At 44.2% G+C, this 60,707-nt stretch overlaps 2 protein-coding genes across 8 annotated transcripts; both read left to right on the forward strand.

Annotated features, from left to right (window-relative positions):
• Window positions 1-14,721: 14,721 nt before the first annotated feature.
• On the forward strand, window positions 14,722-36,221 carry ZKSCAN1 (zinc finger with KRAB and SCAN domains 1). Of its 4 annotated transcripts, none has more exons than XM_017651984.3 (7): window positions 14,724-14,871; window positions 15,270-15,343; window positions 22,765-23,280; window positions 23,531-23,684; window positions 26,105-26,196; window positions 26,465-26,591; window positions 29,125-36,221. In XM_017651984.3, exons 3-7 carry the CDS (start codon window positions 22,855-22,857, stop codon window positions 30,012-30,014), a joined length of 1,689 nt encoding a protein of 562 aa, XP_017507473.1. In that variant the 5' UTR covers window positions 14,724-14,871; window positions 15,270-15,343; window positions 22,765-22,854; the 3' UTR covers window positions 30,015-36,221. The 4 variants fall into 4 exon arrangements, with proteins under 4 accessions (XP_017507472.1, XP_017507473.1, XP_036867677.1 ...); XM_037011782.2 differs by having other exon boundaries at window positions 15,270-15,336; XM_017651983.3 differs by lacking the exon at window positions 15,270-15,343 and having other exon boundaries at window positions 14,722-14,871.
• A 128-nt stretch (window positions 36,222-36,349) lies between these two features.
• ZSCAN21 (zinc finger and SCAN domain containing 21) lies at window positions 36,350-52,464 on the forward strand. Of its 4 annotated transcripts, none has more exons than XM_037011783.2 (5): window positions 36,565-43,587; window positions 44,757-44,894; window positions 48,870-49,415; window positions 49,641-49,833; window positions 51,214-52,464. In XM_037011783.2, exons 3-5 carry the CDS (start codon window positions 48,966-48,968, stop codon window positions 52,050-52,052), a joined length of 1,482 nt encoding a protein of 493 aa, XP_036867678.1. In that variant the 5' UTR covers window positions 36,565-43,587; window positions 44,757-44,894; window positions 48,870-48,965; the 3' UTR covers window positions 52,053-52,464. The 4 variants fall into 4 exon arrangements, with proteins under 4 accessions (XP_017507478.1, XP_036867678.1, XP_017507477.1 ...); XM_017651988.3 differs by lacking the exon at window positions 44,757-44,894 and adding an exon at window positions 47,076-47,103; XM_017651989.3 differs by lacking the exon at window positions 44,757-44,894 and having other exon boundaries at window positions 36,350-43,587; window positions 48,870-49,358.
• Window positions 52,465-60,707: the final 8,243 nt, after the last annotated feature.

The following is a 60,707-nucleotide window of genomic DNA, read 5'->3' on the forward strand; positions in this document are numbered from 1 at the left end:
AGAGCTAAACCGGCTGTGTGATCCTCTTAGAGCTCCTCAAGCTACATTTTTCTTAATTTCTCAGCAGAGGATCTGATAGATAATAATGCTTCTATAGCAGAGATGCACAGTTATCCAAAATTGAGAAAGCCCATGGGGTGGGGGGGATGAGATTGAAATGTATGTAGTACAGGTAGTCTTCAATGTACACATGCCCAATTCACAGATGTTCTTGAAGTACAGTGGCCGGATGCACCCTGCCCTCTTTCTCCAGCCTTCCCCACCCCCAGTCCACCACCCTTGCAAGCTCTGACCGGCACCCAGGAGTTAAGACTCTTAAGGCTCATGAACACATGATATGGCATCTTTTCCTCACCCCCTCAGGGAAACTAGGTACTCATTGCTAGGTACTTTTCCTGCCCATCACTGCTTACCACTCAGTTATGCCACCTCAGGCCCGCTAAACTTTCTGAGGGCAGAATTGACATCTATAGCATTAATTGGGAAATCAGCTCCAAATTCCTGAGATCCAATCTATAAATGGACTATTGGAATATATTACTGTTATGTATTAGAGATAACCACTCATATGTTAGAATTTCAGTTTTCTAATGTTTTACTGTTGCAAATAATTTTTCTTCATTCCTCCCACATTCATTGTTTGTTAATGTTTTGAGAAGTATCACTTTTGCTTTTAACCATCCTGCCAAGGGAAATCTTTCTAAAATCTATGACACCTTCCTGTGTGTCTATGATTAGCTCATTTTTTTCTGACTCGATCAACATTATGAACATCCTTGCCACGATAACATGCTCAGGGTTCTTTGCCCTACATAAAATGACCTTGCCTACATAAATTTCTTAGTTTCCCAGTACATTTATTTTAAAAGATAAGCAGAACCCTCACCTAAGCAGATAATTTGCTCAGACAATTAAGCATAAAATCTGCTTTCATGTCAGTTACTGTAATACTCTGAAGTTTTAAGTTATTTCTAAGTGACTCAAGAAGTCTGAACTTAAGCCATCCTTGACACAACCCTTTTCATACACCATTTTTAAAAAGTGGTTTGACACCAATGTTTACTCTGTAAGGTTCGAAGAGGAGCTCTAAGTCTGTTTAAAAATCAAAACAAATTCTGTCCTTTGCTTGGAGCTTACTCCTAATTTCCCAAACTGTCTGCAGACTGCCCTGTTAATTCTTACCCCATTTATGTATTTACAAGAGTGAAGTGATTCATACACACCTGTTTTCCAATTTCCTTGTGGGCAGTGGTTATAAAAACACCATTTTATGGGTCCACTCTATCCCGACATCACTTATGCCTCCTGGTCCCATTTGGAACATTAAAATGCCATCTTTCTGAGAGCAGGTCTGTCATTGCAACCACATAATTCTGCTGATGTAAAGGTGAGACTGGGAATAAATTCATATTGAGGATGGTTGCACTTTGGAAGACGTTCACTCCCCAAGGGCTCTGTTTTACAGCATTGCCCAGTGATCAGAAATGCTGTGCCCCAAAGGATCCATCTTGTAAGAATAGCCTGTTGCTGAGCCTCGGTTTTGTCTGTTTTTAAATGGGGGTCATAAAACCTGTCCTTCCACCTCATTGAGAATCCAGTGAGAAAGGATGTGGAAACTGTAAAACATTAACACATGTAACAGCCACAAAGGGTTAAGTACCCTCTAGGAACTAGGAAGGTGCTAGATGCTTCATACGCATGGTGCAATCCTTTTATTTATTTTTTGGTATTAAAATATTATTGACTATATACCCTGCATTGTACTTTCATCCCCGTGATTTATTTACTTCATAACTGGAAGTTTGTACCTCATAATCCCCTTCACCTATTTCATCCATCTACCGTCCCCTTCCACTTCGGCGACTACCGTTTTGTTCTCTGTATTTATGAGTCTATTTCTGTTTGTTTGTTTGTTCATTTGTTTTGCTTTTCAAATCCCAAGTGTAAGTGAAATTATATGGCATTTGTCTTTCTCTCTCTGACTGGTTTCACTTAGGACAGTATTATCTAGGTTCATCCATTTGTTGTGAATGGCAAGATTTCATTCTTTTTTATGGCTAAGTAGTATTCCATTGTATATATGTACCACTGCTTCTTTATCCATTCATCTTTCTGTGGACACTTAGGCTGTTTCCATATCTTGGCTATTGTAAATAATGCTACAAAAAAATACAGGAGTGCATTTACCTTTTCAGATTGGTGTTTTTATTTTCTTTGGGTAAATACCCAGAAGTGAAGTTACCAAATCATAAGTTATTTCTATTTTTAACTTTTTGAGGAACCTCCATATTGTCTTCCACAGTGGCTGCACCAGTTCACATTGCCACCAACAGTGTGTGGGTTGTTTCTCCATATCCTCGCCAACACTTGTTGCTTTTTGCCCTTTGGAAGTAGCCATTCTGACTGGTGTGAGCAGATACCTCATTGTGGTTTTGATTGCATTTCTCTGATAATTAGCATCTTTTCCTGTGCCTGTTGGTCACTGTTTATCTTCTTTGGGGCAATGTCTATTCAGGTCCTCTGCTTATTTTTTAATCAAAAATTTTTGGGGGGTGGCTGTTGAGTTTTGTGAGTTCTTTATATATTTGAGATATTAACCCCTAATATATACCATTTGCAAATATCTTCTCTTGTCCGACAGGGTTGCCTTTTTATTCTGTTAAGGGTTTCCTTTGCTGTGCAGGTGTTTAGGTTGATGTAGTCCTGATCGTTTATTTTTGCTTTTGTCTCCCTTGCCTGGGAGACATACCTTGCATTCACTTTTTCCCCCTCCCCTCCTGCAATCACTTTTAAAACTCAGAACAACTTTGCAGGGTTGGAATTATCATGCCTGGAACCTTAAAGAGGAAACCAAGGTGCAGACAGTTGCCAAAGTTCATCAGCTACAGAGTAGCAGAGTCAAGTCAGTGCGGGTTCAAAGCTCAGGCTCTTTTCACTAAGATCCTTCTCTACATACAGGCTGTTATTTTCCTTTCTACCCAGAATGAAGACTAGAACCGTGTGTAAAGTTCTTAACTGAACAAGACAGGATGACAGTGACTAATCACGGCTTCAGCACTGCTGGCTGAGAAGCTTGCCAACTCTTCCAGGCCTCAGGCTGCCTGGAAAACCTGTAGGCTCTATGCATTTGGGGGTGTTTTGCCACATAATATAAATAAGGAAAATTCAAGTGCTTAAGACAAGAGGGTAGTAGGATCTTGCATTCCAGAGAGGGCCCAAAATGATGGGATCTTCTTTACTGGAAGCTTTGTATTTCCATATTATCAAGTAGATATGCAAGTGATGCAGGAAAACATAAGCACTTGATTGATTTTTTTAATTTATTATTTTTTATTAAGGTATCATTGATATACACTCTTATGAAGGTTTCACATGAAAAACATTGTGGTTACTAGATTCACCCATATTAACAAGTACCCTTCATACCCCATTGAAGTCACTGCCCATCAGTGTAGTAAGATGCCACAGAGTCCCTACTTGTCTTCTCTGGGCTACACTGTCTTCCCCGTGACCCCCACACACACACCATGTGTACTAAACAGCACTTGATTGATTTTTGAAAACTACTAAACACAACAACAAATTTTTTTTAAAGAAATGCCAAAATGTCTTTTTCTAAAGGGGCTAAAAGGTCTTCTTCAGCTTTTGAGAATAGCTTAATTTATAACCTAAATACAGATATGCATTTCACTCTTTAGAAAACTCCTGGACTCTTCCTGCTTCCAAAGGGGCTGGTTGCTCTCTCAGCTCTGCACACCTGTCACCTGAGGACCTGCAGGCAGCAGCACCCTGGGGAGCCCTGACCACCCCTCCTCCCCACCAGCCCAGCCCCATGTTGGGTCTCCTGCTCCCGGATCCCATTTCTCTTGTGCATAGTCCTGGAAAAGCATATTTTTCCATCAGCCTCCAGAGACAGAGCACCTGTGGAGTAAATATTTTAAGACCTTGCAGATTGGAAGATGTCTTTCTGCTCCTCTCAACACTTTTTTGAGTATAAAATTCTGGTTTGGAAATTATTTTCCCTTGGAATTTTGTCTTCTAACTTCCAGTGTTGCTGTTAAGAAGTCCAGGAGCATTCCTTCTGATTCTTGGTCCTTTTATGTGAGGGCTCTATTTTATTTCTGGAAATCTTTGGGTTCTAAAATTTCACACTGATGAATCAGTTCTGTGTATTTCTTTCCCATTCATTTTGCTGAGCATTCAATGGGCTGTACATGTTCTTTATTTCTGAGAAATTATTTTTTAAGTGCTTTTGTCAATAATTTACATTTTCTCTGTTCTCCCTTTTCAAAGTTTCTAAAATTCAGAAGTGGGACTTCCTTGGTTGATTCTCTCATTTTTGTATGTTTTTCACTCATTTTTTAATCTCTGACTTTTTATTCTATCTGCTAGCGTATTTCCTTAACCTTCTCTTCTATTGAATTTTTCATTTTTGCACTGATGTTTTCTATTTCCAAGATATTCCTTCTGTGTTCTGAATGTGCCTTTTATAGGGCACCTGTCAATTTCTTCTCGTGTCTCTGAGGCTCTCAGCTGCAAGCATTTTGGTGCCTTCTGCTCCCTGTGTTGCCATAGTTCCTAATCTTTCTCTTGCTGTGGCCTGCTCTTCTATAAATGGGCTGAACATGGCCCCTATGCTTCTTACCCCACAGCAGGCCCAAAGCCCACCAGTGCTTAACTCAAATTCTTACACACCTTGTTGCTTTACATATAGCCCAAAGAAGCATATTTTCAGCCATTGGGAGGCTGCCTGCTCTGTGAAACTGCACCAACATCTGCTAGCTATAGATATGACATACCTCGGGGCCTTACAAGACCCCAAACTGCTGCTGATCAGGGCTCTCTGACCCAGAGGCTCCCCACCTTGCTGCAGAGGGCCACCACCTAGATACTAATTATGTCCCATCTCGATTCCCCTCTCTCCTGGGAGTTCCCTAGCCCTATTGCCTGCTGTGGGGGCTACAGCTGTCTCTGTAAAGTCCCTTTCCTACAATCCTGTCCAAGTTCTTTCTGAAAAGTTTGTGCACTACTGCTGCATCATGGTCCTGTCTCTTCCTTGATCAGACCCCCAAACCTCGTGCTCACCACACCTGCCCTTAAGACAGGGGCTTGCCTCAAATGTCTCAGCTGTCCATTCACATGTCAGCATGGGACTCCAGGAGGCTCTGGGTGTGGGCAGGCATGGCGCACTTGAGCTTCCCTTAGATGATTTGCTGGGAGCTGGACTCCTAATTGATCGTATCTAGGTCTTATATCTTGGTCAGTTTCTCCAAGGGAAATACTCCCATCTCCCTCCTGAGGGGCCCAAGCCTGGCTGCCAGCACTCTGGATGCCTCAGGAAGAAAGGACTTGACCCTCAAAGGTGGGAGGGGTGAGGACCAGTGGCTCATCCGCTGATGGTCCGAGAGCCCACACGCCTCAGGCTGCCAACTAGACCAGCTGGATCAGGGACACTGAACACAACTGAGGTTTAAGTGCTGTGTACAGAAAACAAGGGATTGAATAAATACCTACCTTTGGAATAGTGAGATCCTCCCCCAAGCCCTGCCCACGCACCTGCTTTTTCAAAGAACAAGAGATGGCAAATATTTTCTGTAAAAGACCAGATGGTAAATATTCTAGACTTTGTGGGCCATGTGGTTCATGTCACAACACTTAACTCTGACATCATAACACAAAAGTCATCATGGACTCTATGTAAAAGAAGGAGCATGGCTACATTCCAAAATCACTTTATGTGTGAACATTGAAATTTGAATTTAATATAATTTTCAAGTGTCATGAGTAATGATTCTTCTTTTGATTTTTTTCGACTATTTAAAAACATGGAATTCCCGGACTGCTGGACATAACAAAAAACAAGTGGCAGGTGCATGTGGCCCAGGGGTGGGAGTCTGCCGACCCCTGTCCTAGAATACCAACCTCAAGAGTTCCTTGCCAAAAGCCTCTGAATCTTTCTTACTCTTCCCCTCAGCAATACTTCCCAGCACTAATTTTTGTCTGTAGACATAAAGGCTACTAGCTCTCTCGCCTTCGGGCAGCCTCTAAGACGTGCCATGGAAATTTAGACATTTATGAATCGCCTTGGAAGTGGAAAAGGTGGTAACATCCATTCCGAGAATTCCTGGCAGGTTCTACCCTGGGGTGGAACAAGTTGTTCATTGTTTTCTTCCCCTGGATTTTAACCAAGGTGATAAATGAGATTTCTGGGAAAGGTGGGGCTCTGAGACAGAGCCCTGACTCCCAGGCCTTGAGCTTATCTGAGTCAGGACCTCCATTCCTGCAGTAACATTTTTCTAGGAGAGCCAGAACTTGTCTAGTCTCAGCTGTCATCATCAAGGAAAGAAAGCCGGCCTCTCCTAGTGCAGGGGCAGAGTGGGGGTTTGGCAGAGAGAAGCTGCTTCTGCCACATCCATGCACATTATGGGGTGAGTGGTTCACCTAGTTGAGTCTCAATTTATCTCTAAAATGGGGCTAATCATCACTATCTCACTGAATAGTTGGATGGATTAATAAAATAATGTATCTAAAGTTCCTGTCACATCCTGGGGATCAGCAAATGGCAGACAGGATAAATCTAACTAATCCAAGTAAGGAAACTCAGAGAGGTTAAGGCACCACCTAAAGGGAACACAGCTCATTTGGGGGTGGAAACAGGAATACAATTTGTTTTCTCGACTCCAGCTGATACTCATTTTTTATCCTGCCCTGCTTTAAGAGGAGGCCTTAGTCCTTCACAACACTTGAATGCTGCAGTTGGGGAGGTGTCAGGGCTGTAGGGTATAAGGTCTGTTACCCCCTCTCTCACAACCCCCAGGGTTTCTGCTGCAGGTGACAGACCCTCTCTCCTCTCAAGGTCAGACACTGGACAAAGCTGACCTCTCTGCACTGTATGTTACAGGGCCTCCCCTCACCTCCCCCACTACCCACCATCTCCACCTTCACTGCCTTCCTAATGCACCCCTCCCCCTGGGCCAGGCCACTCTGCCTGGACAGTTACAAAGATTCTTTGTAATGTGTTTACCCTGGGAGGAATGAGAGCAAGGGCCTGGCTGTACTCAAACCACATGGGCCACCAGCCCTGTTGACATAGAGAAGGAGCCAAGACTGATGACCCTGTTGCTCGGGGGCCCAATTGAAAACATAATCCAGGCCCAGCGCCCATGGCTCGGCCTCATGGCTTCTGGGCTACAGCACACACAAGCAGCACGGAGGCGCCTCTTTACCCTCGGAGTCCTGTTTACTCGGCTGGGTGAGAGATGTTTGCACAAGGAGGGAGGTGGCAGTGGCCATCTGGCTGAGCGGGGGAGTGCTCACAGGTCAGACACTGCCTGTCCCGGGTCTCTAGGGAGGCAGCCCTCCCACAACAGGCTTTCTGAGACACTCGTTTCTCTTTTGAGAGTGAATGTCGATGATTTGGGAAACATTTTAAGAAGGGTGCTATTTTTTTCCTTTAACTCACACCCACATCAAATAAATCAGGGAGGATCTTTCCCCTAGTCTTATTTTGCAAGGTGGGGAGAAAGGCAGTTTTCAGCATTTAAACAACGGTAATGGTTGGCACCTGTAAGGCACTTTGGGGCTTACAGAGTACTGTCATATCTGCCATACCTGCAGTCCTCAAGACAGCAGCGTGGGTAGCTGTGGCCAAAATATCCCTATTTTACAGATTGACACGTAAGGTTGATACTTAGAAAGGTCAATTGCTTGCACAAAACCACACACACATACAACCCACAAGAGGCTGAGGCCAAGTGAGTGCAGATTGAATCTCTTTCTGCTCGGTCCCTGCCTCCCCATTTGACTGTAAAGCCAGGTGTGCAGACACCTGCCTAGGTGACTCCCAGGAGAGAGCCGAGCATCTTAGGGACATAGTGGAAGCCAAGGCAGTGAGTAACAAGGACACTATGCCAGAGGGACTTTGGTTCTGTCTGTGGGTCCCACCTATGGGGCATTTCCTGGGCACCACATAAGCCTTTTGGGGAGAGCCTGAGGATCAATCATGTGAAACCACATGAAACGTACACATTGTTCTACCACCAGCAAAGTCATGGAGGCAAGGAGTGTGTTACATAATCACAGAGTCTCCTCCGGGTTCCCTTGTCCCTGCCTCCTGCCTGCATTCAAACCTGCACGTGTCCTACCTTAGTTCCTGTGGCTGACATAGCTACTCTTGCCCAGATCTTTATCCTCCCTTTTCTAACCCAAAACACCACAACCTCCCAACAGGGGCATTCCCAGCTTCCTTGCCTTTCTCTCTTCATCCCTGTCCCTTACATCCACCCCCACTGCTCAACCCAAACTGTACTGAGCTGTGTGACTGAGTAGGACTTCTCGGCTCTTCTCCCACCACCCTCAGCCCGGCCCCAGCACCTGACTCAAGCCACCAGCCTCACCTGCTGGGCTTTCCCTTCCCACCACTGTCAAATCCTGGCTCTCCTCTCTTCTTGCCAATCAAGTGATCACCTTCCCATAACAACTAATGTGTTACTGTGTTTTGCAGCTTGAAAAGTACTTTTGCACATATGCAGGCAGGCAAACATCCATACTGAGTCTCATTTAGAAGTTAACTCCTCCCCACCCCACCTCCATTCATCTCCTGCCTTAACTACTACAACGCTTCATTTCTGTGTCTTCACCTTCAATGTGCCTGAACTCTGCTTGCCATCATTCTTTTAACCAACCTACATTCAGATCTTTCACTACCTTCTTGGTAAGATACTATTTATAACTTTCAAGTGTTCCTCTTAACACAAAGGCCCCCTTTGCCTTCCTCCAAAAATCTGAATTAACCTCCCAAGATCCCTTTCAGCCCAAGCAGACCTCACTCATCTTGCTGAACCCTAGAAGAGAAGGCTGCATTGCTCCTTGTTGCTAATTGTCCCCTCCCCTTCCTCTGGTTTATTCCAGTGCCCTGCACCCTCTTGCAAAGGGTGGCCTAACCATTGCAGAGGAAGCCATGCCTCTCGCTTCACACTTGGACTCTGTGCTGCTGGCAGTGGACACTGAGATTGGTTCAACTTGCTTTGTGAGCCAACCACACTCTTGGCTCACTTTGAGCTTATAGTCCATGAAGAGCTCCAGGCCTTGTTTGCTACTATTGTTGACAAAAAGCTTCATCTGCCACCCCCAGTCCTCCCATATTTATTTTTTTAAGACTGATGTTCCATCTTGGATGGAGCCACAAGGATATTTTATAGATTTTTCCACCTACATGCAGAACATACAGCCCTATTCCACTTTAACCCATCTACTACTCCCTGTTTGTGTTTTTTCTGGGGCAGGAGTGTATGGACAGGCATTGCTTTTTTACCATCAGCTTAAGGGCATACACAAATCTAACTTTAGATCACTAGCATTCTCATAACATTGATAAAATAGGAAACAGGTCCTATAAAGCACATATAAGAGGACAGAACCCAGTAGGAGCTGGCTCTGGAGACTCCATTCAAAGTTGATCGGAATTTGTTGATGAAACTTGGGTCTGGTAATACAACCAACTAACAAGTCTGTTCAACTCTACCCCCACCTGCCGTCCACTCTTTTAGCAAGCACTTATTGAGGACCACACCTCCCCATCTTTTCCCCCTGGAATAAGACCATCAGCTCATTGTCTTCTCTATAAAGCAGTACCTCCAAGCATTTATCCTTTGTGCTCCGCCTGAGCTGCTTCATTCTAGCGTTCCAAGATTTAATGATTAAGCCTGCTTTCTTCCAGCCACAACACTTACAATTTTTCAAGACTTACAAATCTTAAATGTACACCCTCCTGGACTCCTGTTTCTGGCCAGATAGCAGATAAGCTGATAAGATAAACTAGGACAACTCTCTGAAGAGTGAATGAGAGTAAAATACACATTTAGGAGGAAGATGAGAGGAGTATTGTGCCTCTTTGGGCCTTGGAAAATTCCTAACCACAAGGCCAACCTCACAAAGGTTTGGGGGCTGAAATCACACAATCTGAATGACCAAAAAAGATCTCTAGCTAAATTTAGTTTATAGTGACCCTAACTTTCCATGTTCCTGGGTATAAGACTGAAGCAAACACAGATTGTCACTATAAACTCAGGACTCCTTTGGTTCATGCAGACAGGACCCTGGGGAACCGGCAGGGAAAAGGCACTAGACACACGAGGAAACCCCTCCCAGGCCCCAAGTGGTAACGTGTTTAGGGAGGCTTCAGTATTAGGCTTACCAGCTTACACGATACCAAAGTTAAACTTGGGAGCCCGCAGTATGTATGGAGTGCTCTTCAGAAAGTTTTATTTGTTCAGGGCAGCCTGGCAGTCCTTAAGCACGGCGTCTCTTTGCAGTAGTACATCATTACATTTAGCAGTTCTTGCAACACTTTTACCTTCGGGTTCTTTCAAAACTCTTGGGTGGATGCCACCTGATCCCATTAGCTGAGTTAGTTTGCCAATGGGTCCAGAACGCTGGGGTGCCCAGCACTCTTTCCTAAAGACCCTCTGCCTCTTTGTGGGACCAGCAATCTCATCTCTTGGACTCTATCTTTAGGAAATAATCAGAAATGGCTTTAATGATTATGGACCAGGATGTTTTGCTTTTCTCACAGCACCACTATGAAACTGTCTCATTTAATTATTTACTTGTCTCTTTTCTCCCGTATGGAGGTAAGCACCACTATTTTCTCCTCTAATTAAGATTATGATAAGGATAACAAAAATAATGTAAATGATAGGTAATAGGCATTCTGTGTTTACTGTGTCCCACGTGCTCGGCTACACCCTTTATACACATTATGTCATTAACTCCCACAAAGACTTTATGAGGTTAGTGCGATTATCACCATTATCAATTATTACCAATAATGATCAAATATCATCATTTTACAGGTGAAGAGAATGAAGGCCTAGAGAGGTTATTTAAAAGCTCCCCAACACATCACTAGTTAGTGGTGGAGATGAGACTTGAACTTGGCTCCATTTGACTCTAATTTTTGGATAAGAACACTATGCCAGGTGTATGGTGATACTTAATAGGAGTTCACCAGCCTCTTAAGCCTTCCCTGGAACAGGCAGTATCTCAGAGAAGAGTGGCCTAGATGTTTAAGTTTCTTGTCTAGTGTGGTAGGACCTATTATTTGGTCTACTCAGATCTCTGCCCCTCATGCCCCAAGTATCTCAGCTGTCCTATTTTCTCCCTGCTGGCAAAGCTCTGATTTTGTTTAGGTTCTCACTTTACATGCGGCTCACAGGCACCCTATCCCAGACACTGAATCTTCATAAGTCTTAGCCAATCATGATGATTTCATCCTTTATGCTCCCTCTGATGGTTCTTAATATGGGTATGCTCTTCTAGCTGAAGAGATGTGAAATTCTACAGGAAATGGGGATTGGGGGTAAAGAGTTAGGAGAACTTCCTACTCTTGAAAGAGGACACAACAGAAGACAGGCCAGACCCTTTCGTATCCTCTGGATATGGTATGAGGAGGAGGTGAGTGGAGCTGTGGCAGTCATCTTGAGAACAGTAGGGGAAACAACCAAAAGCAACTGTCACGTGTGTTGCGAGAAGGCTCTTTGTTTCAGGTAACCCCTTGAAGGAACTTGTTTAAGAAAGGAGAGGCTGCTTGGCCATGGGGCTCTTTAGACAGGTGGCCCGTGGTCACCCACCTGCAAACCTGTCTGGCCCCTACTCAGTGGAGGTGTGCATGTATATCTGCCCTTTGCAAGGGTGCCCCTCATTTGTTTGCTGGGAACCACTTAAAAATAGAGAAATTTCATCTAAAATCTCATTTCTCTTTTCTCCTTGGAAAAATGAGCCTATCTGGTAATTCTGAGTCCACAACCCACTTTTCAATAATAGCCTGAAGAGTGACTGCGTCCCTGGACTTGGGCGTGTACTCAACAGATGGGCAGCTACCCACAGTCCCACCAACACTCAGGTGACAATTAAATTTATTCCAGTCATTGGCTTCCTGGCCTCAGTGGGCATATAAGGGTCAGGGCAGGGCAGATTGACGTACCTAAAGAGAAATCAACGCTTAATAGAATAAAAGCTCCAAGAGATGGTTAGGCTCCTAGAAGATTGGAATTGCGAGGAAGGATCTAGACGAAGCAGAGGGCCTCAAGGGGAGCTAAGCATTGGAGAGCTGGCCTGGGATGAGTTCCTGATGGCTGAGAGGGCCAAAAATGTTGAATACTCATCTTGAGGTTTATTCCAGTCCGTGCTGTTATCATTTTCCTCATTAAATCTATTATGAGGAAATTAAATCTATTTAATCCTTTAATCCAAGGACTAAATCTATTATGCACAGCAGTCTTGTATTATGGACCTTTCAGAGGACCAGAAACTGAAAAAGAGGCTGTTCCCAGCAAGGGGACCCAGAGAAGACAGCAGCAGGCAGTAGCACCTGGGGCAGGAGGGAAGCTGCAGCAAAGCTGACCCCATTTTCTACTACAAGGAGTAACCTTCCGAAAGGGGGGCCCTCACAGAACCCTTAATTCTGCCCTGAAAAACCTGCAGCCATGCCGGAGAACTGCGTTTATGTGGCTATGGACGTACACCCCACTTCACTTTGCATTTTGGTGATCCATGCATTCGTCTAGTGTCTCCTACTAGACAGTAAACTTGAAGACCAGCAACACGTCACTTTTGTAATCCTCCAAAATGAAGCATAATCCTTGATTCATAATAGGTGATAAATGCCTACAGAGAAATAAATTCTTCCATACTCTGAGGTGATCCAATAAATTAAGCAGGGTCAGTGGAAAGATACTTACCACTCTTGTAGTGAAAATGACTGCTGCAGGGCAAAGATAGAAATTAAGCCTCTTCGGGGAATAATGTGGTAAAATACATATTTTTAAAATTCATACCTGTTAACTCAGTAAAGCCACTTGTCAGAATCTGTCCTAATAACTCCAAAAACACTTGCACAAAAATCTTCATTTAAATATTCCTTAAGCTAGCAAACTTTGGAAGTATTCTGCATATCTAGACTTAGAAGAGTTATTAAACAATGAATGGTACAGCTGCTCAATGGAATGCTATGTAGCTATTAAAATAACCATCATCCATTCTGTGCATCAAAATTTAAATGTTAATGATACAATGCTAAGCATTTTTAAGTAGTATACAAGATTTCACATCACTCACACTGAGCTTTTCCAGGTGACAGAGAACAAAGTTAGACTCTTGTTGGCAAGAGATTTATTGTAAGGACACTCAAGGAAGTAGGGAGACAGGGCACAGTTGCATCAGCAATGCAGAGAATAAAACATTGTTTGGGGCCTGAAGGTTATTCAGGACATGACTACATTATGCTGTGGGCCCTGAGTGTGAGGTGACTGGGCTTGCGTCCTTGAGCTCTGCCATTTGGTGCACAAGCCCCTCATTGTCTTTGTTTCTATGGCGTGGCTTGCTTTTCTTTCTACTCAAGCCTCTGCTTACTCATGCCTTCCACACTTCATGGCTTTTATCACCTATATGGCTTCTGCTTACTGATTTCTACTGGCCTCCAGTTTTCTGTGTGTCTCCTATTTAAACTCCCTAAGAAAGGGGATCTAATTGCTTCAATTAGTCACTACTGTTCCATGAGTCAGACCTCTCAAGCCAGGTCACCTCCACATTCCACTTGTCAGTATATATATTAACTGTTACTCTGTCTGATCCAATCAGCTCTGGTCCAAAAAATGGTCACACAGCACGAATATGGCAGGTACTTCAAGCCTATCAGTCACCTATCCAAAACAACTATAGTTTTGCACTATGTCTAATATAATAAATAAGAAATATATTATGTATGAAAACAGACAGGAACAGGATAAATTAAAACCATCATGGCCCAGTTAGGGTGGAGGGATTAGAGGTGATTATTTTTCTCTGTTTTGCAATTTTCATTTAATGATGCTGTAATTGCTTTTCAGTTTTCAGATTTTTTAAAAGTGATCTGCCCCACACAATAGGGGTCACACAACTAAGCTAAGTTCAGTCTCTCCCATGAACTTGTCTTGGAATGTAAAGTCACAATCATTAAAGCTTATGGTCACTCTTGCACAATGTGGAGTGGCATTTATCCCTGCCTTACCTTGCTAGGTAAAGGTGAAGGCCACAGGCCATAATTGTTGTAGGCTGTGAAAGCACCTTGAGGGCAAAGGTATTTGTTATTACATTGAAAACTCCATTTAAACTGCTGTAATAGCATATGCCACATGAGCGAAACCCAGACTCTTGTAACTAGCGTGGTTGTGGCAAGGCGTCCCTGTCCACAAGCTAGGTATTTGAAAATACCAGGGGCTCCTTGGCAGACATCTCCAGGGCTCCAGAGAAACTACTATGGCTGTTTTATGAAACCAGCCACCCTCGGCTTCACTTTGATGGTCCTCTGTTTACACCCTTATTTCTGTTCCTCTGCCACAGACGTACAATTACTTAGTATTATTATTGCTTGTAATAATAACTATCATTACTTTAAGGACTGCCCAAGATGGAAAAGACAGGAGAAACTTATTTATCATATGGACTGGTGTTTGCGATTTATCATAGCTGGACAGTTTGCGTCTCGTCTAGCCTGAACCCCCTTCTCGTCCGTCCCCGTTATGCACTCGGAGCGCACATACAGAGGTCGCTGGTCTCCAGGCTGGCGGTTTCTCTCCCGCAGCTTAGACGCCCTGTTTCGCGACTCTAGAACCGAGATGCAAAATCCTCCCGCGCTCCTAGAGAGGACCCGGAAGTCCAGCGCAGTCCCGGAAGAAGAGGTGCTGACACACTTCCGGCCTTTGTGACTCATTGTGTCTGTGTCGAGGCGTCGGAAGGGCTTGTGTGTGTGTGCGGCGCCCTTCTGCCGACCTGAACCCCAGAGTCAGCTCCCCTTTCTCGCCCAGCGCCCCCGGGCCGCTCCCGGGGCTCACGGTGAGACTTGGGGCCGGCTTCTGGGGAGGACGGGCGGGGCCGCAGGGTTGTGTGCACGAGGGTGGGCTCTGCGGCCTCGGCCCCGGGGCCCCCCCAGGCTGCCTGGGCGCAGTGTGAAGGAACCCAGGCCCCACTCCCCTCCCCAGGCCCGGCCGTGGGAAGCGCCGTCTCCCGCGGACGTCCCCGCCCCACCTCCGGGTCCAGGCGGGGAGGGCGCAAGGGTCTAGGCGCCGGGGGTGCTCGGAGACCTGGGAAGAAGCGGTCTGAGGGCCCTTTCCGGGCCCTTCGTCCCCAGTGTCATCATCGTCGTTTGACGTTTGTGAGAACGGGGTCGCGAGCGAATCGACCCCTCTCTGATTTTTCTGCTCTCCCATCGTCGCCATTTGCTTTCATTGCAGTGAGAGATGTTTTTTCAGGACCTCGAGGTGAAAAATGCGGAAGGCCGAGAACTGGAGACGTTTTGAGGTGCCGCGTACGTGTTTTCAGATCGCCTGCTTCTCACCCCATCCCCCCACCCCCGAGCGCTGATGAGAGAATTTGAAACCTTAGTCCTAGTAGATGAAGAAGTAATTCGGGTCTAGTGGAGATTATGTACAGCCACTCTCTCAGCTTTCCGGAATATTTTGAAGGCCTTTAATAAAAATGAGCTATCCGGCAGATTAGGTGGATTTTTCAGTTCTGGGTAGTTACTCTGCTGGTCTTGGAGTTCGTGAAGAGTGAGGGGAATTTGTAGAAATGCACCGAGCTGTTAGTAGATTGATTAACTGAGTGACCTCACAAGACAGAACAGTACACCAGTTCTGTTTTGTCATCCATAAAATCAGCTAGATTTTCTCAGAGGGCCCTAACAACTATGAAATTGTTTGATTTGGTAATTGAAAAACTAAGTTTACAGTTTAGCCTGACGGTCCTCCCCTTCCCCCTCTTTCCCGTAGTTCTTGTAGTGCACAATAAGATACTTTGATTATAGAGAGTGGCTGTTATATGGCCTGGGACCAAAGAAAGCATTTATTGTACAGGCCAGTGCTAGGAGGATTGAAGGTGGTCAATAAATACTTGTCGAACTGAATTGTGGACAATTTATTGTAACCAGATAGCAAAGCACTGTTACTCTGTATGCTGGCCTAATGTGGAGAAATAGCTTTATTACATAGGGAATCATAATGATACTTTGCTCCAGAATATATTTCCAAGTTTGTGTTGTCTCTGACTTACTATGCAAGATTCTTGTTCATTATTTCAGGCAGTTTTCACCAATCTTAAAATGCAAACAGGAGGGCTAAGCTACTTAAGATACCATAATCTTTTGCTGGTTCTCTACTTGATGTAAGCATTTCATTTTTTTCTAACTTGATATTGAATCTTAGTACAGGTGAGTGTTATGGGAAATCTTGCCTTTTCATTCTGAGGTAGTACAGTATTATTCTTTGAGTAGCTTGCTCCCTTTTAAAGGTAGCTTTTTCATACTTTAAAGCATTTTATAGCTCTGTTCAAAAATGAGAGTGGGCAGTTTGTTTAAACTTTGAAGACTATGCCCTGGTAAAGATACTGGCGTGTTAAGAAAATAGACTTTGGAGTAAATTGAGCTTGTAACTCCAAGGCCTTTTTGTAAGAAAATCATTCTTATTTATCCTTGGTGAGAACTAGTTGGGGGCAGGGAGTCATCTAATCTAAATAGGATAGTGTGTCAGAATGTCTTCCAGCTCAGAGGGACCCCCGCAAGTAGTTTTCTACTACTCACCTGCCCCACCCCATTTGACAGATAAGGATTCTGAGTGTTAAAGAGGTTAAATAACTCACTCAGGGATGTGTAACTTATTTGTGGGAGACGAGAGTTTGGGTGTTCCAACCTGTGCTGTTTTCCCTGTAACAGGATGCCTCCCATTGCTTAGTCTTTTAAGTAGGCTGAAAATTGGAAAGTACACCTACTTCTCTAGTGCCTACTAAATGCTAGATACATTTTAACTGCTTTATGTATGTTAACTCATTTAATCCTCACACCTCTGTGAGGCAAATAATGTTTTTTATCCCATGGTACAGATGAGGAAACATGTATAGAGAGAGTAATTTGCCTAAAATCATCAGCTGGTAAGTGGTGGTGCCCCTTAATTAAACTTTTCCAAGTAGCCAGGGGCCAACTTGAAGGCAGTCGTTGAATGCTGTGTGGATGGGCAAGGAATAGTCCATTGTAAATACAGTCAGGTGTGTTTTTTAAAAATGGATGCTTGCAAGGTAATATATTAAATGGTCTAAGAGGTATGAAGACACATATCCTTAACAGTAGTTCAGTTGAGGAGGAGGACATGAAAAACTTAGAGAAAGAAACAAGGACTTCACAGCAGATACCAGTAGAGACCATTAGGGGGAGGGGGGGATTTAGACAGAGGAGAAGACATTGGTCAGATCATCTAGGGACCTAAAATAAAACCCAGCCCTGCCACTTGTTGTGACTTTTCTCTTAACCTGAATAAGAACAGAGAAAGGTTTGGGCGTGGAGGAGAGGACCTGCCCCAATCGGAGGAAGAGGGAATGCGCCTCTGCCCTCATCTCTGGCCCTTCGGGTCTCACTTCCTTCTTGGAATCTCTTCCTGTTCAGTCCCAGTGACCCTAGAAATATCCTCCTCTTTAGAACTCCGGCCTAGGTGTGGGCACAAATCAGGATTGCTTTATTCTCCTTAATACAGCTGAGACAGGATAGAATTTTCATAAAAATAGATACTTCTGATGCCAGGCTGGTTACCATGCTATTTCTAGATGAAATAGATGTGTCCATTGGCACCTCGTGACTCTCCTTAGTTACACAGCTCTCTATAGTGAAAACAGCAGGTGGCAGATGAGGCCCATTCCTGAGTGATGGTTCTTCATGGGCCCCTTCGTTGGACTTCCTCTTAGAATCTTATGTACAAGGAAGCCCTTCCTTACTCCATGTTAGGACAGAGTGAGTTTGTTATTGTTGACTGAAATCAACATGGCTGCTGTATGAAGAAAGAGTATATTCAGTGTAACTGAGGACCCTGGCCTGGGAGGACAGTCATTCAGAGAGTTCTGATTGGAATACTCCGGAGCCCTTTGTCTGGAGACAGTTAGTATGCCTTTTTATGACAGGAATGCCTGGAGGAAAAGAGGTTACGTTAATCAGTGTGTTAAAGCAGCATGTCAAGGATACGTCTCAGTGTCACGGGAGAACATACTGTGCACATTCTGCTGCTACCTATGTGTGAGAGAAGGCAGAGATCAGGACTGTTAATCATTCTCCTAAAGAATTCGGTCAAGGACAGAAAAACCAGACTCCTCTGTGAGCATTCCAGGCTGTTTCTGTTCTCGGCCACGGTCAAAGGCCCGTGGCAGTCTTGCTGGCACAGGTGAGAGTGGCTGCACGGCTTCTCCACAACACAGCCCGAGTTGGTCTGGCTAAACAACTTAGGGCCTCGACAGTTTACCAAGCTGTCCTTGCCTGTGGCACCTCTGTGGGGAGCCGTAAGAATTTTATTTCACAGTATGATGGTTAGAGCTTAATCCAAGGAGTCCCACAGACCTAATTTCAAATGCTGACTGTACCATTTAATTGCTGTGTAACCTTGGGTTATGTTATTTAATGTCAGTAAACCTCAGTTTTGTCATTAAAAAGTGAGATGATAATTATGCCTACCTCAGGATTGTGTGAAATGGGTAATGTGATTCCTGGCACATAGAAAGCAGTCAATGAACATTGGTTCTTAACTATTACACCTCCTAGAAGCTTCTTGAATGGAACAGCCATGAGGGTCAAGTGACATTTTAGCTTAGCTCTGAAGGATAAGTAGGATTTGAAAGAGTAGGCATTGAGTGTGATGTAAGGAAAGGCTGGCAATCAAAATACAAAGCCTATGTAGTAAGTACTGAGTAGACTCATTTTACTGGATCAAAAGATTCATGTGGGGACAGGGAAGAAATTGAGGGGAAACAGACTACTGGAGGATGGTGACTGCAGGCAGTAGTTTTAGGAAGAGTAATCTGAGAGTAAGATAGGAGATGGGGTTGGGAGGCAAAGTAGGGAGAAAATGAAGGCAGGGAACCAGAGAGGAAGCTGGACTTCACGGAACTAGGTAGAAAAGTAAGCATGAACAAAGAATTACTTCTTCCTGGTGCTTGGAGACTGAAGCACAGAATTAACAGAATTAAACACTGCTGGGTTCTCTAGAAGATAAGTACAGAAAAGACATGTCCCTGTCTAAGAGGCTTAAAATTGTGTTGGGAGGTAGAGAAGGAATTTCAACCCAAATATTGAAAAGACAAGGAGAACATAAACGCCCTAAGGTAGGAGCAAAGACAGTACTAAGGGCGTTCAAAGGTGGGAAGGTATCACAGTTTAATTCAGAATGTGTGGAGACGTTCTATGCCTTGAAGGATAAGTAAACATTTGACCAGTAGAGCTGAAACAATGGAGATTGTTCACAGCAAAGGAGTGAAGGTAAAAAATCACATCCAATGTTTGGGGAACATGGATGGACCAGATGGGTTGAAAGATAGGGGATCAAGAAAAGTAGTGGGAGGCAAGACTGCAGAAGTGCTGACTGGTTTGAACACTAAACTAGTAGATGGAGGATTCATTGACAGTACCTGAGGGGAAGCAGGGAATGCCAGAGCATACCTTGGCAATGCTGCCTTGACCTAGGTATGTTGTTCATATTGGAATTAAGCTGGAGAAACTATTTGGGAACTATGTCCCTAGCCTAGCCAGGAGATAAGAAGCCCGGATGAGGGTGGTAGAAAATAATTGTGGGAGGCATATAGCAGGAAAAGATGGTATTTCTTTTGACTTTTCAGGATGAAATGAAAGTAACTAAGGCTTATAGAAATTATTTAGCCTTGATTTGGGAAAAAGCTAGCCAAAGGCGTGATCTTTTGGGCAACCTGTGTCTGCCTCCTTCTGTGGAGGTCCTGGCTGGCTCATGCCCCAGCTCCAGGGGCCTCTTCCTGGAAGCTGCCCTGTTAACATGTCTGTTACTTCTCAAAGCCTCTGTGGTGCTCCTGTTAAAACTACCTTAGACCTGTTGGTACATTGTGCTTGTACCGTAATTATTTTTGTAAAAATAGGAATGGGGCTTCTCATAGGACACCCTGCATATTATAGATTCACAGGAATGTTTAAGAAATTGAATTATTGTCACTGTAAGGACCTCACAAGCTGCTCTGAGGTTGAAAACAAAATGTATTTACTGCAGCAAGGAAGGTGGGGTGCAAAACAGGTCTGAAGGGATCGGTGGGAAGGGCTAGAAGACACTTTGCAATAGGACTTTTACCAGTTTAAAATCATCTGAGAAATGACTTGATTCCCCACATTCTCTTTACAGTTGCGTAGAAAGGTTTTTTGGATGTAATGTTCTTTATTGTTATTATAGACTGCTGTTTTAATAAGGATTTCTATTTTTTATTAAGGACCAAAAAATGAGATAGAAAAATTAATCCTGTGGTAATATTTGATTAAAATCCTGTTCTTGTGATGAAAACAGTCATTTCTAAACTTTTTTGGCCACACATTCCTATCAGTAAAAATTATTTATAAAAATTATATACATGTACTGTTACATCAGTATTTTGTATAATAAAACAAGAGATACATTGAATTGTGCTACTTAAAGATAACTTTTGTGGTTTAAATGTAGAGTTGACCCTCGAATGACATGGTTTAGGGGCTCTGACTCCCCCAACATTGAAAAAATCTGTGTGTCCCGAAACTTAACTACTAATACCTTACTGTTGACGAGAAGTATTACCAGTAACATAAACAACTGATTACTCATTTTTTATGTCATGTGCATTATTTGCTATATTCTTACATAAAGTGAGCTAGAGAAAAGGGAATGTTTTTTCAAGTTGTTGCAAATATAAAAAAAATTTTCCAATATATTTATTGAAAAACGTCTGATCATACCTAGACCCACACAGTTCAAACCCATGTGTTCAAGAGTCAATTGTACATGATTTTTTCCCACCAAAATTACTAATAATTTTTTAGTGAGAACCATGTAATTCGAAATGCTTTGGTAGGGTAAAACTCTTGGCTTAACTCATTATGTTACAGAAATCAGTTGCTTTGTCTCTGAAACTTGAATTTGATGTTTAGTTTTGATGGCTGTAGGATTGAAAAAGATAGTTCACAAAGATTTGTCAGTTCAGTGGAAAGAAATGCTTAGTGACTTGTGATTGGTCCTCTCCACCAACCGTGCTAAATTTCTGTGCTAACATTCAGCTAGTACATTCCCATTTTTCATGCCCATAAATTTCCTGTTCTTACAAACTAATCAAAAGGTGTATATTTTTAACAAACAGACTTGTGTCCCTCTAGATTTTTTTTCATTTGGAAGATTTTTAAACAGATTAGAAAATATTTCTGAGGTTTTTTAAATAAGGATTTTTCCAGGATACTTAGTTTCAGTTTTGGCAGTTAAAATTACCTAATAATGGGAAAACTTCCCAGTATACATCTGTTCTCATAATAGTTCTTTCCTCATGCTCTTTCCTTTTTTTTTTTAAAGCAGCTATTTTCTCACCGGTTGACTTGTTTTATTTATTATATTAGATCGACATTGGTTTTTATCTCCTAGTCTGGCTGAGTAAACCTTGTTCTAGATAGAAACTTCAGCTGTGCCATTCTCTTATTTACCTCTGTGTACATCATTAGTTTTTCCTCTAATTGTAGTTTCTCTGCAGGATCCTTAAAACTGCTTGTCTTTTTATTTTTTATTTTAGATTAAAATTGACATATAATGTTATAGATGTTGCAAAATGATCGCAACAGTAAGTCTTAACATTCGTCACCATAGTTAACAATTCTTTTTCTCGTGATGAGAGGTTTTAAGATTTACTCTCAGCGTCTCTCAAGCGTGCAGCACAGTATTGTTAACTGTAGTCACCATGCTATACATTACATCCCCAGGACTGACTTTAAAACTGGAAGCTTGTACCTTTTGACCCTATTCACCCATTTCAGCCAGCCCCCCGCCCCATGCTTGTCTTTTTTATGAAGGCGAGATTAAAGCTAGATGAAATAATCCGTGAGTCCACACAACTGGTCTCAGATAAACAGGGAAACAGCTCAATACCTAAAGAACAAGTGAAGAGAGCACCTTGGTAGCTCTCTGTGTGCGAGAAGGGGGCCCCCGTTTCTCCCTTGGGATGTATCACGTACCCTGTATGACATGTGACAGTTCAGTGTTTAGACTGAGTGATGGTGTTAGTATCAATTTGTACATTAAATGTGGCTCACTTTCTCTCACTTTAAAACTATTAGCAGGCATTTTGATATTTTCTTTGTGTATCCAGAGTGGATTGTCTTGTACTTCGAAGACCACAACTTTAAGCTGACTGAGGCACCCATAAAAATGACAGAAAAAGTGAGATGGTAGATTGGCAATTCCGGGGCTTCAAATTTGGCTTGAATGTTGACTCCACTAGGTAGGTGGTCACCTGCTACTGAGCAAATGACTTAAGTTATCTAAGCCTCAGTCACGCCATCTGTAAAATGACACCAGCAGTTGTGCCTAGTTGTGGGAGGAAATAAGAAGATGCATGCCCTGCCTGAGGCCTGAGCCCTGGTGCTGGCACTCTGCCCCCTTTGGGCTCTCCCTGGGCTGAGCACGGTAATCTCATGATGTCATGACCTGCTGTCCTGTGGAGGTAAGGTGCTCGTACTCAGGCACACAGCCTGAGGGTTGAATTAGCCTTGTGGAGGTTTCTGTTTGCAAACCCCAGTATATAAAGTGACAGAGGAAACAGCATGCTCTCAGGCCTTTTTCCCCCTTAACTCTCCAGGGGTTTATTCTCAGGGCCTTGATCTGTAGCCTTGGGCTATGTGTTAGCAGCACAGGTCACTTTTCATAAAGGTACCGATAACTTTTTTTAATACTTCAGGAAGACTACAGAAGCAAACGTCAGAAACCTCTCCTAGGACAGAAAGGAGAGCACAGACCCTGTTGGGATCAAGGCAGTTCCCTGAGCTGAATGATGACTGCTGAATCAAGGGAAGCCACCGGCCTGTCCCCTCAGGCTGCACAGGAGAAGGACGGTATCGTCATAGTGAAGGTAGAGGAGGAAGATGAGGAAGACCACGTGTGGGGGCAGGACTCCAGCCTGCAGGAGACTCCTCCTCCCGACCCAGAGATATTCCGCCAGCGTTTCAGGCACTTCTGTTACCAGAACACTTTTGGGCCTCGAGAGGCTCTGAGTCGCCTAAAGGAACTTTGTCATCAGTGGCTACGACCCGAGATCAACACCAAGGAACAGATCCTGGAGCTGCTGGTCCTGGAGCAGTTCCTTTCCATTCTGCCCAAGGAGCTTCAGGTTTGGCTGCAGGAATACCGTCCTGACAGTGGGGAGGAGGCCGTGACCCTTCTGGAAGACCTGGAACTTGATTTATCAGGACAACAGGTAAGAAGAGGTGAAACATTATGTGTGAGCAGTGCATGGACTTTGAGACTGGAGCTGAGAAAAGGATACTGATGTAAAGTTGTGTTAGTAAGTAACCTTTGTGGTGGTGGTTCTCCCTGCTCTGCTTGGATATTAAAATGTATTCTGGCTGCCTTCCCCCTGCATCTGCTGGTATACTTTGGTCTTCTTGTTTGTTTGGGCTCCTGTTTAAAGAGTGATTTACCCACAAACCCAACCTGTTTGTCCTCAGGTCCCAGGGCAAGTTCACGGACCTGAGATGCTTGCAAGGGGAATGGTGCCTGTGGATCCAGTACAGGAGTCCTCGAGCTTTGACCTTCATCAGGAGGCCACCCAGTCCCATTTCAAGCATTCATCTCGGAAACCCCGCCTTTTGCAGTCACGGGGTAAGAAGCAGGGCTTCATGTGAGGAAAAGAAACTGTTTAGGACAGGTGGTACCCTCTCCGTGTTGCTAAGTGCTTATGATATAAGAAGCTTGCTTATTTTTATCATTATGCATTATTGTCATTACTAGTAAATATTCAGGGAAGTATAGCTTACAAACCAATCTCAGGAGCTAATGTTACTAAGGAGGTAAGTGAAATGTGCATAATGAATTTGGTGGACATTATTGAATTGTTAGTATTCTGGATGTCTAGCAGAATTTTTTCACAGGAAAGTACTGGGAAGGGATGATGTGTTTCCAGCTTGGGTTTTGAAACACTCTAGTATATCATAAGTTACCTTAAGAGGGATCATTTTAAAAATTTGTTTGATTTAAAACATATAAAATATTGTATAACATCAGTCTTTTTTTAGGTTACTTCAAAATTTTCAAACAATGGGGAAAGAGTAGAAAGAGTATTTTGGTTTTGGTTGAGGAGCTGAGGAAAAAAATGTCAGGGTCGTATAAATAAAACTTAGTTTAACTTTCTTCCTTTGAGGAAGACATTAATGTCTTTATCAAATTTTAAAACCAGAGTAGGGACAGAATATCAACCAAAATAATAACATACTAAAAGTAACCACAGTGTTGCTCATGTAATTATATATTAATGATACCAAAATTTTAAAAATAACTTAGTAACATAATAAAAGTAAGAAGAGTTGATAAAGGCCCATTCTTTAACCAGTGTATTTATTGGCGATGGCATTTAGGGTTGGCCCATTAGAGCTGACGGAAGCATGTTCTTCCGTGCATCCTGGAGGATGGCCCATGGGAACCAACACACTGTGATGTTCAGTAAGCACCAATGTCTACCCAGTCCCGTTTATGTCCTAGGGCTTGGGAGGTCTCTCCACACTCCACAAGGGGCAAATTAGGAAATTGAAGAGGAATATTCAGGATTTTACTGCAGATTGAGCTTCCCATTGCCAGAGTAACAGTTTTAGAGACTGTGGCGCATACAGTTGTTGTTACTTGGAGAACAGTTCCTCAAAGAATTGAAGCACATGCCTTCATCCTCAGTTCCCTCTCATATTATTCACTTTCCCGAGTGCTTGCTAACCCTTCAAGGTTAGGGTACTAGGCATCTGGTCTCTACGTTTTCTTTAGATTATCTTACTGTACCATCTGAAATAATTACAAGGTTTAGTGACTCCATTTCAAATTCATTTCTCTAATCTGTGCAGCTTAGTAATGTTATCTGTTCACCAGTAACATTTCCAAGTCTAATATTACAGGCTCCCTGCCATCCTAAGGTAGAGCGTTCCCATGAAACCTTTCTTAAGCCAAAGTGGCAAACAATTTTTGAGTGTTTCCAGACCCCAAAAATAATGTCTCTCAGGCTTTTCTGAAACCTCAGGACACATCTTGCTAACGGATGGTGTGGCAGCACAGATGCCCACAGCCACAGGCCAGCGTGAATGGTGAACACAGATCCGTCTGGGCTTGCTGCTGAGGTGTGGATGTGCTGTCTGGGCAGGAGGCTGGAAGCGCCATTCTTGCTGCTCAGGGTGGGGCTGCCTCAGTAACAGCCCCATGCAGAACAGATGCCTTTTGTGCTTTTTTGTGAAAGTAAAAACCAGCTTTGCATTTTGGTTGGTTAGTGTAAACAGGCATTAATGTAGGTCTTTTGTAAAAGTGAAGTGTACTCACACGGGCTTTCGCAGCCTGGGGATACCTCTATGTGGTATTTTAATTTTGCAGTTTAAAATCTTCCTAATTGTTCTTACACAGTGCAGTTAGTGTGATCATCTGACTTATTACAGATGCCTTTTATTAGCTGAGTATCAACCCATACCTTTATACATCTATAAATATCTCACCAACTTTTGAACCAAATATACATTGTATCAGAAACATTGTGGCTAAGTGAAGGAGAAAAGTAGAGGAATAGAAAATGGCAAAAATTTTTTACTACTTACCCAGAAGTAAGAAGATCCCCTTCCTGTACAGTTACTACTAAAGATTTTTAAAGCAGATGGTGGTTTTCACAACTAAATGGGATTCTGATGATGATCTGGAGAAAATTAAATCACAAGCCAGAGTTGAATCAGGCTGAATGTTCCCACTTCTATAGCTGTGAATAGCTATTCTGGCTCTGCCATTCTTAAGTGTGTGACATTAGGCAAGTTGTTTACCCTCTTAGGGCCTCAGTTTCCCCTTCCTTAAAATAAAGGTGTTGGACCAGGACCCTTTCATGACTCCTTGTGATTCCTGCTTAAGAATAGAAATCTTGGGAAAATAGAGGCCATGCTTCTTAAAATATATATTCTCTGTAGTTAAACACTGAACATCAAACAGACTGGTGCAGGAAAGAGTGTGCCCCTGGGGAGGCCCAGAGCAGAGCTGGTTTTACTCACAGCTCCTTTCCCCTTCCTCAGCTCTCCCTGCCACTCATGTTCCTGCCCCTCCTCACGAGGGGAGTCCCAGAGACCAGGCGATGGCATCTGCACTGTTCACAGCAGATTCCCAGGTGAGCTTTGGGCCCCTCTGCCTTCCTGAGTTCCTCGTGTCTGCCTCTCTTCCCGGAGCTCCTTGCAGTCTCTGCCCAGGACACTCAGTCTTGATGCCCCTGCCCACAGAGTAATCCCACCACCCGCCTGTCTGCCAGAGCCTGGCATGGTCATCTTTTTTTCCCCAGCATTCCTTGTAGTCAGCTCCATCCCTGACTCCAGGTTTGGGCAATGGGATTGTGCATGGCCTTTGGGGGAACTGAGTGTGGGCATCTCATATTATTTCAGGCAATGGTGAAGATCGAGGACATGGCCGTGTCCCTCATCCTGGAGGAATGGGGATGTCAGAACCTGGCTCGGAGGAATCTCAGTAAGGACAACAGGCAGGAGAATTTTGGGAACGTGTTTTCCCAGGGTAAGACTGATGCAGGATTATTGTCCGATAAGATTGTTTTGCCTCTTTTGTATTAGTTGTGGGATCTCTCATGTATTCAGTTGAGTGTTGACAATGATTTGGAGATGACTGAGCCCCTTTTCCAGACCAGAGAATAAGAATGTTTGTGTTCAGTTAACCCCAGAAGCTTGGTACTGTGACTCCCAGATTCCAGGTGGACTTTTTACCTCTAGGTGGTTTTTGCTCTTTGAAATCAGAAATACTTACATGTTCTGAGTCCTCACCCCTTCAGCCACTCCATCTCTCTAGGAGGGTTCTGCTCCATTTCCCATGGGTTACAATTTAGGTGTCTCTGTTGGAGGAATACCTATATTTCCTAATAAAGAGGGCGAAGTGAGAACTGATACTGGTCTGATCATAACTTGGGACCATGTTCATGAACTACCATGTATCCTTCCATGGGCTTTCTGTTGTCTTCCATCCCGTGAGCACTGCTCCATGACAGCTTGATAAAATTCCACGAGCTTGAGTCTACACCTCCCTTGTGACCAGGATTCTTAGTCTCCATACCTAACAGTGATCTTCTGTGGAGAGCTCTGGCTCTTGGGTATGTGGTAAGAACAAAAGCTTTAAGAGACGTTAACCAGATAAGGTGACACAGCTGAGAAACGTTCCTGTTTGTCTCTGCTAGATCTCCACCCCTAGAGATCTACAGAGAAGATCTTAAATAAATCGTGTCACAGGAAAGTCCCATGGGACTTCTGCCTGAGGAGGACAGCAGGAGGTGAATGAACAGAGAAAGGATATTAGCATAGAAACCTCGTTTTGTTTGTAGCTGTCAGCATAACAGGCTTATGGATTCTTGGTACTGCTGTTTGGACTTGATGAAAATTAAGTGGAATTGGATATGTGTTTATGAGCTGGGTATTTAATCCATAATAACTTAAAAACCAAACATTAGGAACTATCCAGTTCATCAAGGACCTTGGCTCAGAATTCCAAAGAATTTCTTCTTCCTTATTACTCGTTCAGAATTTATGGCGATTTCGTCACTAAAGTCAGGGGTTAGGTATTACTAAACTCCCTTGGTAGTTGTATTCAGAGGCCACTTGGAAAGGTTTCTTACGGCCAAGTAAAAAGAATAAAGTTGGGATATTTGGAGGTTTTCCTACACAGTGTAGTCTTTTATAAATACTGTGTGTTCATTGAACAATTTTCAGTCTTTACTCAAAAACAAAATAACAGTGATCTACAATAAAAATATATTCCAGTGCTTTAATATGCTCATTCCTGAAATGAGAGGGTCAGTTCTGCGTTGGTAAAATTTAATTTTCTTCTATTATCTCTTCATGGGTATTTCTGGAATTATTTCCAGTTTCTTTTCTGACCTGAATTATTCTCAGTTTCTGTCAGGGAAGGTTTTAGGTATGATTACAAATTCCCCAGCTGACCTCTTCACCTTTGTCTCTGTTACTTGAGCACTGTAAGCTCTGTGCTGCTCTCCTGGTGGAGAGTGACTGGGGCCTGTGCCAGAAGGTCCACATAACCTGTCAATGTCAGAGCTCTTTGTTTTGTACATTAACCATGGTCTTGTTGATAAAAATCTCACAGAATTGGAAGATCATTCACTTTTCATTTATTAACTGTAGGCACACCTTGTTTTATTGTGCTTCACAGAGACAGCATTTTTTTCACAAATTGAAGGTTTGTGGCAACCCTGCATGAAGCAAGTCTTATCAGTTCCATTTTTCCAAAAGCATTTGTTCACTTCAGGTCTCTCTGTTGTATTTTGGTAGTTCTCGTGATACTTCCAGCTTTTATTATTATCACTATATTTGTTATGGCGATCTGTGATCAGTGATTTTGACTTCCTGACAGCTCAGGTGATGGTTAGCATTTTTTAGTAATAAAGTGTTTTTAATTAAAGTATGTACTTTTTTAAGACATAATGCTGTTGTATACTTAATAGACTAGAGCATAGTATTAACATAACTTTTTTATACACTGAGAAATCAGAAAATTCACTTGACTCACTTTATTGCCATGTTTGCTTTATTGTGGTGATCTGGACCCAAACCCACAATATCTCTGAGGTATGCTGGTATATTGCTTTCTGCTAATAGAACTTAACCATTTTTGAGGAAAGACTGTCCATTCTCTTTTTTTTAACTTGAAAATACTTACATTAGAAGTGGAGCATGATTGTTTAAATGTATATTTGTTCCTTCTACTTAGCAGGTGACCAAATAATAGAACTGTGAACTGTGACCTCTTTATGTTCCTTAATTCCTCATCCCTTCTTTGTAGATGGTTCTGTCCCCTCTGCTCTATCCCACTCTCTCTGCACGTGCTCTCTGTTGTCCTCTCCACTCTGCCCACCCTCTTAACTTCCTAGCTCTACTCCATGTTGTCCCTTTTTGTTGTTGTTTCTCCTTATTTCTCTATTTTATCTCTGGCTAATAGCATGTAGAAACTTCCTGGAAAACAATGTCACTTGATTAACCTATACATTCAAAAGAAAAGGTGCTATTGTATTTTCTATTTATTGTGCCAGGTGGTGAGAACAGGAATGAGAATGAGTCCACCTCAAAGGCAGAGATTGCCAAAGACTCAGCACCACATGGGGAGATAACAGGAAGATTCCAGAAAGATTTTGGAGAAAAACGTGAACAGCAGGGCAGGATAGTAGAAAGGCAGCAGAGAAACCCTGAGGAGAAAACTGGAAGAGACAAGAGAGATGCAGGGCCAGCTACCATCAAGGAAAAAAAGCCCACCACAGGAGAGAGAGGTCCAAGGGAAAAGGGTAAAGGTTTGGGAAGAAGCTTCAGTCTAAGTTCAAACTTTAACACCCCTGAGGAAGTCCCAACAGGAACAAAGTCTCATAGATGTGATGAATGTGGTAAATGCTTCACAAGGAGCTCAAGCCTTATTCGCCATAAGATAATCCACACTGGCGAAAAGCCGTATGAATGTAGTGAGTGTGGGAAAGCCTTCAGTCTTAACTCAAACCTTGTCCTGCATCAGAGAATCCACACAGGAGAGAAACCTCATGAATGTAATGAGTGTGGCAAAGCCTTCAGTCACAGCTCAAATCTCATTCTGCATCAGCGAATCCACTCTGGAGAGAAACCTTATGAATGTAATGAGTGTGGGAAGGCCTTCAGCCAGAGCTCAGACCTTACTAAACATCAGAGAATCCACACAGGGGAAAAACCCTATGAATGTAGCGAATGTGGAAAAGCTTTCAACCGAAACTCATACCTTATTTTGCATCGGAGAATTCACACCCGAGAAAAGCCCTATAAGTGCACTAAGTGTGGCAAGGCCTTCACCCGGAGTTCAACCCTCACTCTGCACCACAGAATCCATACCAGGGAGAGAGCCTCTGAATACAGCCCAGCTTCCCTTGATGCGTTTGGAGCATTCCTGAAGAGCTGTGTATAAAGCCAGAATTTGTCAATGAGCCATTTCCCCATTTTGTTTCTAAAATTATTTCAGAGGTGTGTGTCCATGGAGGGGGAAAAGAAACAGCCTCAACAAGTTAAAAAAAAAACACACATTTTAGGATCCTTATGGTTACATCAGCAGTGTTCTGCCTTGCATAGTCTGTGGGCATGTAATTATTCCACAGAACCCCCGCAGGGAAAAGCTAGTCATGGATAATCCACGTGTTGTTTCTGCACAAGACAAAAAATCACACTGTCAAGCTTTCCAGTAACGAGGATACCTTTAAAGCACTGTTGGACTTCAGCAACCACAGTATATAATTGCAAGGTTTGGATTGGCTCTCCTAAAGTGATACTAAGGTTAAAAAGCTCGCTGCAAACAAGCCCTACTTGGCCAACATCCTGCTGTACTTCTCAAAAAAGAGGGACAGTTAAAACGAAAACCATATTGGGACATGCTGCTCGAACTAGTTATATATACAATTGAGTTATATATAATCACTGGTAGCCTACCAAAGCTGTAGAAATCTAGGACTGTGCTGATCAGTATCAAACCAAAGATTTCTATCTCTTCCTGAAAGAGGGTGTGTGCTCCAGTCTACAGTTCCAAAGGATTAACAAATGTAGATGGTTCTATCCTCATCACTGAGATAAATTCTACTGAAATGGCAACAGTGATTGAAAACACTTCTCTCCCTTCTAGAAATCCCTCAAACTCCTAAAGCACTATCGCACTCCTGTATGCATTTCTCCACAACTCAGCACTTGATTGTCTGCTTTCTTTTAATCCTTCATTGTCTTGTGTGTCTAAGTTTTCATCACCCCCCACAAGAGATACTTTGATTGTCAAGGGGTACATCTCTGTCCCTGAAATTGCTGGACACAGTGCCGAACACATAAGAGGCATGCATTATGCCCAACTTCTAACAGGACTTTTACATTTATGATGAAGCCCTGTGAATCTTGAGTACCTGAAATAAGGTAGCCTGGGCCAACTTTTGAAGGGGACCTTCAGAGCCCAAGACATGCAAAAGCTCTGGGATCTGATGCTATTTTTGTCGTAAATATTTTTTAAAAAGTCACTGGTTAGCCACACTACATAGACTCTAAATATGGATCAATGAGTAAATACCATGGAATCTCATCATCTAAAGAAAAATACAAATACTTACTAAGGCCATTTTTTGACGTCTTTCTATGACAAAGATCTTAGCCAGGATTCTCTTAAGTCAGCTGCTGAACAACATGATGATTTAGGCACTTACTGAATCATTTGTAACTTTAAATAATACAGTTCAGAAGATATGATTTTTGTTGGCTTTTCAGAGAAAGGAAACTTGGAGGGAGCTTTTTCCTCACACCTCCCATAAACTTTGCAGAAGCATCTGACATGGTGAGCTGGCAATTACTAAGCATGTTGGTTGCCCCAAGAAGTGCATCGACGTGCCAAGATGTGGTTGGTGGTATTGTAGCCCTACTGGATGTGGTCTTTCCTGTTTCTCACCACTAAAACCTGAGGAGAGGTTATGAGACTTTCGTCTTTTCCACCCTCTGTGCAGGAGGATACAGCTGGTGGCCTAGAAGCTAATGACAGACCATTGTCAGATACACATATGGAAGACCCAAGTATCATGGGCTACTACATAGATGGTCACAAGGATTTGGGTGGAGATGAACCTGTTCAGGAGAGCATGCGGGTGAGCATGGATACCTCGCAGGAACTTAGAATCATAGGCTAAGGGCACACCTGAAGACTGTCCCCATAACAGGAGAGCCCCACACAGAGTTTGAGATTTTCCATCAAGAAAGAGAACTAAAAACCATCATTCATCAGTTGTTCCTGGACCAGTAACTCCAGCCCATAAACAGCAGGGCTCTATGGAGAGCCAGGGAGCTGGAGGCGGCTGTGCCCCAGGCCAGGCCAGACTGCAGTTCTGCACAGCGGTAGTTCTTGGCCTCTGTAACTTGGACCAACCACAACTCCCTGTAGCTTCTGAGCAGTTTCATAGTGTTGCCTGGGGAAACTTCAGGGAAGTCAGCTGGCAACCAGAATATTTCTAAAGGAAAACAGGAGAGATATTCCAGAAAAGTATACCTAAGTAATTTCTTTTAGTAAAGGAGGGTAGAAGACATTTTCTTCAAAGCATGAGTCACAATGGTGATGGCAGAGAAAACTGCTGGTGCTTCTGAGCAAAGACTTGGCTGCTGGGAAGCAGCTGAAAGCAGTGAGGTGCCAAACTCCAGGCATTGACCGTTCTCAAGCGGCAAAGAACTTCGTTTGGTTCCACACTGGCCTTTTTTTAGCCACAATTACATGCTGACATAATTCAGCCATCGTTTTTTTTGTGTGTGTTTGTGTTTGTGTTTAATAGTTAAATATAACCTGTGCCTCCACACTTAATTCCCATTTCACCGGGACATCCTCCCAACAGTGTGGGCTCACTGCTGAGGTCACTTCAGATCTTCAGCAGGTGCACTTCCTGAGGCAGCTGTTTGAAGATAACAGTCTGTACCTGCTTATTAAAAGCGTTTACACTGCACTCATTTATCAGGCGCTCTAGTGCAGAGTGTAATTGGGTCTTGCTCAGAAAGGCTGCAACATCTCATAGAGCTCAGGACAGTTACTCAAAAGTTCTTGACTGACTGAAGTCTGTTAACAGTAGAAGAACTCTACAGCAGACCATTAGCATGCTAGTTGATACAGTGGAAGTTTTTGAAGGGTGTTTAAAAATATACCTTAACCTTGCCAGGAAAAGAAGTAAAATTCCTCAGGTTGTGGGGAATTTGTTTCTGTTCCAGCCTGGCAGACAAGGCTAAAGCCTGAGAATATGGATGTAGGAGGCATCTTCATATGTAAGGCACTTAATATTTTATTAAAGCATGAAGGTGAAACCGCTGACTGTGTAGAGGTGGACACGTTTGATACGTGAGACAGTTCGCGTCTTAACATATTGGAGAATCCATTCCAGAAAGGAACCTCTTGAATGTGATAAATATAGCAAAGCCTTTCATCACATCTCAGCCCTTAGCATCAGAAAGCTTACACTGTAAATAAATTGTATAAATATTCTATGTGAGGACAACTTTCATGTGTAGCACTCATTGCTTTGGACAGAAATGAATTCTGTCAGTATGTCCTGACCATGTAATGGATTTCAGAAACACTGCAGAGGAAGCTCAATCTTGACTTGAGGATCCACAAAAGAAAAAAATGTGGGGAAATGCTAAAGAAATAGCAAAAATGGTTACAAAGTTGTTCTTACAAAAATTGTTACTGTTGGATACTTCTATATATTTTGTATGACCATAATATCAGTGTCTTTGTTTTGTACCTTCAGCCCCTGTTGTTAATCTGTATATTCCCTGTAAACAGATAATGTATTTTATTTTAATCTATTTGACAGAACATACCACTCCAAAGCAGCAAAGTTTTGGAGTAAATAGTGATCTTGGAGGTTGGTGTGGTTATAGACAAAAAGTCCACAGAACTGAGGAGGGGGGAAAATGAGGAAAAAAACCTTCATAGTTTGGTGCTTATCAAATCAAGAGAGGAGGTTAGCAGATTCATTAGGAGAGACAGGGTAATAGGGCACTAACATGGAGCAATCCCTGTAAATATCTGCAGCTTCCTGAGAGTTTTCCATCCTGACCGGAAAGCTGACCTCTTAGCTGCCAGGTCACCATTTCTAGCAAAGAGAAAAGGTTCTCTGATCTTGTCGGGGTGGGGGGATGTGGCGGTGGCAGGCGGGTAGGAGTGTCTTCATGAACCGAGTTGGGTGTGTTCTGGAAAGGCTAGTAGGGCCACTTGACTGAATTCTGTAAACCATATTGTCCTGCTTCCCCCACTAACTCTTAAATCTTTGCTTAGAAAATCTGGGATTGGAAAACACCAAGGTGGGCTTTTGCCCGGCAAATGGGCACAGATGGTCCAATGTCTGGCACTACAGGAAGTTTTCCTGATAAGGCTGGAGAAGCATTTTGCAATACTCCTTTTGGCTGTGCTCCTGCCAGTTTGCCTTGTGCTTGCTTCCCCTGGTTTGAGATGATTACAAGAGAGGGCTGGTGAAAATTTACGGCTACAAAAGAATTTTTTTCTAACTTTTATCCTCAAGATCACCTCTTTTTATTCCAGGGTCTAGTCATCCTCATGTACTTACTCATCTAAAACTAACCAACCAGGTTGCATCCTGCATCCTTGTGGGCGATCCTTTGTGTGAGTTGGAGTTAACAGTATTAAAATGTGGTCAGACAGTGACAGCAATACTTATCAGAGGAGCCATACTTTTGTGTGCCCCACTCTGAGCAACTTCCCAGAAATATTTGTGAGGGATCTGGGGTTTCCCATCTAGAAAATCAAATGATGATCTGCAGATTGCAAAGTGAAATGTAGAATCAGAAAAAATAAATTAAGTTGTATCAGTAGATCTTTTTTTCATGGACATTCAGAGTAGATTTTTATTTCAGCTACTACTGGAGAATTTAATAAGCATTATGTGGAAAGTTTTCCTCCTAACATAGATTTAGGTTGCATTTTTAGAATGGACACACTACTGTACATTTAGAAGCAGTTAGTTATTTTGCTATTCAGATTAATTTTTTTATTATATCTGAAAATGAAATTATCTGTTTTACTTTTCAAAGCTTTGTAAAAATAAACTTGAAGTTATAGGGAGGTCAAGCCATCTCCAGTTCCACAGGTCAAACAATCATTTGGGCATCTCCAAATACAGAATGTCTGAACGTGGGGGCTTAGTTTTGTATCACCTGCTTCTGTCGTAGTGGACACCACAAACCTCATGTTTTTCTCTTGTCCTGAAATAGCAGAAGGTAAAGAGTGGGCATTAGGTTGACTTTCAAACATGAGCTTCTGTTATTTTAGCAGCTTTCTCTTTTTTTCTAATTTAATCTTTGAGATTCTCACCTCCATTTACTAAAGAATCATGACTCACTTTGAGTTATACCATAATTAGCAAAGTTAATTGGTCTGTGAAAATTACCTTTTCTCCCTTCAGCAAGCCCTCATGGAGCAGTGAGGCTGAGTGTGTGAAGATAAAAAGAAAGAATGAGATCTGTGAGTGGTGGAAAGGTGATTATTAAAACTGGGATTTCATTCCAGTTTGAGTTGTTTTCAGTTCCTTTGGTCCAGGGAGCGGACTCAGCAGCTGCACTCGCCCCAGAGCAACTCGCGTTTAGTCCCTCAACAAGGTCAGGGTCTTAGGAAGGAGAGTGCCCGGCACTCCCTGCTGAGGAAGAGCACAGGAGGAGGCCTGGTGGCAGGAGCCAGGAGAAACGGGGAGAAGGGGGTACGTGTTGGGGTCTGTGCTCACTTGCCTTCCCCCTCACCTCAACGACACAGCAGGTCAGTAAGGTCTTTGCCGCCCTATCAAGGGCAAAGCATGTTAGACTTAGGGACGCTGCTGCTGGTAGCAGGGATTCTAACGTGGAAACAAGTATATGGGGGGTGGGGAGCGGATATTGATTATGCAGGAAAATCTTGTTCTAAAACTATATGAATTAGGGGTTAGGATGGGATATGCAAGCAAAATTAGTTATTTTAAGATGAACATTATTTTTGTTAACTTTTAGTTAAATATAGATTATTAAAACCAGGTCAACATGATAAGCCTAAATCTATATAAAGAACTAATAACTCAGGCATTGTCTTGTTACCCGTAAACTGGTTAAGACAAATCTTTCCTGTTTGGTCATTTCCTAGTTTCTTAGGTTAGAGTAAATTAGACCAAAAGAATAAATTTTCTTGTCTTGATATACCTGCAGAATTAAGTTATTGCTGGCAAAACCTGGCCTTTTCATTTTACTAGTCTTTGAAAAGTCCAGATGCTTGGTAGATGTTCCATAAATGATTTTTAAATTGAATTTGTTAATTTAAAATCCTTAATGTTTCTAGAAAGGCTTCTTTCAGTAAGTAATGGAATCTTTGAGAAAAAATGGTTCATTTTTTTAAAAGCTAGGGAACTCCTCCATTGAGAATAATAATTGGAAACCTTGATTGAGGACTGAAGTTTCAATCACGGGAAACAGCAGCAAAATGAAGTGTGTACGCATTAGTCACTCGTCCACTTTAGGGGGCCCGACAAATTGCTAGAGTAGTGAGCTGGGGAAGGAACTCGTGGGGAATTATAATACTCTGTTGTTTCTCTTCTGGGTCACGGAAAGACAATAAATTATCATCTCTAGGTCGCAATTTTTGTGGTGTTTGTTTTCTGTCATCCTTGGTCATGTAAATACAAGTGTTTTGAGTAAGGAAAAGGTATAATTTCAAAGTTAAAAACAAACTGTGACCCCACACCCTGTCCCTGCACAGATGCCCATGTCCTACGTACTTTCACACAGGCTCCCTGTGAAACCCACCCAAGAGCTGCTTATAAGAAGGCAACAGGATGAAAAACCATGGAGTAAAGTAGCTTTTTAATGATCCTGCCAAAACATAATTTTCCCATTAAATGGAACCATTAAAATAGAACTTTGGACCAATTCATGAAGCTTAGAAAAGTGAACGACCTAATGGTCGGTGCAGCGTGTGATCTGATAGTTTAGCCTTTCACACTGTGACCTCTAACCTAATAACCTTTTTTTGTTATTGCATAATACATTGAAACAAGCTCAGTTTGATTTGTTTTACGTTATCGTATTTAAACAATTGATCTGTGCACCCTATTCAGAAGCCAGAATAGATGTGCAGCTATTCTGTTTTCCTCTGCTTGGGTTTCAGTGCCATTAAGGAATATTCACCCTGCCCAGCTGGCTTTCCAGGCCTATGGTGGAATAAACCAATTTTTTAAAGAGTAAACAGAAGAAAATAAAAGTTGACACATGTGAAAAAGTAGTGTCTTCACAACCAAGAACTGCCCCTCTTCAGGGGAACATCACCCTATCTGTCCCACTGTCTTAGCCAGGGCCCCCAGAGCAGAACCTGGGTGAAGGCTTATGCATGAAATGATTCCAGAGAATGGAAGTGAGGGACAAGGAGAAATCCCATATGCTACGGAACTTGGTCACTGCGGTGGATGCCAGGCCTGTGAGAGATTCTGGTTGGAGCAGAGGCTTGGGCATGAGAGCCTGCCAGTGCCCCCAGGGCAGACAAGAGCCCCAGGAATCAGGCTTGGGTGTACCTTCCAAGAGCTGCTGTCAGCCTTTTGCTCTGTTTAGTCCAAACCGTGGTGGCTTCCTGCACGTCCTCCATTCCCGTGCCTTAGTCACAGATTGCACAAGAGAATAAGAGGACATGGCCATTGCCATTCTTAACTCTTGTTCCTGCTAGACAGTCCTGTTCTCTGCCCCAGTCCTGGGTTCACAGGCCGGGTGTCTGCCGTGGCCCCCACTCTCAGTCACCCTCAGGCTTAGCTCTCCCTCAGCAGATAGCCTCTCCCAAGGGTTTCAGGCCATCCCATGTGCTTTACTCCAGTCCGTCCTTCCTACTCCCTGGGGCCCCTGCTGCCTGTTGGTTATGGCCTTGCGCTCTGTTGCTTCCTCACCCCAACCCCTGTCCTATGTTAAATAAGTGCAAACCTGTAGCTTTAAGGAGCAAAAGCAAATTGTAAAAATCTTTGGTGTGACCTTGTCCCCCACTTTTGGCTGCTAAATTCCTCTACCAAGTGGACCAATTTTGTTCCAGTCTCTTCGCTGCCAATACCCTCCCTCTTAACATTCTGTAACTCAGCTCTTACCCCAGCTGCTTAAAGGACACCTGTGTTGTCAGAGCATTTTCTCCATCTTCATTCTTACTTTTCTGTAACATCTGACCATTTCCTTGAAATGCTGTCAGTTGAAATCATGCTGTCATTCAACTCCTCCCTCCCTCCACTGAAGAATAACCAAGAATATTCTCTAACTCACACATCAGCTTGGTAAAGACAGTGCCCCCCTTTCACAGGTGCAGAAGCTGGCCTGGAGAGTAAGGCAGCTTCCCATAGGTGGCAAAGCTGGACTTTAAAACCAGGCGCATCTGCCTCCAGCAGCCAGGCTCTTGTTAAGATTCCATTGTCGCTTGTCCTCCTCTGTGAGCTCAGCGGTTCTCTCACCCTCCAACGTCACCTGCGTGACCCTACAACTGGTCATCATGGCGTGGACTAGCATAAGTGACACACAAAGGCATTGAGCCAATTTGCCTAGGACCAAATCCTTCATCTACCCCTTAACTTGCTGTGTGTTAGTTTCCTCATTGACAGAATGGGCATAGAATTCACAAAACATTAAATGAGCTATTATTGTGTGTCAAGGCAGCTACAGAACAGTGCCTGACAAAAGTGTTCCAAAAATAGTAGCTATTACTGTTTCCCCCAGGGCCTCTTCTGAATGTTCATTCATCCCACACAAACACACAGAAGTCTCCTTTTTTATAAAACATGCTGGCAATGTCCTCCATCCTATGAGTCCCTAAAGCAGGTAACCTTGCAGTCAGGGGGCGCCCAGGCTCTGGACCCATTTGAGTCCCAGATGTTAAGACAGAATTTCACACGACCTGTGTCATTCTCCCAGATTGCCCCAACCCTTTAGTTTACTTACGCAGTTGGTTTTGCAATCCCAAATCCTCCAAGGAACCAAATTTCCCAAGGAGTCGTGGACACTGCTGCACAGGCTTGAGGCCTTTCTTGTCCCAGATGGGAATTACCACCACTGCCCCAGGTCTCAGATGGCTTGGGCACGGCTTCCACTCCAGATTCACAAACAGGAGGCGCTAGTCTGACTCTACCCTACTCCGTTATCTTTCATCGCGTGCTCTGCATTCGGTTCTGGATTTCGCATTTAAAAGATTGACAGACCAACTGCAGAATGGAAAGCAAAACCACCTCATGTGTACACCAAGGGTTTTGCTTGGTGAGGAGAAAACTCACTGGGGACTTGGTCTCTGCCCTCAGATATCAGAAGGCCTGTCATGTTAAGAGAAGGTTTCGAATTGTTTTGCATGACTCCCAAGAAATAGAACTAAAAATCCCTTCCAACAAACATTACTTGTCAGGCCATGGGAATTAGGAATAATGAATGAGAAACTGCCATGAGCTGGCCAGATAAGTAAGGCCAGCTTTGTCTACCCGCTACTAGGACTTGGGCAAATTAGAAAAAGGCACCCCTCTCAAGACACTTAACTGCCCTCTGCTGGCAAGTTGTGATAACTACTCCCTAATAACGTGAATGGGTGGCCCCTGGGGTTGTGCAGGGCGCAAGTTGCACAACCAGGAGTGGTCCTCATGGAAGCCACTGGAAAAAGAACGATCCTTGTCACAGAGCTAGCCAGAGCAGGTGGCTGCATCAATCCAGGCATTCAGTTATGGCTGAGGGATGCTCGGGTCCTGGGCAGGAAGGGATTTTGTATGGGGGTGTGCTGGGCCAGATGCCCTTTTTGATCTCTTTCGACTTGGAGATAGTGCAGACTTGTTCTTCCACAAAACAAGGGGGAACAAGCCGGCAACCTGCTCTTGTAAAAATCTTGGCAGGAAACTACTCACTCTTGTTAAGGCAAGTGGCCCTCTTCAGAAAGGGCAGATTGGAAAAAAATGATCTGTGATAGGTGGATAAAACAAAGATCAGAAGTAATACACAGCCAAGAGTTTTGAAGATTAAAAATCCGTCATCGTAACGAGCTAGTTACAAAGCTAGTTCACTCTCACATCATGCATGCTTTAAAGTTGCCACAGAAGGTGGTGTTATGCCCGTTTTCCAGAAAGCCAAGGTTGCATGTCCAAATCTCCAAGGCTCATTAGCAACAGAACTCCACTTTTATTCTCTTCCATTTTCTTCAGCTGAATGAATGTCATTGCAGCTTCCTAACATGCTGTACAAGTGGAAGTTTTCAGAGCTGTAATAGGCAAGAAGCCATCCAGCCCTGTCCTAAGAGAAATCAAGGTCTGATCATGCTCTACTGACCAAGCATAGTGATGGCAGAAAAAATAAGGGAAGGCAAGAATGAGCGGGGAAGATCCAGAAGCAACCATTTTAGAGAGTCTTGAGCACCCCGCTGGAAAATGGGGAGGGACCAGGCCCAGAGGTAGCCCACTGGTACTTGCCCTCCTCAGGATTTCTGCACAAAAGGGAGGGGAAGCCTTTTTCTCAAGCCAAATAATGTTTCAAGACAAAAGAGAAAACTGAGTAACATAAATAAAGTGGGAGAGTATAATAGAGGTTCTTTAAATTAGGAGCCATGAATCCTTAGAGGGCCCCTGGTCAGTTTAAACATTTCACATTCCAAGAGTCAGAAGCAACTTTCAGACAATATCACAGAATTGTTGCAGGTGCACCTTTGGGATGATTGTACATAACCATTTTCAAATATTTTGAAGGACTGACAAAACAGCCACATGCATTTTATGAGGAAAAAAAGGATCGATCACGGCTGAAATCAAGAGTTGAAATTATAGGAAAGCAGATTTTTGCTTCAATTTAAAGAACTTTTGGCACTGAGAACTGTCCAAAAGGAGGGAACTGGCCTCTGAAGTAGGAAGCTCCCTGCCACAGGAACAGAGAGAAGCACAGAGTGTCACAGAAGGGATGTTTGCCTGTAGAGAGAGGTCAGGCTGTGATGCTCAAGATGATGCATTATGTCAGTCACCATTCATCAGCCTTGACTCCGTCAACTACATCTGTAGTTATTTTTTTACTTATCTACCAAGCACTATGTATATTTTTCATTTTTCATTTTTACTTTGTGCCTTAACACAATGCCAAACACACTCTAGGTTCTTGGTAAGTGTTTGTTGAATGGCTTCATTGAAAGAGTTCATGGTTCTTGGAAATCAAAACCATTCTGAAGAGGAAAGCGGGTGGTCCATTGCAGTGAGCCACCAGTCACATCGGCTAACTTTTTCTTAGCTTTCTTGTGATTTTGTCATATGGTCATGGTTATATTAGTGGAAGAAAATAATGGATCATCCTAAGTTGTTTTACTATAATATGATTTGCACGGACAGTATATTGATCTTTCTAAGGCAATTTTTTTTAAGTCTGTTGAGATATAGTAAAGACATGAAATTGAATTAGAAAATCTGGATTCTACTTTCAGTTCTGCTACTGATTAGGTCACTAGTTTGCCTCAGATCTAACTTCTACAGGCATTGGTTTCTCCATCTAAAAACAAGAGCTTAACCAGATTATCTTTAAGGTCTCTTTTGGCATCAAGATTTTGCAGCTCTAGCCCCCTGTGCTTTAGAGAAAACAATGACCTTAGAATGAATTGGAAGGAGTTCCTTCAAGCCCACCACCCCAAGTCAATGACTGTGTGTAGACAGATCCTTTTGACTAAGAGGTGATAGGGCACTGCCAAGGCATCAACACAGGTGTGGCTCATGGAATTGTGCAGTCTTCCTGGTTTTCCCCTCAGCCCTAGTGATTCTGTTTCCTCCAACCCTCTCTTCTGTTTCCAGTCTAACTCAGCAGTAGGATAGTGCTTCAAAGCATAGGCTTTAGAGAAAGAGCCAAGTTGGAATCTTGACTTTCTACATATCACTTGTATCCCACTGGAAAAATGATTGAATTCTGTGAGCCCAAGTTTCTTGATCTATAAAACAGAGCCTTTACTATTTCACAGGGGTATTCTCAGGGCTATAATATTTCATAGGGTTGATATAATGAAGATAAATGTGTATAGTAGATTGTTTCCAAAGATCGTCACAATACCTCCCATCACATGTACTCTCTTGCAATGTGTCTGTGAGTTAGTCTGTTTTTCTTCAACTTGAATCTGGCCCAGTGACCTGTTTTAACAATAGAATGTGGTGGAAATGATGCTGTGTAACTTCCAAGGCTGGGCCTAAACATCTGCAAGTTCTACCTTGACCTTCTTAATGCTCCTCTTGAGGACCCTAGTCATCATGCCATGAGGAAGCCCAAGCAGCCACGTAGAGAGACTTACAGGGAGGAGCACCGAAGCCTCAGGCCAACATCCTAGCTGAGCCGGGCATAAACAGCCAGTCCTCCCAGCTCTTTAGCTAACACCACAGGAAGTAGAACAACCTGGCCAATCCACAGATGTGAGATCATGTGAGAAATTACAATTGTTTGGTAAGGCACTAAGTTTGGGGGTAGTTTTTTATGTGGTAATAAAGAACTGAAACCAAGTGCTTAACACAGTACCTGGCCCATAGCAAGTACTTGAAGGAGGTGTGTGCAGAGTGGAAAGGTGAGAGAGTGTCCTTAAAGGGCTGGAGATTAAGGGGAAGAACTAACAGGAGCCTGGCGCAAGCTGTAGGAAGATGTTAAAGATCATCTAGCCCCAAAATTACTCTGCAGAACTGTCCTTCCCATCCCCAGGGCTCTCTCACTTCACAACAGTCAAGATGATGCAGGAAGAAGCCATTTTTGAGCAACTATATTAGAAAGTCCTTCCTTGTGTTAAACTTTTCTATTGTTTCCATTCATTGGTCTTAGATCTGTCTTCTGGGGTGCCATAAGACAAACTTCTTTTTCAAATGACAGCACTTCACATATGTGAATACTAAGACTGCTTTGTACCTCCATTGTACCCTTGTCCTCTCTTCCCTAAGGTAAGGAAAAATTCTCCAGATTCTCATAGGTTTAATGGCATGGTGTTCAGACCTCACATCTTCGGATTTGTTCATTTCTGGATGACCATTGGCTTTGGAATGTCCCTGTTAACATGTGGCACCCAGAAGGAGCCATCTTAGATGCCTGACCAGTGTATGGGGGAAATCAGTGAAACAAGATGCACCACGTGGTAACTGTTGAAACTAGTCAGTTGATACATGTTATTCTTCCTGGAAAAAAAAATTGTCTTAATAATCCTAAAAACATATGGGAAAAATAATGTTATGGTGCATTTATTTGAAATAAATTCACGGTACATTTGGACAGGGAATTCCGCGTGCTGGCCTATCTCGTGTGCTTTTTGAGGGAACAAGCAAACAAACTCAAGGCGGCCGGAGGGGATGGGCCTGAGATGGAAAACTTGGGAGAATCTAGTCTGCAAAGCTTCAGATGTGCAAGAACAGCGGGAGAAAAAGGTGGGCAAAAGCTTCTATCAAGTCCTGCAGCACCAGGGCACTTAGGGGGCAGCCTCTGAGATTTCTGCCCAGGAAGCTTAGACTCAGGGCCCGGCGCTTCGGACTGATGCCTCCCTGACCTGGGTCTCAGAGTGACAACCGAATCTCTGGCTTCATGAGCCAAGCGTGGGGCTCCGCGTGCATAAACGTGGCCCAAGCTCTCACGAGGTGATGGACCTGAGGGTCACAGGAGAATCGGGCTCTCAAGTCCACGAAGGGGACCGAGCTTGCCGCGCTGAGCCCACGCCTCCCCCTGGCCCGGGGCGTCGGTGGCGCGAGCGCAAACCGCCGAAGCCTTCATCTGGTCGGCCCTTCCTTGCTAAATAAAGGGAACGGGGTTCCTGCCCTTTCTCTTTAGAAGACGACTCCTCTAGTCCTGGTCGCGTCTCAGCCTCCCGCGGACCCGAGACACCGAGATTCAGAGACCTCCGGAATTCCTAGAGGGGCCACTGCGGCCCGCACCCCTCTCCGCTGAGGCGGGGCTCTGACGTAATTCCGGCTGCGCCGGCCGCAGTGCGCATCGAGGTGGCCCAGCGCTTGGAGCATCTCCGCGTCGTGGTGAGTCTCCTGATCCTGGGTCCGCGTGGCGGGCGGGAGAGGGAGCCTTGATCAAAAGGGTTCTGAGAGGGAGGAGTGGGTCGGGCAGCTGTGGCTTCTGGGAGGGGGGGGGTCCCCCAGGCCGGTCTCAGAAGGCCTGTGGGGAGGAGCCCCCATCCCTGCCCAGCCCCAGGTAGCGGTGGCGCATGCCCCCTAGAAAGCCTTTTGCTTCCCACAGGGTTTAACAAATGAAACTTTGGTTAGCGCTCCAGAGCAGTTTTTCCGTGCGCTTCCAGAACCTAGCCGTCTATCAGTCTGACCGGGATCGTCTTCTCATTTTCCTGGCTCTCAACAGGAGGTCCTAATTCAAGGCTAATTGAGAACACGCCCGAGGGGTTTGAGGACCTTCTATGAGAAAGCCAGGCTCATGAGAAGCCCTGGGTCGTGGCTCATCCAAGAGAGGGATTTCTCCCGTTGGGCTTTGTTCAGGTTAGGAAACGTATACATTAAGATTGAAACGCATTTTTAGAGGACTGTTTGTAAATAGTTTGTCAAGAGAAGGGTTATCAGCTGGGTGAGATACTTGGAACCTTACATAAGGAACAATTGAAAGAATTGAAGGAAATAGTTACGAGGCAAGACAATTGTTTTCACGTTTTACTGAAAGGGTTCAGGGAAGGAGGAGTGTGGGTCAGGCAGCTATGGAGAAAGTAAATAGTGGTGTAGGACCGAACTAGGTAGGATCAGTGAAGAAAGAAGAGAAAAAGTGATTACAAATTTGATTTAGTTTAAAGAAAACTTTTAACAGTTCTGTCCAGCAATAGAATTCTGCGCCTCAAGAATTACCAAATGGCCTGCCTAGGAATTGTGTTAAAGGCATTCTAACATTAATTGGTAAATCCCATTATATTATTAGAATCTATTATTATTTATGCCTCATCTTGTTCCAGAATGGATTTGGTACACTTTTATAAAGGCGCGTATGCTTTGGGAAATTGGCATAAAGGAAGGGGGAAGGGCGAGAAACTGGGAACAGAACAAAGGCCTTCTGCTCATACCCTGAACTTTTGCTTGATGGGCCTCTTGAGCTAAACGCCCTAGATATCCTAAAGAAAGTAGTTCAGTGTGATTGAAGATAATGTTAGTAATGAAGCCTCCATTTCTACCCATACCCTTTATTATTTCATAAGCACAATATCAAGAAAATTCAGAATCCAAGACCTGGGGGCATCCCTAAATGAACCTTTAGACAAACTCAACATGACCAAAAGTGAAATTACTGGCTTTGCTCAGGGGGAAAAAAAAAAACCACAACAGGACATTATCAGGTTGGTTTTATTTGTTTAATCTTTGCCAGACTTGGCAGGTGGAAGTGCTTCATTATATCTTTAACTTGCATTTCTTTATTATAATTAAGGTTAAGCATCTTTTCATGGTGATATTTAACAGAAGTCGGCCATGAGAATTGGGTGTTGATGGGCCATGGGGAATGAGAAAGGGAGTGAGGAGACTGGGGAGGTGGAGGCCAGATTGTGACTGACTTTGTTTCCCAAGCAAGAAGTTATTAGGTGGTTTTAAACCTCTGGGTCATGTGTGCAAATTTGTGTTTTAAACCTCTGCATGTAGCCTTTGAGCCTATGGAGACAGAATTGTCAAACTGGAAAATGGCCCGTGTGATTTCAAAATAAGAGGGAATGTTGTCATAACACTGCCAACTAGTTAAAAGCTAAAAGTATTTGTTAAAATTTAAAAGAGGCTTTGTGTTGTCATGTTTGAAATAGATTTGCTAGAAACTTTAGTTCATTAGGCCAGTATTCTGACAGCTGTTGGAAGAGAGTTAGAAATTAACTATTGCCCCTAGAGACAAAGCAGGCACCTTTTCTCTCCTAGTAATCATAAAAGGGAAAAAAGGCTTCACAACTTTTTTAAACGTCCAATTAACCTTAAGAACAGTCTGCTTCAGCAGAGAGATACAAGATGAAATCAGAGGCAGCAGGGGCTGGGATCTCTTGACCATTCTGGTGACTTTAGCTTTTAGTCTGAATGAGCTACTATGCCTTGAAAAGTGTGAGCAGAGGCGTGGTGTGATCTGATTGGTGTTTTAATAGAATAACTCCTGCTGCTGTGTTTGAATAGACTGAGGGGTGAGAGTGGAAGCAATTAGGAGGCTGTTGCAGTACTCCTGGGAAGAGCTGTTGCACTGGGGTGGCAGTGAGAATCAGTTGAACTCTGGATCTTTCGGAGGTAGAGCTAACAGGGTTTGCTTATGAATTTGGATTATGAATTTGCTTATGAATGGTATATAGAACATGGAAAACGAGTCAGGTATGACCAGGTGTTTTGGTCTAAGAAAACAGTGATAAGAGTTGCCATTAACTCAGATGAGCAGCTTGGGGGATGAGGGGGGAAATGGGAAGGGCAGTTTTGGAGATGTTAAGCCTAAGGTGCCGTTGGACATGCTGGTGGCAATATCAAGTGGGTAGTGGGTCCTGTGAACCTGGAGAAGAGAGATCCAGGCTGGAGATAAATAGGCAGTTGTGGTTATAGAGATGATACTCAAAGCCATATGACTGGATGAAATCTCCAAGGAGAATGCATGCACGGAAGAAAGGGTCCAAGCACCCAGCCCTCCACTTGTTTGTGGTTTTGCTGAGATATGAGTTTGAACTGTGGTGCTACAGAACTGGTGCACCAGAATACATCGGTGAGCGCCCCCAGCCAGCTGCCCAGCAGCAGCATCTCTGGAGACGTTTTCTTCCTTCAGTGGGACTATGTCCATGCTTTGTAGGGGCAATCATGTGGTGTAGTCACGCCTGTGTGTTTGGACTTGCTGAGTTCCGGGAACAGATCCACGTGAATGTGTTAGAGGATGCTCCCTATTCAATGCCCTTGGTGCTGTTTAACAACTCCTCATACCTTGCTCAGGTTCCCCGGCTGGAGTGTGAAACTTTGTAACCAGTTATGGAAAGTTATTCCAACACTGAGGTCTACTTTTGAGCTTTTCTAAGGAATGCTCCCAGCCCTGCTCTGTTATTCTAGGAGGCTAGGTGGCAGTGTTTCTCTCTGGCTCCATTTTCAACTAACCTAAACTTGAGAACCTTAGCAGTGTATTGGGTGCATGGGGCAGCATGAGGAAGTGGATGGTGCTGATTCTGCTCCACCTTGTTAGGATGCCTATTGGCATCTCCTAGGATGCTTCAGATTTGGGGTGCAGTGGCGGGGAGCCCATGTACTGATATACCTAGACTTCTGAATTAATTATTGAATGTCTCATAAAAGCAAGGTTACATACATATTGAGGTTCTAGTCCTAGAATCCCATTTCATATATTTAGAAATTACTGAAATTGATCACAAAAATAAATGAAGGGAAGTCATATAAAATACATTTGCTGAGTGTATGAAACTAAACACCCGATATAAAAGCTGTAACACAAATCTATATTTGTTCGGGGGTTCTGCATGGGCTTGAATTCCTTTTTTCCTGGGGTTTTTGTTTATTTTTTTCAGGGGGTCTGGAAGGCCATGAAATTTGGGTGTAAGTAAAACCTATTTTTTTTTGTCAACTGCTAATGATCCCTTTAAAGATTTTCTGTTTTCTGATATAAAAGTAATACCCATGATAGAAAATTCACAGAATTAAAGAATTTAAAAAATTGAAGTCATCCATAATTCTATAACCAAGAAATATCACCAGTTAGTAGTGTTTTGTCCTTTTTCTTGCATTGTGATTACATGTATATTACAGGTGTGTGTGTGAGAGAGAGAGACTTGATATTTCAAGTGCTGTCAAGCTAGATCCATGGAGACTGACAGGCATGTTAGAAATTAGCATGTTCCTATGATTAGCACACATAATATTGGGGAGGGGGGACACAGGGAAGGAAGTATAGCCCAGAGAAGACAAGTAATGACTCTATAGTATCTTACTATGCAGATGGACAGTGACTGTAATGGGGTATGTGGTAGGGACTTGATAATGGGGGGAATGTAGTAACCACAATGTTGCTCATGTGAACCTGAGCATAAGATGGTATATCAGTAATACCTTAATAAAAAAGATAAAATAATAAAAAAGAAGAGATTAGCATGCTCCCATTTTTAAGTGCTTTAGATTTAGATTATCTGCAGCTCAGCTTTCATAGGCCATTCATACATCCCTTTGATGGTCTCTACCATTATAATCTAATATCATGTAACAAATACAGCCACGTAGTTTTATCTGTTTGGCTCTTCACTGAGACTGCTAGAGTTTTCCTGTAGATAGCCAGGCCCAGTTTGGGAACACTTCTGTGGGATGAAAGATGCTGTTTAGAGTGTAAACACTCTCTCAGGAAGGCCAGTTATAAGCGTGTAAGGTTAATTAATTTAGGGTTTTTTTCCCCATAGTATATTTAATGCATGCAAATAACAATAGACTGGTTCTGTTACCTGTTTACTCGGTTATCTTCCATCTCCTTCACTAGCTTGAAAGCTGCAGGATTATAGGGGTGTATCTGTCTTACCACTGCAGTACTTCACTTTTTGTAGCAAGTGAAGGAAATAGAATTAGTCATATTTTTTACAGATGTTTTTAGTATTCTAAAATCTCAACTGACCAAAATACTGAGAATATCTAAAATTTTAAGGAAAAAGTGCTTCAATATACTTGCATTTGTATTATCTATTGTGGTTAAATTTTTTTTCCCTCAGTTTCTTCTGGCAGTATGTATTTCGTCAAGCTATATACCTTTATAAGATCAGAGGTCACTTCTAACCTATTCTTTCTGTCATTGCACTTGCCTTTCTGTGGGAGCTAGAGGTAAAGGGCATTCAAACACCCAAGCACACCCTACTTAAAGTGGACCGAGTGAAGCTCCAAATTACATCACTAGTTAATACTCAATCATTTAAAAATATTCTAGTTAATTCCGACTTTCTAACATGATTCCCGGTTATGCTGACTAGCTCAGTCATTTGATTGTTAAGTTTTTAATGCTGGAGCTCAGAGTTTGGGTTTAGACTGGCTGCATTTGACCATGAGAGGATAGCCTGTTGAAATCTCAGGAGTTGTAAGATTTTGAAACAGTTTTCCAAGCAAAGTTAACTTAAATTTTAAAATGATCCCACAGTGCACTTTTTAGGCGACCAGCTAAAATCAAAGTAGGATATCCTGACCTGACTCCAGAAAGATTTTTAACAGTAATTTTCATATGCTAGTTTTATGATAGACATAATTTCCACAATTTCTTGTGCTAAAGGTCTGGCTGTAAAAACCAAAAAACACAATCTTGTGGTAATTTTATGGTAACTATATTTTCTTAGGTTCAACACGTAGCCCTAAAGAGCCAGAAACCCAAAGGAACCGATACTCCTGCTCCACAGAGCCCGTCTGTAGTAAGGCTGTTTCTGGAGTCTGTGATGACCAAGGTCCTGGGCATGGCCACCATTCTGGGCCCTAGGCCTCCACAGGAGCAGGGGCCTGTGGTCATGAAACTTGAGGACGAGGAGGAGAAAGGGAAGTGCCTTCCTAGCCTGGAGATGTTCCGCCAGCGCTTCAGGCAATTTGGGTACCATGATACACCCGGCCCCCGGGAGGCCCTGAGCCAGCTCCGGGTGCTCTGCTGTGAATGGCTGAGGCCCGAGATCCACACCAAGGAGCAGATCCTGGAGCTGCTGGTGCTGGAGCAGTTCCTGACCATCCTGCCCCAGGAGCTGCAGGCCTGGGTGCAGGAGCACTGCCCAGAGAGTGCGGAGGAGGCGGTCACTCTCCTGGAAGATCTGGAGCAAGAACTGGATGAGCCAGGACAGCCGGTAGGCAGCAGAGACCTTCCCGTGAGATCGGGAGCATGGCATTCCAGGCAGGAGCAGGTTTGTCCAAACAAAATAGCTGAATGGAAGTTTCTGCTCAGTTAGACCTTGTTTCCTCCTGTTTTTCTTTCTCTATCCTCTGGTGATCTTTAGCATTGGGAATTGAATGGAATAGATGTTTTTCTTTTCTCTTTTTTAGAGACTCCATGTAGCTCTTGAGATTTTCTTTCATCCCAGTTCTCAAAGTGAGCCGTGCAAAAGCTGGACATTTCCAATTGTCTCTAGGTCTCAGCTCCTCCGCATGAACAGAAACAGGCGTGGGGGAAGAGATCCTCTGCCAGAACAGCAAAGGAGTCCCCAAGCAGCATGCAGCCACAGTCTGCGGAGACCAGTCACAAATACGAAGCGTGGGGGCCCCTGTACATCCAAGAAACGGGTGAAGAGCAGGACTTCACTCCCGAGCTGAAGAAGACTTCAGGTAGGGACCATCTCTTAGGCCCCACTCTGTGCCCCAGGCCTTTGTGGTTGAAGAAACTGAGTGATTCTAATTCCTGGTTGTGAGGCAATCCCCTGGATCGAGTTGACTGGTTGGCTGACCAGGCAGAATGCATTGCCTTTCTGCCCTCAGGTGTGTCTCAGGCAGAGTCCTAGGATGGGAACAGATGACACACTCCTAAAGGGTCAAAGTGAGTTTAATAAAGGAACTGTCTCTGGAGGTGTGGGCAGGTTGGATGAACCAGTTAGAGATGGGGGCGTGTTCCTTTGTTGATGACTTTGTGAACCTTTCACCACCAGCTTTGGATTGTGCAGAAAGGGTCTGTTCACTTCTTTTTCAACTTCTGCCTCATAGGCTATTTAAAATTTTTAACTTATTTCCTACACATAGTTTATGGCAACCTGAAGGGAAGCCTGTACCTGTAGCTAAGTGCTCATCATGCAGAGTAACAGGGCCGTTAGTGAGCAGGGTGAGCCTGGAAGCAGCTGAGGGGTCACCGCGGGCAGAGGAAGGAAGTAGGTGGTCGGGTGGAGAGAGACACAGAGGGGCAAGGGAAAGGGGCTCGGAGGAAAGTGCCTTGTTGATTGAGGTTTGTCTACTTGTGGAGGGCCAGCCATGCTCAGGGGAAGCCCGTTTTTCAGTGTGAGATTCTCTTCCTGCCCTTTACTCTGTGGATGGTTATATGGACTTGGAGGCAGTGTGACTGCTTAGTGAAATGCTCTAAAAAAGATGTACTGCTTCAGTCTGATGGCAGCAGTGTTACTTCAAAGCTAAAAGAATTACAAGACCTGGCCTGTGTAGGTTAGATGATGAGTTACACTCGCATGGGAGTTCAGTAATTTTATCCAAGTAATCAGGATCCAGGACAGGAATGATTAGGAATGACTGAACCCTTTTTTACTGCTTTTATATTCAGCCTCTGCGATAATATGGATTTTGCACATTTGTCACTAGCCACCTCTCCCTTAATTATCCTTTTTATTTCCATAACATTAACCGTTCAGCAGTCTTTCTCATTTCTTTCTTTCTGCCTGAGCCTCACTAGCTGCTTTGCTGCTGTCCAGGTGCTCGGATTTGCCTCACGGCCCTGTGTGTGTGAAGCTGTTTTCCTGGCAGAGAAAGCCACGTGCTTTTCCTGTCATAATAGCTTTGGGAAAGGCTTGTGTGCAAGTCTGGTGCAGTACGCTAGATATGCTGAGGATTTACTTGTATGAGTCAGTGTGAGATGGCGCCTCCTCGTGAAGCGGTATTTGGCCACCCTTTGGAGCCTGTCAGTGTCATCTGATGGTTCTACTTCCCCCTTAACAGTTTCTTCTCAGAGCAGGAAGAACTGACATGTCCTCATTCTACTTATTGTTTCAGATCGTAAGTCCGACACCCTGAGTGAAGGGTCAGCAGATAAGCAGAAAAGCTGTGAAGAATCTCACGCAGAAGGATTCAAAAGAGATCTTATTCCCATGATCACTGGCAATAAATGTGAGGCCAGGTTAGAAAGACAGAGGGTAAACCTTGAAAAGGAAAGAGGAACAAAAACCCCTCACATAGACAAAAGCTCCAAGAAAGGGAAAGAATTAATTCCTACTAAACCTTCCCCAGGAGAGAGACGTTACATATGTGCTGAGTGTGGAAAAGCCTTTAGTAATAGCTCAAATCTTACCAAACACCGGCGAACACACACTGGGGAGAAACCCTATGTGTGCACCAAATGTGGGAAGGCTTTCAGCCACAGCTCAAATCTGACCCTGCATTATAGGACCCACTTGGAGGACCGGCCTTATGACTGTAAGTGCGGGAAAGCCTTCGGTCAGAGCTCGGACCTCCTTAAACATCAGCGAATGCACACAGAAGAGGCACCGTATCAGTGTAAAGATTGTGGCAAAGCTTTCAGTGGGAAAGGCAGCCTCATTCGCCACTATCGAATACACACAGGGGAGAAACCTTATCAATGTAATGAATGTGGGAAGAGCTTTAGTCAGCACGCAGGCCTTAGTTCCCATCAGAGACTCCACACAGGAGAGAAGCCCTATAAGTGTACGGAGTGTGGGAAGGCCTTCAACCACAGCTCCAATTTTAATAAGCACCACAGAATCCACACTGGGGAGAAGCCCTACTGGTGTGACAGCTGTGGGAAAACTTTCTGCAGTAAGTCCAATCTCTCCAAGCATCAGAGAGTCCACACTGCAGAGGGGGAAGTGCTTTAACTGGCAGGTACGCTCTCCCCGTGGTTTCTGTTTTTTAAACTTTAGAGCATGAATGCCAGGGAGAAGCCCAGTGATTGCAGCATAAACTCTCGTGGTGGTTTTTGTTTCACTCAATGCCATGGGATGCCTGAGCAGGGAGAGCTCCCGTGGTGGCACAGTAGAAAGGGTGTCCCGGGATGTCAGTAGGTTCCTGGCCCACCAGCTCACTGGGGAAAGGTCCCCTCACTACACTTCGGGTCCTGTAAACCATCTGGCATTGCCTTTTGTATTGTTCAACAGATGTATATCCAGTATAATTAGAGAAGAAACAGCTGTTGAACTATTTTAACATATATTCAAGAATTATGACTTGTAAAGAATTGAGCCACATTGAACACAAGTTAATCTGTTTCAGAATAAACGTATAACACTTGTAATGCCTCAGGACTATTACTGTATGTTGGTTATCAAACACTTCTAGTGAAAGAAAACTGTTCCTACTAGTCTAGCTTTTGGAAACTTTGGGTTCAGGGTTAAATAGAACATTCAGTACTTGTGAATGTATGTATTAGGAAAGTGGGGTAGAGTATTCAGGGTCTGCATCTCTGTCTACATTGTGCTTTTTCCCCCCACATTCTGAACACATTTTTTTCATCACTGAGAACATTTTGTTAGCCTTATTTGCATTTTGGTTGTATATATTCTGTCTCTGCCAAAGTCTGTGAAAATCTGACTCCCCTGAAGCATTGTCCTTCTAAAACCCCCAAAGTCAATTGTACACAGTGTGATTATGGTAAATCTGCCATCTTTCCCTCTGGCTGCAGTTTTGATTTCTTAGGATCCTCTCTGTCTTATAACATCTTTGGCCAGTAGTCCTCCTGTTACCTAGAAATCCAGCTACTTCACTCCTTCCTTTTTCTTGCTTTTCACCTCTGATTCGTAGCCACTGAAGTATCTTGTCCGCTGCTACAGCCATAGTGGTCAGGCAAAAGTGACATGCCAGGGTTAGGGACAGCAAGAAAGCTTCATATCTAGTACCAGTTATCACCTCTGGAAACCACCCTGTGTGCCAACCTGGGATCAGATTAAACTACAGATAATAGGTCTTCATGCACCAGCCCAGTATGTTAGGGAGAAGGTCGTCACTGGAAAGGAATCACTAGTGCTTGCAATCTGGATTGTTCTTACTGCTCCAGTAGCAACTGAAACTCAGCTTTCTCCATGTTGCTATCCTGTTGGTATATTAGCTCTTAAGGCCTGCAGAGAATCCAGTGGTTAGGCAGCAGCTACTTGTCTGTAGGGCCCCTGCTGGAACTGCTCTAGCATCCCCTCCCCATGAGGGAAGTGAAGAGCCTGCTGAGGCCGAAGACCTGCCTGTCCTCCTCTGGTGAGAGGTGAGTGGGTCCCAGTTTTACTGCCCCGTGTCTTCCTGATGTGTCCTGTACAGTGGGTGCTTTGCAGTGGGCACTGATGTAAGACATAAAGATCACACTTTGTTTCAGCTCTCATGGTCTAACCATAAGCTGGCTTCTCAGATGTGGTGTCCAGATTTACAGCCTTATTCTTTGCAGGCCCCTCCCTAGACAAGCTGTTTGCCACAGCCCAGGAGGCCTTGAAGGTTTTACCTCTAGCCACTCCTTCCTCTGTACAAAGTTGGTGCTGGATAGACTGCAGCTCTGCCCACTGGATTTCCCCCACCCTGACCTTAAGGGCCACTCCTGAGGAAGGCCATGGTGAATCAACTGCGTTTATGGTTCACACCAACATACTGAGTGGGCTGATCCTCTGCGAAACAGACCCTAGCTGTTTCTTCTGCCAAGTCCAAGGGAGCCTTCCGTGAACCCACAGCTGTGACCAGAGGAGAGGCATCAGTTCAGCAGAGATAGGAGACAGAGATCTGAGTCTCCTGCATATATACCTGTGACTTGACCTGTTCATGCTGATCCCGAATGTGGCGTTTCCTCATTACAGACTGTTGCTGTGTCCACGGGATCTAGTGGCTTGGAGAGTCTGAGAATACTCAGCTGTGGTAAGAGCTCCAGTTAATGGTCACTTGGCATCTCATGGTCTCATCCCAGGAGCTGCTTTTCAAACTGAAGAGTTCTTTGCTGCAGAAGGCATGGCCTTGCTCTAGAATTTATTGGCAAGCTCCTATTGCCATGTACCAGACTTCTACACAGTATTTTATGTACCAAAGGTACCTCTATATCATTTGGATTTGCCAGGTCATATAGTCCTTGGACCATATGACTCTGGGCCACCCTTGAAAGTGTGTATGTTGCCTCCAAAATCCAAGGAGGCCCACCATACACTGCCTCCTCAGTAGTGAGGACAGGATGCAGTAATTTGACCTTTAGAATTCCCAGCATGCCTTATACAATACATTTGAATCACAGGGTGTAACTCCCATCCTCTGAAATGCGTGTTTACTGAGGGATCCAGGTACACTTGCCACTTACTGTTCATCGCAGTTCTAGAATGTTCAAGGAAGCTGGGCCCAGCGCCCGCGAGCAGGAACCCGCACCCCCTGGTGTCCCAACCCCGGCTCCCCCCACCACAACGTCGCTGCAGGAGGGGGACCTGGCCGGGCGGGAACTTGCCGCTCCTTCCCTTTCCCGGCCCCTCCGGGCACAGGGACGCAGGCAGGAGGACCGTAGAGGCAGCTAAATTGTATGGGGGGTGGCGGGTCTCACGCTGGGGTCTTGCCGGAAGTGGGAGGTGCCCGGGTGCCGCGGCGCGCTGATCCCAGCGGCCACGTCCCCAGCCGGGAGGTCAGTGTGTCGGGATCCTCGGGAGAGATGGCCTGCGGCGGCAGAGGCCAAGAAAGTAGGGCCTGCAATTCAGTAGACTGAGCCCGCGGTGCCTCGAGCCGTGTGGGCCCTATCGGGACTGAAAGAGCAGCGCCTGTACTGGGCGGAGTCTGGCGGGCCGGGCTGGGTCTCGAGCGCTGAGGACTGCCTGGCCGAGTGCGCTTGAGGGTTACGAAAGTTATACCAACACCGTGTTAGTCAGCTGACAAATATTTGGTTATTTTTTTTCTGACAAGCTAACTTGCTTGCTGTTTTTAAATTTTTGACTAGTATGTAAAAATACGACGTACAAAATATCCCCACCACCACCACCATACCCTCACACTTAATGTTTGCTACTAACAGGGATTCTTTTCCAAATGTACGTCACATGTATTTTCTGGAAGTCACATAAGAAAAATACAGAAACAAAGTAATACTTAAAAGTATTTTACTGAAGAGGTTGTAAAGGATTCTGTAAAGGGAAAGAGAATCAGAAATTTAATTTTCTTATACCAGGGCCAATGCTTAACATTTGACAGGGATGGGGTTGAGGTATAAACAAAATACACATTCTGACCTGGGTCTAGGACTTAAAAATAAGTTATTCGTATTTCTGTGCTTCCAAAATTGAAGAACAGACGACACGTAATTTGTTGGTGATCACTCGTTTCACTTTAAGACTCTAAAGAAGATGAAACCCCGTGAATAAATGTAACCAAGTACCTATTTTGCATATATTCAAGTGGAAATAATTCCTATTTTAATCATAGTGAGGATACCCTTTAGGCTCTTAACTAGGTGCCAGGCACTGTGCTAAACACTTTATGTACATGATTTAATTTATTCTTCAACAACAGTATTGCTGTTACTGTCTTTGTTTTTATCAATGAAGAAATAGTCATGGGAAGAATGTAATCATATTGCCTACAGTCTCCCAGCTAGAAAGTGGCTGAATGAGGATCTGCCCTTGTTGGGAACGAATTCAGTTGGGAGTCACAGAGAAGTCAGTGATAGGAAGGAATTCATTAAAGCAAGAGTAGCAGGGAGTGGCAGCTGCCTTACAGGCAGCAGAGAGCAAGAAAGAACAGGGAGGAAAGGGAAGCTCACTGAACTCTCGCTCCGCATAGAACAGATCCCCTGCTAACTCCTGAAGCCAGGGTCACCTGGCATCCAGTGTCCACTTAAAATCTGCAGTGTATTCTGCACTAAGCCCCTACTGCCCAGGATCTGGGGGAGCTGCAGAGCACTGGATGAAGTGAGATTATGTTGTGAGAACTTGCCAAAGCAAAGAAAGATTTTCAGGCAGACTGCTAAAGACGATGCAGTCCTGTCTGGGTCACCCAGGCAACAGGAACTGGCAAGCCTCAATCAGAGATCTCAGTGGCCTTTCCCCACTTGTTGGAAGTAGGACATGGAGAGAAGACCTGTGCTTAAGTCTAGAACACTGAATGAAATAGCAAAGTAACAAAGATATCACTGGAAGAGCGCAGTGACAAAACTCAGTAAGTTGAGCAGTAAGAAGGCTTTATTTAAGGCAAAGTACACACTCAAAGAATGGGGAATGTGGGCAGCCTCAGAAAGTAAACTTAAAGCTTAGGATTCTTTTAAGGATTTCAAGGAGGGTGCAAAGGGCGGTGGGGGGTATAGGCTTGACGTGTCTTATGATGTCTGCCTCTAGTGAGAGACATATCACCAGCCATAGTCTGTCCTCTTGATAATTCTGTAAACTTAACACAAGGAATTTATTGATTGTGATCACTATCTCCAAGATAGTGGTGACCCTCAAGCAGGAGGGACCTATCATGTAGGACTACTTACTGTGCCTTAAGATAGGGTCAGTTTTTGGCGAATTACCATAAAATACATGAGGAATCTTACCTCCTAACTCCCTGGTTTTTAAAATGGAATTAATCTTAGCCTTAAGATAAAGTCCCTCCTGTTCTTACTAGTTTATATCTCAGCATTTTTTCATCACAGACAGGAAAAATTAATCATAACGCTTGTCCCATGTCCCTGCCCTGCCTCATACCCAAGTGTGAAAGCTGTTAGGGGCAGGGGCCAAGGCTTCCCTTCCCCGCCATTCACATTTGTTCTTTATGAGGCTGGTGGAAAAGCAGTTTGGAGACAGTGTTGGTATGGAAAGGAAGTTTGTGAAATGGATTTAAGCTGAGAGCAGACATCATTCAGTGTCATGATTTGCGGGCCATGTTCTTGGTTTCCCATCTCTGTGCTGTCATTGTCACAAGCACCTGGGACACGGGGTGTATGTCCTCATAGGAGGGCACAGCATGTGCTCAAGTTCACAAGGCTCATAACTGGCAAAGCTTGATTATCCTTGTCACCTCAACTTCTAGACATGGTGGGACTCCCTGTGAGAGAGGTGGCTGGGAATCTCAGACCCTTCAGGAACATGCTCTGGGGTTCTCCATCTGCTTGAGAGAGCAAATCTCTACTTCTGCCCAGAGGCAGTTAATCCTTCCTCCCCTCCAGCCCTCAACTCACAGATGGCGGAGACTGGAGAAGCCTGTGGCACACCAAGAACAGAGTTCCTCACACAGAAGGGCCCTCATTTAAGAAGTGAACCTGTGAGAACCAGGCCTTGTTCTCCTTCAGAAAGGCAGTTACTGTCAATCAACCAGATTATCTGCAGAGGTTAGTGGACGGCCTAGCTGGAAGGAACATTCCAAGTTATCCCCAAATGTAAGAGCTCCCTGTGCTCTCTGGAGTCTGGCAAAGACAGCAGGTGCCAAGAGCCGGCCACAGGGCCTGTCCCACATGGAACGGGACAAGCAAGCATCCCTTATGGGTGGTCCCCAATAGCAAAAACAGCGGGTCCCTGCTACCTAGCCAACTGCCAGTCTTTGCTCCACTGGATTATGTTGTCTGCTCAATGAGCCACAGGGTGAGACGGCTGAAATTTTTTAATGTTTTAAAATGATTGGCCAAGTGAGTGTTTTTGGTTTCCCAGCTCTGTGCTGTAGGTGTACAACTGCGGCACGGACCCATGGGGGCCCATCACCTGCCCCAAGGCCTGGCATGAAAGGCCTGGTGGTCTGTAGGGGGTAGCTGGGGAAACGGGGAGTGAGTGCTCTAGGGTGCAGGGTCTTAGGCTGATGAAAATATTCTAAAATTCATTGATTGTGGTCGTGGTGGCAACTCTGAAATGAAAAACCACCAAATTGTACACTTTAAATGGTGAGTTGTGTGGTATGTGAATAAAGTTTTTACTTTAAAAATAAAAAAGGAAACTCAAGCAAATGCACAAATTCCTGGGGAGCATAAAGCATGCATAGCCATTGCAAGGGGCCAGCCTTGGTACAGTAGGAGAAAGCTGTGGGTGTGCCCACAGGCCGCTTCATAGTAGGAGAAGCCTAACCCGGGGGTCAGACGTGGTTTGACATGAAGAGATTCACACAACAGTTACCATTGCTGGTAGTGAATTTTTCTATCAGAACTTCAACCAGATTGAGGATCCAGGATTCTGTATGAGAGCCCCCGTCTCGTGTCTGATGGTCTGACTTCCAGATGCATCCCTTCCTAGTGTGAGGCCTAGCGCTGTTCCTGCAGCGCAGCAAGCACATTTCTCTCTAGACACCCTCAACACCCACTTGGAATGTTTTGCCCTGATGTTAGCACCCTAGGAGGGGACAGAAGGACACTGCAAACAGGGAACGGAGCCAGCAGAGGTAGGGCAGTGGACAGTAAGCAGCCTGCTTCTGAGCAAAGATGCTGGCTGGGTCCTGGGGAGACTGGAGACCTGGCGGGCCGTTAATGTCGGCTCGCGGACCAGGTGACAGAAATACAGGACAGGCAGTTCCAGACATGAAGAAAACCGGGCACAATCCTGTGAGGCCACCCCAGGGAATGATGTGCAGCTGTCGTGCTAAGGTTCTGTAGTGTCACCAGAGCAGGAAAGTGATGCTGAGGAAGTGTGTGTTCACTTCAGGGCACAAGACAGGTGACGTAAGTAGAATTAAGAGCAAATTTTTTGGGTCATTTACTCTTCATGATTCTGATGGTGCATCAGCTTCTTCCCACAGAAGAGACGATGTAAACTGTCTCTTCATGGAACGTCGGCCCTGCCAGACAGGAACGGGAGGGGCCCTGGCAGCGAGTCCCATGATTCTGCCTACATAGTTTTGTCTTAAGGGTTCCTGCCTGCCCACAGTCAGTCTTAAGTATTATACTGCACAGAAGGGTTCATGGCACAGAAAGTCCTATACACAGGTGTGAAGGTGGCAGTGGCAGTGAGGACTGGGGCAGAGCCTAGAGGAATATGATGGAGTCTTGAGGGAAAGAGGTGACATGTTTGTGACTGAAAAAAATGGTCTGGATTTTACCTGTGAATGGTCTCAATTTAGCTGTAATGTCATTTCCTCCATGAAGCCTTTTGTAACCGCCATGTGCCTCGCCCCTTCCCAAGCAGAACACGAGCTAGCTTTCTCTGAAAATCCCCCATTTCTTCATAGAGCCAGTACAGTGTGTAGCTGAGAGCCCAAGCCCTGGAGCCAGACTGCCTGGGTTTGAATCCTGCTCCACTGTGTCGCATTGGGTGAGTCATTTAACCACCCTGTGCCTCAGTTTTCTCATCTGTAAAATAGGAATGTTGATAAGACTAGCAGCACGTGTGGCTGCTGTGAAGACAAGTTAATGTGCACTGACTACTGCAGATGGCACATGTATGTAAGCAGGAAGGCCTGGTGGCCATTAGGGTTACTGTGTTGAGCTCACCTGGCTTCTCAGTCTGTCCAGTACCTTGGAGGGGTTCAGGGCAGGAACCCCGGCTCAGTGGTCGCTGTGTCCCCTACCATACTCGCTGAACTGCTGAAGGCTTTGGGCTCCAAACGCTTTAGCATCTCACTCCTCCATTTACTGTGTATCTGGTGAGCGCCCACCTTCCACTACCTCACAGAATTGTCCTGATGAAAAAATGAGGGAGCACATAAGGCACCTAGAACAATGCCTGACACATCATAGTACTCAGCGGCTCTGACTTCTTACTACTATTATCTTCTCCTTCCCTTAATACCTTTTTCCTGATTATGAAAGCAGGATTTATTTGTGGTAGGAAAGTGTGAAAATGTAGAGGAGAACACACACCAGAGTGAGGGCATCAGATGTATGAACAGATAATAAGTAGCAGGTTGGGGGAGAGGGTAAATAAATAAGCGCAATAATGAAAGTGCGTACAGGATGCAGAGGTGGCACAGGGGCAATGGTGAGCTTGGGGGGTGGGGGGGAGGTGATGTGCACAATGTCCCGGAAAGCCTCCCCAGAAAGGGTGAAGGTTTGCAAAGATGAACAGCAGTGTATTAGGTGGACAGGAGGGGAGGGCATGAGGAAGGAACAGCATGTGCAAAGGCACAGAGGCATGGACAGCATTTCTGCATTGCCCTAGGGTAAAGTGTGGGAAGGGAGCAAGGTGGGAGTTTGGGTACCCAGGGTTGCTGAGAGGTGGGTGGGGCTAGGAAATGAAAAGCCTGCCACAAGATGAAGAATTTGGACTTTGACCTGGCAGATGAGGAGGAGCCACTGAAAGGTTTTGAAGTGTCAATCCAATTAACGTTTTAGAGAACTAGGTATGCCTAGGTATGAAGAATGGAAGACGATGGAAGCAAAAAGCCCTGCTGGGAAGCTGGTGCCAAGTCCTGGGACAGGTTAAAGACAACATAGGTGGTGCAGCCAGGAAGGGCACGACAGATGGGCTGGATATTCTGACCAATGAGCGGGATGTAGGGGTGAGATGGAGAGAAATGTGGCATCCAGAACTAGTCCAGGTTTCTGCTTGGCTGACTGGAAAGCTGATGATGTCAGCCTTCTTGGACTCCAAGTCTTGCTGACTGGCTGTGAGTTGCTGGAGGACGACATGGGGACATGGGGAGTA

This window comes from Manis javanica, chromosome 10 (assembly GCF_040802235.1).
Source record: "Manis javanica isolate MJ-LG chromosome 10, MJ_LKY, whole genome shotgun sequence".
Taxonomy (NCBI): domain Eukaryota; kingdom Metazoa; phylum Chordata; class Mammalia; order Pholidota; family Manidae; genus Manis; species Manis javanica.

Bases quoted from the DNA above. Each gene is read 5' to 3' on its own strand.
- ZKSCAN1 (XM_017651983.3), top strand. From the start codon at position 22,855: ATGATGACTGCTGAATCAAGGGAAGCCACCGGCCTGTCCCCTCAGGCT. The intron at 23,685-26,104 runs GTAAGAAGCAGG...CCCCTTCCTCAG, and splicing joins CCGCCTTTTGCAGTCACGGG to CTCTCCCTGCCACTCATGTT. The intron at 26,197-26,464 runs GTGAGCTTTGGG...ATATTATTTCAG, and splicing joins TGTTCACAGCAGATTCCCAG to GCAATGGTGAAGATCGAGGA.
- ZSCAN21 (XM_037011783.2), top strand. From the start codon at position 48,966: ATGACCAAGGTCCTGGGCATGGCCACCATTCTGGGCCCTAGGCCTCCA. The intron at 49,416-49,640 runs GTTTGTCCAAAC...AATTGTCTCTAG, and splicing joins GGCATTCCAGGCAGGAGCAG to GTCTCAGCTCCTCCGCATGA. The intron at 49,834-51,213 runs GTAGGGACCATC...TTATTGTTTCAG, and splicing joins CGAGCTGAAGAAGACTTCAG to ATCGTAAGTCCGACACCCTG.